A 60,948-nucleotide genomic window follows, 5' to 3' on the forward strand; every position below is an offset into this window, starting at 1 on the left:
TTTGAGACAAGCAAGTTGAATGAGTGTTTGGATTTTATCTCTTCCAAGCAGCTTCACCGTGGCAGTATATATTCTTATTTCTTTCACTTTCATTTTTCCATTGATGAACTTGGTGATGGCATCAGATTTGTGGCTTTTTAACCTGCATTAAATATTATATTAAGTTTAACTATTTTCTTCTGTATAGGAATTGATTCCCATCATTGGAATTCTGAGGCTCCTGCCAATGAAAATGCAGTTATCAAGGTAATTGCACTTATGACTTCTTCATTGCTGTTTTATTTTCTAATTTTGTAGAAGTTGGACCTATTTTACATTGTATGTCGTGTAAGATACTGTATTAAAGCTTTGTTTTCAAAAACATTGGTAATTGGAAAGTGATGCTAATTCTAAGCAACTTTTTCCTTATACTGATGGAACAATGCATGAGTACTCTTAAGCTGCTGCCTTTGCTTCTACTTAAGCAAGTATTTTATGAAATATTTTCTTGAGATTTCTTTCAAAACCATGAACTTTTAAGTCTTCTTCTCGAACAATAATTGTAAGGTGTTCTTTGTAGGCAGAAGAATTGTTTAACTAAGGTCTAAATTGTTAATACATTGATTGCTTCAAATTTATACTTTTATAAATGCGTGCTTCTCCTAACAAGTTTAGTTTGTGAGAAGGCCACAGGGGGTGGGGCATACAAGTTTGCGGACCTCTTTAAAGAAAGGCTTGGGGTCAGTATTGACAAAGAAGATGAAATGGATTGCCTTGTCGCAGGAGCAAATTTCTTACTTAAGGTCAAACCTTGATCATAGTTTCATTTTGACCTTTTTTCAACTATGACACAACATGCAAAAAATCCTTATATTTAAGATGAGAACGTAACAATAGTGTATTCTTGAGATGAAGTAGTGAGACAGACAATCTTATAAGCCAGTTGAAGTTTTCCATATATAAAATTCAAAAATGCATTTCAGTAAGTGAATTATTTTAAAACTAATCTTTGGAGTATATTTCTTAAATCTTTTACAAAATGTAAGCTTTCTCTAGTACTTTACTGAACATCAGTCAATGTAAATATGGTATTTGTTAACTGAGCAGGCTATTCGCCATGAAGCTTTCACCCACATGGAGGGTCACAAAGAGTTTGTGCAGATTGACCACAATGATCTGTTCCCTTATCTTCTTGTTAATATTGGATCTGGTGTTAGTATAATTAAGGTAATTTTTTTTTCCTTTCATATTTTGCCCTCGTTTTACTAATTGCTTGAGACATGGGCTCAACTAGAGTAAACAATTAACACTCCTGGTCTGGTGCAGGTTGATGGAGATGGCAAATTTCAGCGTGTTAGTGGAACAAATGTTGGAGGTGGTACTTATTGGGGATTAGGAAGGTTACTAACAAAGTGCAACAGGTTATATTAATCTCCTTTTGTCCTTTTTGTGTTATCCCAGCGTTCGATATCTCTCTATTTATAATTTTATCCAGACCTTACTCTTTAGTGACCCCGCTATTCAGTTTTGATGAACTGCTAGAATTGAGTCAAAGGGGAGACAATAGGACCATAGACATGCTTGTTGGGGACATCTATGGTGGCATGGATTACTCTAAGGTATATATTACTTATGATCTTTGCTTTTTAAAAGGCATGGACTACTCCAAGATGCATCAATTCTATCATTCATGGATAGCTTTGGTTCTTATTTTCTCCACTGTGGTTACCACCCTCTAATCTTAAACTATAACAGATTGGCCTCTCTGCATCAACCATAGCTTCTAGTTTTGGCAAGGCTATTTCTGACAAGAAGGAGCTTCAAGATTACAGACCTGAAGATATTTCCTTGTCTCTCTTGAGAATGATTTCCTACAATATTGGACAGGTTAATTCTAGAAAATATTATGTAAAGTAGAAGTACCTGATTTGAAATATATTGGTGTTATTTTCCTTTTTCAAAGGGATAGGTATAGTGACTAGGCTTAAAGTCTTGCTAGAATTGTCTTCAACGATTTTCCATGTTATGATAATAATTCCCATTTTCTTTATATTCTTGAGAAGGGTAAAGAATTATATTGTGAAGAACAAATCATTTACTTGTGAAAAATCTTGATACTCTCAGAACTAACTAAATTTATTTCTATATCATCTTGAAACTGACTTCTATTTGGAATTTTTCATTCAAGCTCTTACATAACCGATCTGATAATTAATATTGATATTCCTATGTGCTTCTGAATTGAGTAATTCTGCTGTATAGATATCTTATTTAAATGCACTTCGGTTTGGGCTTAAGCGAATCTTTTTTGGAGGATTTTTCATAAGGGGTCATGCGTATACCATGGATACAATCTCCTTTGCTGTTCATTTTTGGTAAGTGTAGAACTCTTTATTGTGCAAGCTTATCCTTCTCTGTTCCTGCTGATGAGTGCTACTGTGCTCTCGAGACAATATCAAACAGTTCATCTCTGTTCTAGGTCAAAAGGAGAGGCACAAGCTATGTTCTTGAGACATGAAGGATTTTTGGGAGCTGTAGGCGCATTTATGAGTTATCAGAAGCATGGCCTTGATGACTTGATGGTGCATCACTTAGTTGAGAGGTTCCCAATGGGAGCACCATACACTGGTGGAAAGATACATGGACCGCCACTTGGTGACTTGAATGAAAAGGCAAGTATAATTGAATTTTGTCTTACTAATATGAGACAATTCATGCTTTACTCAGTATCTGAAATACAAAGATTATATAGAACCTATTTCTTGTTATTAGAAAAAGCATCATTCCTTCTAGAGAATGAATTATGGATTATTTAGGCTGCATGAACTTTATCACAGTTTTCGCATACGTTCATTCTTTAGAAAGATAAAAACAAAAGGCTTAGATGCATATGCTTTACCCCAAATGGAACATGTTTTAGATGTAACAATTTGTTCATTGATTTTAGTTCCCTTTTACTTTCTTTTATTGTTGATAATTCTTCACTTTTTCTTTAGGTTTATATTTAATAATTTACAACAATAAATGACTATCTGTGCTTCTAGTTGCAGACAAATAATCTTGTATGGATAAAGAAACTAAAATGGAGTAACAGTAAAAAATAAGCTTGGAAGCTCTTTTCCTTTTTAATTTTTGTATTGAGCTTCACTTCTCCTACTAGGCGTAACTTGTAGTTTGTGTGTCAACTGCAGATTTCTTGGATGGAAAAGTTTGTGTTGAAGGGTACTGAGATTACAGCACCAGTACCGATGGCTCCACCTGGAACCACAGGACTGGGAGGATTTGAAGTTCCATCTTCTAGAGGTGCCACTCTGCGCTCTGATGCAAGTGCTTTAAACGTTGGTGTTCTCCATCTTGTACCCACTTTGGAGGTGTTTCCTTTATTAGCTGACCCAAAAATGTATGTAATTTAGTATATTTGTTTCTCACTATTTTCTTCTCTGATCCTTTTGTGTGTGTGTGTGTGTATTAGCATAAGTTAGCACTCACAGGTTTTGCATGTCTATCCAGCTGATAAAATAGTTAGCTAAGAGCACTAATTTACTTTCTGTTGTGAATATATGCACGAACACATACATTTATATATAAATGAGTCTTGGACCTTTTCTTAACCTTTCATAGGAATAATAATGTAATAAATGACCAGTTCAACTAAAAATATCTTAATGCTCATCATGAATGCAAGTTTCAAGTGAAATTGATATCTACATCATTGTGAGTTCCTATTTTACTGTATATGTTAACTTTTGAAATGTTTTACGTTGAAAAAAATAGCTATGCATTTTTAGTTAATTTGATATTTTACATGCACGATCTATATATAGAGAGAGAGAGCATGTAATCCAGCACTTGAATTGAAACAATAAAAATCATACAAAAAGATTTGGAAGGGTCATTTTGCCACTTTTTTGTTTACTAAGGTGTCATGCTATGATGCAGAAAATATCTGCTTTTATTGAATATTTGTTCTTAGTAGTTATTTATATATCCATCCATGCAATGTTCTAATCTCATATCTTGAATTACAACACACGAACAGGTACGAGCCCAATACCATTGATCTATCAGATCACAAAGAGCTAGAGTAAGTATGCTTTTCAAATATGCTACTTAATACTCATTATTCTGGACTTCGTAAGAGTGCCTTGCAAAATAGATCATAATAACTTTTATGATCCAAGATACTGATTCTGCAAACATGGATTCTTTATCTTATTTTTTATATACATGTTTCAGGTACTGGTTCACCGTGCTTTCAGAGCACTTGCCTGACCTTGTTGATAAGGTAAATAAATATACACACTATGAGGTATCTAGGATTCTCTCTAACATAAGAGAATTTTCCATTTGTATTCTAAGAAAGGAGTCATTTCAAGTAGAGTTCGGAAATCATATAAGCCTGAGGCTGTTGTTGTCCCCTTGAAGCATGGCTAGATACTATTCAAAGCATTGGGGGTACCTGAGCTTTAAAAATGCTTAAAATGAATTCTCCTTCTTTTTTTTTCTTTTTTTTTTTAAATTATCCATATTAAAATAGCATAAAATCCAACAAGAAAAGTATTTCTTAGTGATTAGTGTAAATAATTTGAAGTTGAAATTTTCCTATAACTGTTTTATAATGTGTAAACTTGTCAAATGTTTTAGGCTGTGGCAAGTGAAGGTGGAACTGATGATGCTAAAAGAAGAGGTGATGCTTTTGCTCGTGCTTTCTCCGCTCACTTGGCAAGGTGACTTTACTCTGTTGAAACATCGAAACATTTCTCTTTTTAGGCTTTTGTAGTTGGTAACTGGTAAATCCATATATAGATGGCAAATTATCATTATTGTCGCTGAGGTTCTTTTGTCTTTTATGTCTGTGAGGATTAGCATAGAGCAAGAGATGCTTGTGATACAGTTTATTGTTGTTTCAAGATTCTGTTGTACTTGAAATCATTGGAATAAATTTAACTTATAGTTTTAGATGATTATGCGCTTACTTCCTGAATAGGTTGATGGAGGAACCAGCTGCTTATGGGAAGTTAGGATTGGCCAATCTTTTGGAACTGAGAGAAGAGTGCCTGAGGGAGTTTCAGTTTCTTGATGCTTATAGAAGCATCAAACAGAGGTAACCTGCATTTCAACCAAGTTTATGCATACATATGTGCATATATATAATGTTGTTTCTTGGGACCCTGTTGAACCTTGTTTGTTCGTCGTTGTTTTTCCCAATCATGACAGGGAAAATGAGGCATCTCTTGCTGTTTTACCTGATCTACTACTGGAGCTTGACCATATGGATGAGGTATGATAATCTAGGGTAACCATATCTACCATCCAGTTCGGATCACATAATGCATACTACCAGTTTTCTTGCCCTGTCTTTGCCACTATTTTACTGATCTTTCAAAATTCTCATTTTGCAGGAAACAAGGTTGCTTACCTTAATTGAAGGTGTTCTAGCTGCAAACATATTCGACTGGGGATCCCGTGCTTGTGTTGATCTTTATCATAAAGGAACAATTATTGAAATTTATAGAATGAGTCGCAACAAAATGCAAAGACCATGGCGGGTAAGTGGAGAAAAAAAATCATTGCTTTTAAATTTCGATTGCAAGTTAAAGTACCATGGAGGCCCCTATATTAGGAGCCGGATGACGTTTTGCCCCCTCTACGAAAAAAATGAGCAAATCAGTCCCTTTATGTTAGATCAAAGAGCAAACTAGTCCTTCTGATAAAAGTTCCTTCCATCCATTTCTGCTATTAAAAATTGATCTTTGTACATAAGCATGAGATACACATGGCACACTACGTGTCACTACCTAATTATTTTATCAGCCATGCCAGTTTTTAACAGTACAAATTGATGAAATTTTTTACAAAAAGGATTAATTTATTATTTGATCTAACTTATAGGGACTAAAAATGCAATATGGCTTCTAGTACAGGAGCCTCTCTGGTACTTTTACCCTTGATTGCATTGGACTAGTCTTTATTGGATGTAAATCTCCATTCTGTACTACAGGTTGATGATTTTGACCTCTTTAAGGAACGAATGTTAGGATCTGAAGGGAAGAAACCTAGACCCCATAAGAGAGCTTTACTCTTTGTTGACAACTCGGGTGCTGACATTGTCCTTGGCATGCTTCCGCTAGCAAGAGAACTCCTTCGATGTGGAACAGAAGTAAGTTTGTCTGAAAGATGATGTTACTGCTTCACTGAGTGCTGTAACTTTGGAACTGAAATACCAAATTACAATTACATTGCATAATAACTTAAATGAGTTGTTTCTGCAGGTTGTTTTGGTTGCAAATTCTCTTCCTGCACTGAATGATGTAACTGCTATGGAGCTTCCTGATATTGTTGCTGAGGCTGCAAAGGTTTGCCTTTCTCTCCAGTTTCTCACAAATCTTCTTTATTTAATTCCGAAAATGGAGGTACTCGTTTCACAGGTAAATTTGTATTATAGATGAACTAGTGCATGACATGTATTTAACAGAGCAGAGATGGGGTTAACGAAAACAATCAATGCAACGGATACGTATAAATGGCATAATTTCTGGTTTTATTTGGGTTTTTATCGTACTTCATACCATCTTGCATTGAACACAATAACCTGATACTTTTAGTACACACACAGCATTGCGACATCCTCCGTCGAGCTGCTGAAGCAGGAGGCCTCCTAGTAGATGCAATGAATAACAACACATTAGATGGTTCCAGAGGAAATTCTTCTTCAGTTCCATTGATGGTAGTTGAGAATGGTTGTGGAAGCCCATGTATAGATTTAAGGCAAGTCAGCTCTGAGCTAGCCGCAGCAGCCAAACATGCTGACTTGGTACGTGTTTAATTCAGATAATACCTTTTCACCGCCTTGCCTTTTATTCGTTCTTCTGTTTTGAGAATTAGGAAATGGCTAAAGAAAATAAAGACGAAACCATGCACATTTCGCCATGCAGGTTATCTTAGAAGGGATGGGTAGAGCTCTTCACACCAATTTCAATGCTCGGTTTAAATGCGAAGCCCTCAAGGTATGTATGGATTTAAATAGATGACCTAACAGGTTTGCTTGACTCGAGATTTGAAGTCAAAATAATCCTTGTTTTGCAGCTTGCAATGGTGAAAAATCAGAGGTTGGCTGAAAAACTGATTAAAGGGAAGATATATGATTGTGTTTGCAGATATGAACCCGCCACTTGATCTTTCTCTAGTAACAACTTAAGAGATTTTGCAAGAAAATTTTTAAAAAAATATAAAAACTCCTGGAAAGGAAATGGAGCAATGAGAGTCCCATAGCATTGCCTATACCATTCAACTTTTAAGTTTATGATTTTGTTGCAGACAGTGTTCGGCAATTACCAGCAATTGTAATATAATCAGTAGAATACATGCCTGTAGATATCAATGTTATATACTTAAATTTTTGTGAATCTAAATTGGGTTGAATTTTTAAGATTGCTCGTATAAGGCCTGATGGTAATTGAGTAAGATTTTATTTGAAAAAATAAAAACATAAGCTGAAATTTTGATATATAGCATTTGTAAGGTCTTTATTTGATCACCAACTTGCATAACATTTTCTCGATAAACAATTAATTACAGAAAAAAATGATCATAAATCAGATTAATCCTTTTTCCCAATAATATCAAGTGTAATATATCATAACCTTTTTTTGTGCAACAGCTTACTTCAAAATCGTCCATTACTTGGTTTGCATGGTACACAGTTTTCCCAAATGTTTTATGCTCGCCCTAGTCTACAATGCAACAGCTCATCTTTTATTGATCCTTGAAAAATGAAGAAAGGCATGTCAAATTCCAAAAATAAATAAGCAACAACCAGGAAGCAATAATCTTGTTTTCTTTCTTCCCCCAAAACTTTTCATCCTAGAAACAAGTCCTGTAAAAGTGTTCTTCAACATTATCCTAATAAACAAAAAGAAGCAAAGCAGCTGAGCTCATTCCATGACAGCAACTCCTCCAGCTGCTTTTATCTTCTCCATTATATCATTTGCTTCGTCCTTCGTGATCCCTTGTTTGAGTATAACAGGTGCCTTCTCAACAAGTTCCTTAGCCTCTTTCAAACCCAAGTTAGTAAATGCCCTCACTTCCTTAATTACCTTGATTTTTGCAGCTGCATCGAACTTTTCCAACTTCACATCAAATGCTGTTTTCTCTTTCTTCTCCTCTGCTTTTGGAGCTCCAGCACCTGCTCCACCCTGTGCATCCAAGTCCATCCCTTCATCTGCAATGACTTGCATTTTTGGGTGTCTTAGCCTCTCGGTGAGAGTAGGACCGATTTGTCTGCGTTCTTCTGGTGGTAGGGCTGCAATTCGCTCTGCCAGTTCAACAACCTTATCAGACGGCGGAGGCCTTGGGCCATATGGATCATAAACTTGAGGGTATTTGAACCTTTTAGGCTTAGCATTGGGATCTCTAGGAACGAAATCATGCTGAAATGTCCGGACCTGCAAAGGCCCCATTATTTCACGAATGGAGGGGCGGGCACAAACTGCTTTCACAAGTCTGACCAACTTCATTGTTCTGCACCAGATAACACAATGACGTGTGGACAATATGGATAGAGAATTTATCTGCTTCAACTAAGTAAAGAAAAGGCGACTTCCGTTTTAAATACTTTCAATGCTACCTGTTAAGAGCTCACCTGCAGGGAAGCGAAAACTATTACTATTTTGCAGAGGAAAGACACTTCTCACAGCTAATAAAAAGGCAATTAATATCTGGCTATCAACACAAAAGATGTTGCCTGTCAAACCAAAAAACCGATTGTGAACATTCACAAGTTACTAAAATGCATTACATCATAACCATATTTATATATTTTGCACGGTTGTATTTACCTGATGCAATTATTGACTAATGGTCTGAAGTCTGAACACACAACACATTTAGCTTCAATAAGTCAACAATCAAGTTGAGCTCAATGGCAGGCAATCATGTGGTTTTCGGAGAACTAGACCCATACTTCTAATGACCAATGATCGAACCCTGATTATCTAAACTATCCAAAAGCAAGTTGAGATAGCAATCATTTAGCCTGTTCATGGTATACTCGACTCTTAATTCTAATGGATAAAGATCAAATCCACACAACCTCAAATATATAAAAACAAATTGAGCTAACAATCATGTTATCTGTCGGTAGATTGCTTGAATCATAGTTTAACAGCCAAGCATGAAACCCAAAAATCTCAAATATCAAAAACCAAGTCAAGCCAATGGTCATGTCGTCTGTTGGTAGATTGCTTAACTCATAGCTCTGATGGCCAAGGACCAAACCCTCACAATCTCAAATATCAAAACAAAGTTGAGCCAACAATCATGTAATTTGCTAGTAGAGTGTCATAGTTCTAATAGCCAAGGATCAAACTCTACAACTTCAAACATCAACAAACAAGTTGGTCTTCATACTCAAGCACAAGTATTCAAAGACTTGGCTATAGCAAGTCACAAGGCGTAATTGAGCTTGGGCTTAAACTCAAATCAAAACTCGTGAATTAAAATTCGTCTCAAGTTCGACGATGTTTTATGATTCTAGTTCCAGTTGAACTTGAAGATAAAAACCAACTATTTGAACTTGTGAACTTACTTTATCAGCCTAGCTTATCTAATAAAAAATAAGATCAACCACAAAACAAGAATTCAAACCCGATGTACTTGAGCTCTTGTTAACATACAAATATGTTTTTGACTTTTTCATATACCTCTAGCAGCAAGCTATTCAAATTCAAACGGATTAAGGTTTCAAATAGCAGTGGAATGTGGCAGTGTCGCAGCCGCCATTTCGCGGTGGCGGCAGCCAACAGTGCTAAAGACCTCAACAGCGGTATGAACAAATTTCACATCAATAGCAGTTAGTCAGCGGCCAAAAATAGCAGTGAACGGAAAATAGCGGCAAAGATGGCCCGCCATTTCCGCTAAACTGATACATTTAAAAAAAAAATCGATGAGACAGAGTAACAAGCAGTAGGATGAAAGAGAGAAATCAAATATAGCAACAGCAGAGGCAGAGAGCAGATAACTCAAAATCCAAACACTGAATCACTATTCAAGATAAGTTTTTTAGGGTTTCAAAAAACTACCTTATTTAATTTCCCGGTCTGTCGGAAACTTGAAGCCGAGAGAGGGCTTCGGTCAGGCGCCGGAGGAGGAGAGGAATTGAGCTGACTAGATCAAATAGGAGGGAGAGAAAGACGATGTCGGGGCAGACTGGTGGCGAGAGGATTGTTTGGCGGCGGGGATGTGTGAAGAGAGACGGGAGTGGGTCGGCCAATTTCTAAAGAATATACAGATAATTTTATTTGGATAAAGAAACATTTAGAAATTAGAAATTTTAATACAATATAAATTTACTAATATATATACTTTTAAATAACATTATACATTAAAAAATTGATTATTTTTTATTTTATATTTATATTATTTTTCTATTAAATTAAGTTTATGTGTAATTAAAATTATTATTTGTAATAAAATATCTACTTTAATTCATAACCCCTAAATCGGAGAGAAAATACGCATAAACACACTAAAACTTACATTATTCTAATTGCTGCTACAACGTCAACTATAGCATAGATAATAATGCATTCATTTAACCGATTAAATATTAGTAAAATTATCATAGAAGTTCTTGTATTAGAAGTTAAAATACATTTTATCTCTTCTATTTAAAAAATGGCAAGTTAATTTTTATATGTTAGATTAAAGAGTAAATTAACTCTTTTATTAAAATTTTTATACTTTTTTATTGTTAAAAATTAGTTAACCACACTAATTTTTAACAGAAATGATCAATTTAATTTTTAATTCAACCTATATAAGTTAATTTACTTATTTTTAAATAAAAAATTTAATATGAAATTTAATATAAAATTTATCCATACATTTGAATTATTAGAAAACAAACAAGAAAGATCAATACATAAACTTGAGTTTCGGCCTAATTTTTGTCAATTAAACCGGTGAGGTTGATTTTTGTTACACCATACCCATAAGCCTAATAGTAAAAGGGCCCAAATGGTTCAACAACATCGTTAAAAACATATGATGGAACAACTGTCAAGTCTAATCGTAAATAGATAAAAGGATTGAGCTGTTAAGAATAACTACACAGGACTAATGCAGTCTATCTAAGACTAAACAAATATCTTGCCATTTTTATGGATACATTCCATCCTCTCTTTCCCTAAATTGTTCTGGCGGTTCGATGCGCTTTAGCTGACATTGTCAGCTAAATCTACTCAAACTCAAACAAGACACTAACATTTTAAATCGAGTTAATTTGTGTTTGATCAATTTAAATTTGGGTGATTTCATATTTAAACAGTTTCTATTTTGAATATTTTAAAATGATATTATTTGAATTCATTAAGTCTTAAATTCATGCCATTTTAACTTAAATTATTTATTTGTATCATTTCAAATTTATTTATTTTAGATCTAAATTGATAAATTTTTACTAAATTTACATTAAAATTAAGAGCCCTATGCTTTATTATACATAAGCAATGAGCCAATCCTTTCAAAAGATGATTAGGCATGGTTGAATCCCATTCTTTCATTCTTGATCATCACACATAAAACAAAAAGAGGAAAAAAAAAACAATCTACAGATCTTCCTCGATATAACAACAAAATCCTAAAGCTAGCATTGAATGTCTTTAGTCTAAGACACCAATGACAAAAAAAAAAAACACTAAGTAGCCATTTAAGGAACTCAATAAAATTACTTTCTCATTCACAGCACATATTCTCCTTATGTTAAAACTTTATAAGTTTGAAAGGCCAGCCCACTAACCCCCCAACCCCCACCCCAAAAAAACAACAAATATTTAATAGAAATTAAATTAAAGACCTTTCTTTCTATCAAAGGCAATTTAAACGACGTGCCGATCCATCGAGCTGCCTTAGTAATTGGTTACAGAGATTGGTTTGAGATCACTAATGGATTTGTTGCGGAGGGTCCATAATATTCATTACACCAGGCCATGATCCCAAGCTATTCATGTATCCGTAACTGTCTTTCCCAGCATCAGGATAACCTTGGTCTTTCCATTCAAGAGACAAGAGCTTGTTGTTTGGTTTCACATCGATTGCATGTTGTTGGTCTTCATTTGTATCATAAGGTAGCATCATGAAACCACCCCCAGTGCCATCAATGGTCGACATTCCATATGGTGAGCAGAGACCATGGAGATTGGGTGCTAGCCCCATATCCCCAACTCCTTCAACCAGTCCCATTTCATTACCATTCCCCATAAAATCATAGTTCCTCGAGCTCCCAACTATGGCTTCCAGCTTACTCTCCATGAAATCAATCGGCATTGGGTTCCCAAGCAGAGAATTGTATTTATTACCGCCTATGAAGTTACCATCAGCAGCGTGATGAGTAGCAAGCATGTTATTAAGGTGCATTTCAGGGAATGATAGGTGAAGATGAGTAGGGTTGTGATGATGAGCATTAGACGATCCAACAACATTGTTGTTGGAATTGGATGATTCGGTATTTGGTTTTTTAGAAACAACTTTCTTGTTCTTCCTACATCCCCCACCAACAGGAATGTTCCTTAATGTCCCCCCTTTGGTCCAATACCTCCTACAAGTCTTACAAAAGTACCTTGGCTGAGACAAGCTGTAATTGTTGTAGTAACAAAACTTGGTGTGTGTGGACTCACACCTAGGACATTTGAGAGCTTGTTCATGTTGAGGTCTTAACCTCCTTTCAACCAAAGGCCTTGAACATGTCAGCATATCCCCTGATAATGACGATGAATCCATTTCAGACTCCTCGTGCATCGTCCCCTATAAACATTTAATAAGTTCAAAAACACTGTCAGAGAAATTCAAAAACGGTATAATCTAAGACATAATGTCAAACACTGTGCACATTCTTTTGTCTTCTTTTTTTTTTTCGTCAGATAATGCATTTATGACTAGATAGAAATATATATTTCTTTTATCCTTTTCACACATAATCCACCTAACTATATACATTCTTTGTTGCACCTTTATAACTATACATAATCAAGAACCTTATAACTAACATTGCTTCATAAACATGGATTGATGCTCATCAACATATGCATACCTGAAGCCAGTCAGATGAATCCATGCAAACACGCAATGAAGTAAGACCCATCAATTGTAAAACACTAACCCAACAACAGCACGAAACCAGATATAACAAAGGCACCAAAAGAGCTCTACTACAGAAAATGTAAGAGAGAGACAGAGAGTGAATGAAGGGAATGGTTTGTCAGGGAAAGGGGGAGGGAGGCTGTGAATATAAAGGAACAAAAAGGCACGAATACTGTATCCAGTACACTGTAGAGTATAGAGAAGAGTATTTTTTGTGTGTGTTGTATTCGTATATTAATTTTATCTTATAGATTTTGAACTAAGGGATGATGATGATGATGGGAGATTATAGGGTGAAGAAGATTGTTTATAAAATGGTAGTCGTCGGTGAGCTGAAACAAAATATTTGATGGACCCACGGTGCTGTCCAAATCGGAGGACATAGGGTCCACTGATCCTTGACTAATACTCAGGCAAACGAAGGGTTGTGATGTCACCAGGGTCGTCTTGTTGGGACAACCTGAGCCGTGTAAATACAGGGTTTAGAGTACGTCAGAAATATCGGCAGTGGGCGTCACACTAAGTTATGTCTTAATTTAGAACCCTTAAGAACCCAGGCTTTGTAGGAGAATAATATTAATATTAATTAATTTTTGATTAGTGGGTTTTTCAATAAAGGAGGGGGAAGGGCATACCGAAAGAGCACTCCACATGAGGGGCCCAATATGGAGTGGGCCCCTCCTTCACTCTCCTCCTACAAGCAAAGAATCAATTCTGCTGCTGCTCGTCCCCACCTTGTCACGTGCTTCCCCTCTAATGGCTTAAATTTATTATTTTATTACAATTTAGTCGCTAGTGGATTTTGCTATCCATCCATCTCCCTTGCTCCACTTCAGCCAATTACTACAATAATAACCCAAGGTTAGATTAATGTTTAGATATGTAGTTTGAATAAATGTTTAAAATACAATAAGCCTAATTTTTTTTTTGGGGGGGGGGGGTTGAGTGATCTCAAATGATTGCTTCAATTTTGGCAAATATAAATTGTATCATTTCAGTCACCAACCTCAGAAATAAGAGATGAAAGATAGACAGATATATAGAATGAATACTTTTCCCCATAAACTCAGCTGAAATGAAAATTCTACCAGGCAAGCTGGCAGGCAAAGCTACAACACTTGATTGCTAGCTACAAAATGAGTCATTAGATTCTTTGAGCATCCAGTATTTTTTATATCGTTTATGAAAATTATTTTTTCTTTTTAAATTTTGTAACTATCCCTTCCAGTTGAAATCCCATTTTTCTTCTTTAAAATGTAATACACTTGTTGATTTGGAGCATCTAACTAGCTTGAGGATCACACTCTCGGGCAGAACATGAGGGCCCAAAAGTACAAACTGTCAGGTGCATAAGTGCTCTCTATGCCCCACGTTCCGCCCCTAAACCTACACAGTTCCTTGAACTCAGTTCAGTAGAATTCATTATTAATTTCCCTTTAGCCTTCAAACCTTTTCCTCTTTTTTCTTGGTTCAGGAAAACAATGATCTCCCAATGATATATCCCAAGGGCGCAGTAACCAATCATTTGTTAACTCATTAACTAGCTAATTTCATGATGCTTGTGTTGAATTCTTAAAATTTTGGGTCAAATATGCTAAAATTAAGAAATCATTTGGCCACAATCCCATCTCGAATTTTTGTTCGAATATGTATTAAATATATAAATGTTGGAGGGAAGGAAATGATAGTGGACTTCCAGATTTTGTATGTCATAGGTCTGAGTTGTCTTAATTTGTTGCCTGATGGTGACCCAAAAAACAAAGTCTCGATCTCAATTGGTAGCTTTAAACATGGATGAAGACGTTGTAATTAGTTGCTTCTTTTGTAGGAAAAAAACATTTGGAATAAAGAGTAACTATGCATGTATGGGTCATTGTCTAATTTTTCCCGGTTTACCAAAACAAAACGATGGGAGGAATTTTACGAAAAAAAAAACAAGCATTTGTATCTATTTATTTATTTCATGTGAAATACAATAATTCAAAGTTGAATATGCATGCTTGCATATAGTGTAAAAACACGTACTTTTTTTTTCTTATGTTTTTCAGCCTTTAATCTTCAAACTAAAAGTTGAAAAAAAGCCATTTTGTTGCTTTGGTGTTTAAATCAAGAATATATATATGTATATATAATTTTTATAGCACATTTGTAACCAAAAAAAAAAGAGAGATTTTCATGTCATAAACTTTAAACTAAAATTAAGCATTTCAAGTTTTTATGTATATTGTCACATTTAATTCAATAATAACAAATCATACAATTAATGGGTTTTTATTGATGAATTGAAATTAACATACTTTTGGTTCAAAATGATTCCCGATTTTGATCAAAGTAAACTAAATGCCAAAAAGAGAAAGGTGAAAGAAATAAAAATGGAGTTTGAGCTTCAGCTTCAGCTTCACGGTACCGCCACACCACATCTTGAATCAGTTCTTGTTTTGCTTTTATTTTCTTTTTAAAGATCAGCCTAAAGTTGAGGAAAAAGCCATTAAAATTCACCCCTCGAGCTCTCATTTAATTTCAAAAAGTTCTCTTATTATTATTAATATTCTTTTTTTATCTGAAGGGCTTCTTTTCTTTATGCATCTCTCTCCTTTACCTTTTGGGAAAAAAACCACTTATTGAATAGTTATTAGATTATATATCCCAGTAAACAATATTATTACACGTACACCCTAACTATTACAAAAGACAACAACATTATCATCTTATATCTTTGTCCAGCATCAAAGTTGAACAGCCCCGCCCAAGAAAAAACAAAAATTGAGGGACTCAATTGATCGAACATTGTCCTTTGTCCAAAAGCATGCGTACGACATATACATATGGTGAAAAAAAAAGTGAAAAACCTTCAAATTTTAAATTGAAACCAAATGGTTTTTGAGCTTTGGGGGCCATATTATATATATGTACAAAATATATAGAAATGTAGAAGAAAGAATCAAGGAACTTTGATGTGGGGGGATGGGCAATGGCATGACATTCATGAGAGAATCTGGTGTGGTCCTCAGCATGAAGGTAATGATGAACGTAGTTGATTGTGGTCAAGTAGACCTCGTTAAGAGTGCAGTCAATCTGGGTTCAGTTAGGGCCTAGCTTAGGGTTATAGAGGGAAGGGACAATAAGAGTCTTATCATTGATCTTTTATGTATATGCTATATTTGAAACCCACATGGAAGGCAATGATGCAGTCGAGGTTCCTTTGATCAAGTGGGACGTGGGGCCCATCATTTCATGGGGGATGTAAGAAACAAAAATAAAAAAAGAAGGTTATGTCTGCAAATAGTTGCTTTTTTCATCAGGCAAATCCCAAATCACAGCTTGGAACAGTTGCAAAAGTTGGCGAGGGTTTTAGTGTGAAAACAACGTGGATAAAATAAAACAAAGAGCCCTATGAAAATGAACATAATCCTAGATTGTCTGATCCGATCGGATCCTATCTCATGCATATCCATCCAGTCTCCATTAAATGAATATATATTATATAATATCCATTCTTCATGCATGTGAAAGATTTCGAGTATAAAATATAACGTTAATGGACTAAATTAGTTGCTTACCACCACATATTTCCAACGTCCAAAGAATGTTCTAATGAGAATTTTGCTCAGCTAGTTTTTAAGTATTTAATTTCAAGATTTATTATGTGTATATCTTTAAGTTTCATCGTGAGATGTTGTTATGTATGAGTTTTAGTTCAATTAATTAATTTATAGTTTGAATTTTTGTAGGTTGTTTATGTTAAATGGTTTGATTCTATATTAATAGTTACTTGTAGATGTATTTGTACTTATATATTGGGTTAATTACACCAAACATCTCAAATCTATGACCCTCATTCTAAATTGGTCCTAAACTTTGAAACATTCTAATTGCATCCTAAACTAAAAATATTATTATATTAGTTAAGTTATTCCGTTACTAAAATCATTATTTTAACTATTCTATTGACTCATTTAAAGCTTTTACTTTTAAAAGTGATGCAACAACATCCTATCTATTCATTTTAAACTCAACTACATAAGATTTGGCATGTCATTTAACATTTTAGTAACTAAAGAACTTGATTGAACATCAATACTAATTTAGAATGAGAGTCATAGTTTAGAAATGTTTGGTGCAAGTAACTCCATATTGCGATTATTAGAGGTGAATTTAGGGAGTTGGCAAGGGCTTCGACCTCTCTAAATTTTGTAAATTTTATTTTAAGTCTCTCTGAGTTTTAAAAAATTTATTATGATATATAATTATTGTCTAAAAAGGACAAATCTGTGTCTCCCTCCAAAGTTTTTCAAAGTTTTTTTCTTTAATTTGAATTCTTTTATAGAATTTATAATTTTTTAAAGATAAATTTAGTAACATTTTTAATTTAATTTGATAAACTAATACAAAGTAGTATCTAAATATTAAATTAGTAAAAATAAAGTTTAATAATTACAATATTTAAATATTAATTAGGTAAAAATAAACTTAAATAATTATAATATCTAATACAAATTGAATGTTTAATCTAATTTACTTTTCCTAAATTTTAATGATGAAAATTACCTAAAATTTAAAAATATCTTGTTGAAAATAAATCCAATCCACACCATATATATTTTATATAAATATCTCATCCCTTAATCAACAATTCTGAAACATCCCCAACGATTATATTGTAATTGTAAAATTTAAAAATAGTAATAATAAAGGGGTAGGTTGAACGTAGAATTTTAATTAAATGAGGGAAATCTATAACGAGATGGATCTGTGTATATAATAATTTGTGAAATTTCATTGATTTCACAAGGTAACAATGTCGTACAAGTATATTATTAATATTTGTTTGGAAGTCATTGGCGGAGAAAGTCAAAGCATGAACATAATTTAAGCTAAAAAAAGCCAATAAATTTCAATATTAAATTGATAGCAAGTCACAAACTGTGGTCTAATGAGTTGGTGGGTGGATATAGTTTAAAGGCGCATGGCATGCGCGATAGATACGTACATACCCTCCAACGATGACTTCGGCGGCATGCACCCATTGTCTGTCTACGCCTTGCAATTTGTAATGAAAACGAATCTCCAGGGTCGGTGGACAGTATCTTTAATTACACGATTTTAATTATTTTTTTATTGCATACTACAATATATACTCCAAGGATAATACACTATTAGCCAAGTAAAAAAAAAAACTGTGCAAATTAATAAGTCTAAAATGATCTTATATAATTAATAAATTTATGTTTTAATCATTTAATTTTAAAATATTATAAATTAATTATTAAGTTATTTGAAATTTTTTATTTAAATCGTTAAACTATTTAAAAGATTTCTTTTAATTCATTGAGTTGTTGTTGTTGTTGTTGTTTTTTAAGAAAAAGTTTAGCTAGCGAGTTTCAAATAACGATTCAACGATTAATACGTTCGATCAATACTCGTCGATTGATAAGTTCCAAGTTGATACGATGGTTAGTATCAATGATTGAAGAAGAAAGCTATTTGAATTATGGTTCGTAGATTCGTGATGTTTAAAGCTGTTTCATGAAAAAAAATTGAATTGTAGAAGAAAAGAGGATAGATACTTTCAATTGATGTAAGCAGAGAATACCACACAACAATGATTTTAATAATTCAGTGGCTTAAATGAAAACTTTCGAATAATTTAATGATAATTTTGTAACTTTTGAAGTTGAGTGACCAAAATATAAACTTGTTAATAATTCAATGGTCTTAGATGTAGTTTGCCCTAAAAATTATATATATAATTTGACTTTTTGAATTTTTTTTATTTAATTAACTGTGAATAGAATCAGGGACGAAGCCAGGGGCTGGCATGGGCTCGGCCCCTAAAATGTAAATTTGTTCTTTTGGCCCTTAAAATTTTTTAAAAATTTTAAATTGGTAAAGGTAAAATTGTACTTTGCCCCCCTAAAATTAATAAAAAAATTAATTTAATCCTTTACAAATTATAAAGATATAAACTATAAAAAATTAAAATTTTATCTGACCCCCTAAAGATTTATTCTGGCTTCAGCCCTGAATAGAACAATTATCTTGTTTAGTGAGCAGATGTTGATGTTATCTTGGTAGAATATAAATCCTTTAGACCCCTTTGGTCCCCTCTTTGGTTCATTACTTTATTCGTAGCTAATTGTCATTCGGTAACATTTTCCCTACGTCTCCATTCTTTATCAATGTCACGTTTAATGTTTTTAGAAATAAAATTTTGAATCAATTTTTTAAATTTATTTAAAGTTTAAAAATAGATTAATAAAATATGTTTTTATTTTTTATTTTTGACTGATGATATATTAATTATCCATGTTTTTTTTGTCAGAATGGTTATTTATATGGACAACCGCATTAGACTTTTAAGCTGATATGTATTTCTTGTATATAATAAAAAGAAATTGCAATTTGAATATAGATTTGGAAAGGATGGTATGATGGTAATAATTTGAAAGATGGTATTTGGAAATGTTTTCTTTCTTTTTTTGAAAATTAAAAATATGTTTGGTAAATAAAATTTTATTTTTAATAATAAAAACATATTTATTACCTATTTTCTTATCAAAACATAAAAAGAAAATAAAAATTCCAACATTTATATCGATTAGAATCGTGAAATATGTTTAACATTTAAAATTTGTTAGAAAGATGAAGTGAAGAAAGTTGGAATGAAAGTGTAAGATTATGATGAGAATGCTAAAGGACGAGAAGAGAAGGAAAAAAAAGTGATGTTTTGGGGAAAAGAATGTAAGTTTTGGTTTATTTTAATTTTAATATGAAATAATTAAATAAAATATGTTTAATATTATTGAATTTAGCCGTGAAAGATATTTTAGCACTGTAAGAAATGATAATAAAAATGATAATTTAGTGATTAGTAAATTTTATGAAATTAAGGATTAAATTATAGAGGGTGAAAATTTATTTATTTATTTGTCATAAATTGATAAATGAATAGATGTAATATAGTAAAATTATTATAGAAATAACTAAACTGTAAATAGTATAAGATTTGATATGTGAAATAAACATTGTGATTAAAGGTTTAAATGAAGTGAATAGTGATATTGGCGTGTTTATAAAAGTAAATGCTGAATTTTCATTAATTTAGAAATTAAATTGTAAAATGCTCAAAAAAAAAGTATTAAGTGTGCTAAAATAGTGAAATAAATAATTAAGAAAAGTGCTATATGAAAGTGAATTAAAATCTAAAGTATTCATGTGAATTAATGTACAAAGAGAGGAAGTAGTGCATGTGGTTATAAAATTCCAAGTGAATAAGTAATGTGATTCAAATTGATATATGTGATATGTGAAGTATGTTTATATGAAAGTGAATGTGTGAAATGAAAATATTATGTATATGTTTATGTGATTTAAAATGAACAAATAAAGTATTAAGTAAGTAAATGACTTAGTGAACTCAGAGCACATATGATATGTGATAATGAAATGATTTTGGAGTTGAGAGAGGTTTGGGGTTCGGATGGGAAATGGGCTAGTGTTGTGAGGGTTTGGAGGGGATAAATGAGATACATAATGTGTTTAATGGAGTTTTGTTATCTGATTTTCGTTAAAGGCTACGAGTTTGTTTTAGCTTTAAGCTCTACAATGTATTAAAATTATTAAAACTCCTCTAAGACTCACTAAAGATTGCAAAAGTAATATGTGAAAGTAAATGTGTATGTATAATAATATGTGAAAATAAAGATAAAAGTGAACATGTGAATTAAGTTTTAAATACATATGAATCCGAAAGTTAATTAGTGGTAATATATGTTGAAATTAAGACAATAAGTTATGAAGTTAATTTAAATGATTTTATGTTTTGGAAAAAGAATTAAAAGTTTAAGTATATTAGTGAAAGAAATTACGTGAATAAATATTATTAAAAAATTATTAAATTTATATATATATGGTAAGATTGAACTCAGTTAACTAAACTATTCACGTAACTTAATGCATTTGTTTTAAACACGTAGGTGATAGATAAGTTTTGAAAAGAATTGAAGATTGCACTTTAGTTTGGACCACATCACTCCTCAAGCTTCAAGTTCAATCATTTTGGTATATATATATTTATTGGACTTTAGTTTTGTAACACCCCTAACCCGTATCCGCTGCCAGAACAGGGTTTCGGAGCATTACTACCATTTACAGATTACTAAAAAAAATTTAAATACTTACCGATTCAATGCATCATATAAATAAATATATTACCATTCAATCAACAGTTTGACACTTGTATAAGCATCAAACAGCAACATTGTTAGTATACTTGCACATATCTCATATAAATTCAACATTGATATATCTATTTTCTCGACATATCGCACTTGAGTTTAATAATAGTCTCAACTTACATAATTTCCTTATATCAACATATCAAAGATAATCATATATGTACATGTCATGAAACATATCATGCTCTTACCGTTTCTTCATAAGCATATATCATTCATTTCATTATATCAATATTTCATGCTCCATCATTTCCATATATTTTATGTATATTTATTCCGGTAATAGCTTATATCAAACTTAACATAAATTATATTCCATGTACTTATACTTATTTCGTTTATCTATCTTCATAATTATTTCATATAACCATTCGTCATCTGATACATATTACCTGAATATCAATTGTTCAACAGATGTTAAAACGTCTCCCACCCACGGTCTTATTTATCTTTGACATGATGCCATAGTGTCTTTCAACTATGGTCTTACTCATTTTCTGTCATGTTGCCATGGTATCTTTCAACCATGGTCTTGTTCATTTCAATCACGTTGCCATGGTATCTTTCAACCATGGTCTTACACATTTCATATCAGGTTGCCATGGTATTTTTCAACCATGGTCTTACACATTTCATATCATGCTGCCGTGGTTGAAAGTTGTCTTACACATTTCATATCAAGTTGCCATGGTATCTTTCAACCATGGTCTTACACATTTCATATCAGGCTGCCATGGTATCTTTCAACCATGGTCTTATACATTTCATATCAGAGAGCACACTCCCGCGAACCTCATCCTTACAGTGGGATTACCAGATATAAACTCATAGAGTATTGTCGGGATTACCAGTCCAGGCTAAATCCCCTGCAACGACAATTACTCTAATGAGCTTGGATCTGAATTACCAGTCCAGGCTAAATTCAGACCCTAATTCGGATTACCCGTCCGGGCTAAATCCATTTTACACGTATTCTTCGGGAGGGCTATATCAGAATAGGATCACCCGTCTGGGCTAGATCCTTTTTACTGTCAATTCCTTTTCAGAGATCCATCAAATTTTCCTTTATTCAACTAGGATTTATTTTCAATTTATATCGAGTATTATCAATATTTCATCAAATATCATGAATTGAACATTCAAATCATATTTTCATCACATAACCACATATTTTAAGTATTTAAAATACAATTCAAGTTACACAAACTTACCTCATTGCTTGTTTGTGTTTATAATTTCATTAATCCGATATATTTTCTTTTCCACGATCAAGTCTCATATTTGAGTCGTACGGATCTTTATAAATAAATTTGATCATCATTTTCATTCATTTCATCTTCTAATGCATTTAATTAATGCTCTAGGCAAAATTACCATTTTGCCCCTAAACTTTTAATTAATGACGATTTCGTCCTTAGGGTTAGGAAAATAAAATTCTTGCAATTTAATCCTTATTTCCAGCTATTATTCTCATATATATTGATAACAGTCCATGAATTCTATAAAATATCATAATTTTCCATAATTTCAACACTTTTCAATTTAATCCCTAAAACATGTTTTCCCCCCGATCTTGAACTAAATTAATAATTTCATTCAATTTTGTAATTTAAATAATAAAATAATCCATTTCATACAATTTGGTCATTTCTGAAATTTTTACAAAATTACCCATAAAGTTTTACTTTTATTCAATTTAGTCCCTAAGCCTAAAATATGCAAATTAGCCATGCTTAATGAATATTCATATATGTTTTCCTCCTCCTCCTCTCCATTCCACACCCTTGATGTATGTAGCACACTTGTAAGTAACATTATCTATAATCTTTATTATTTACTTTTATGAATATTCAAGCTGTCCATCTATGTCATAGTCACTAAATTATTTATATCTGGAGCTATAGGACTCCAAATTAAGATCCGATAATTTCCCCTGAAACTAGACTCATATATCTTCTTACCATAAAAATTTCAAAATTTTTGGTTTTGGTTTAGTTAATAAGTACAGTTTATTCTTTAAAGTTACCCCTATTCTGCTGTCTGACAGTTGTGACCCTTCTTCACTAAAAATTAAGTATCTCCTTGTACAAAATTCGAATGATGTTCATATTTGTTTCTATTGAAAATAAACTCATTCAGTATTCTAAAAATATAAATTTAAGCCCCTAATTATTTTTATCCAATTTTTTTTTATGATTTTACAAATTCAGAATAGGGGAACCCGAAATCATTCTGACCTTGTCTCACAAAATTCATCATATCTCATGATTTAGAATTCCATTGCTTACATAATTTCTTCTATAAGAAACTAGACTTAATAATCTTTAATTTCATATTTTATTCATCCTATAATTAGATTTCTACAATTTTTGATGATTTTTCAAAGTTAGACTACTGCTGCTGTCCAAAACTGTTTTAGTACAATATATTAATTACCATGTTATAACATCCTTATTTTCTTTTTCTACACCATTTCTCATCACATTCTCTTATTTTTTTCTTCACTAACATATCAAGAACATAGGACCTTATGTAAGAAAACTCTACTATAACATTATTTCCATGCTTTATCAATAATAACAAACTTAAAAACATATTGAAATCTTGATGTACTTACCTTTTCTTATTGACTTCAATCTTTAACTTGATTTTTCTCTCTCCTTCAGCTTCGATTTCTTGAATCCAACTTGATATTCTTGCTCCCCATCATCTCCTTGCTATCTTTCTCTCTTGATGGCTATGAAAATTCTTTCAATTTTTAGGTGAAAATAATGAATTTTTGGTGGAAGGACTAAATTGTAAAGAAAACAAACTTCTTTTCTTCTTCTTATCTTACGTTAGTTTGCATGGGAAAGGAACTGTGTTGATAATTCTTCATCTTTCCTTCATTTTATACTAAATAAATAATAATATAATAATAATAAACATCTCATAAAATAATATTTATCTAATTAATTAATTTAAAATATCATCAACATAATCATTATATTCTAGAATTCTCTCTCTTACTAATTGACCATTTTGTCCTTCATGATCTTTTAGAATTCCATCCTTGAGTCATCACTTAATTTGGTAAAATTACGATTTAGTCCCTCATAATTTTTTTACCTATTCAATTTGGTCCTAATTCATCATTTTTTCTTGGTTTCTAGATCATTCCACCTTTAAAATATTTTCACCATTAGTCCTTCAACTTTTTTATATTTACACTTCAACCCCTTAAATTTTGAGTATTTACTCTTGTGCAACAAGACTTTTCTCATCTTTGCAATTTAGTCCTTTCTTGAATTAATATATCATAATAAACTTCTCACTATTGACATCACTCAAAAATTCCCTTTTTGTCACTTTATTTCCTTATTTTACTATATCACGGATAATATTTTACTGTAAAAATTTTCGGGGTATTACAAGTTTGACATGTACTTAGGTTTATTAGTTAAAAAAAAGTGAATTATGCATGAATAATAATGTTTTGTACTATAAATTACTTTGATTATAATGAAATAAGAATATGTTTAAGTGGTGAGTTTAGTGTTTCAGTGTAGCAGCTCTTATTCGGGATTGAGTGAGGGGTGTTACAATTTGAATCAAGTATTACTAAGCTTGAATTAAGCTCGAGCTGCTTGAGCTCAGGTTGATAATTACCGAATTGAGTTTAAAATTTTTTCGAGTCGAACTCGAATAATTTACAAGTACCAGTATCACATTTACACCCCTAACTATAATGACCGAGCAATGATGTGCAGTTCTATATGCATTGTAGAGTTTTTTTAATAATATGTTTTTCTAAGCTTATTTATACATGCTTATTTAACCTTTAATTTACTATTTTTTTAGTATTATCACAAAAAAAATCAATTAACTATATAGTTGATTATTGGATAAATATCAAAATTATATATGAACTTTGATATAATGTATAATGTTATACATGAATTTTGGCTTTGTGTAATTTTATACATGGAATTTTAAATTGATTAAATTTTTATAAATTACTAACAATATTATCGAATTAACACCATTTTACATTGATTAAATTTTAATAGCATTAATAATATTTATTAATAAGAAAAAAATTTAACAATACAAATCATAATGATGAAGAAAAATAGATATATAGAATGATAATTAGTTAAGGATAAATATTAAATCTATACATCAATTTTAGTTAAGTGTATAATTTAATTCATATGTATAATTATATCAAATCAAAATTGTAATAAGACCAAAATTAATAGATAATTTTAATATTTATATGTAATTAATAACTAATTATGAATTATGCACATGAAAGTTGGCTTATAGGTATAATTAATAATTACAACAAATAAAAATTTATGTATGAAATTACAAATTAAATTAAAATTGAGTGGTAAATTTGATATTTATCTCTATTATAATATAATCAAATGGAAAGAATGGTATGGTCACTGACTCAGATCATAGCATAAGGTAAGTGAGAGTGAGAGCATCCAAAATCATTTCAACGGAGAAGAAACAATGAGACCAAACATACTCTTATTTGGAGATTCAATTACGCAAGAATCTTTCAGATCAGGCTGCTGGGGTGCTTCTCTCGCTGATGCCTACTCTCGCAAGGTTCTTTTTTCATATTTTTCTTCAAGTATCACCCCTTCTCCTCCTTTTACTCTTCTCCTCTCTATATGTTCTGATTTGCAGGCTGATGTTGTACTTCGTGGCTATGGCGGATACAATACCAGATGGGCTTTATTTTTGTTGCATCATCTCTTCCCTCTTGAAAAGCTCTTCTTCACTTTTTCTGTGAATTTGCAAATGGCGTTGTTGATCTATTAAACTTTAGAATTTTAGATTGTGCTTTTGAACTTTGTTTGATCTCTATAGTAAATGAGAAAATTTTACTGCTAGGCTATAGTTTTAGGTCATTATGTTTATAGATCGAAGACAGATTAGACGGTATGCTCAGCTCAATGCTGTGTATTTAGGGATCAAACGGTTCAGTTTGTAACATATTCCCTGTAGTCTCCCACTTCAGAAGAATGTTTCTACTGTATTGTTGTGGTTGGCTGATCTCGTTTTGCTTCAGTGTTCGAGATACAATCATTTCGTTAATGATAGTTATTCAACATTTGAATATCTTCTTTTGCTTGTTTTGTTTTATCCTGGGAAACTCTACTGTTATATTTTGTTTCTCGTGGCCTTCCCTCATCGTTTTTACACAGGATATTATATGCTGATCCTAGATATATCTTTCTTGTCTCAGGGCTTAACTAAACCTCCAGTTGCTACCACGATTTTCTTTGGGGCTAATGATGCAGCTCTCGCAGGGGGAACCAGTGAAAGGCAGCATGTCCCTGTCGAAGAGTACAAGGAGAACCTTAGAAAAATCGTACGCCATTTGAAGGTTAATTTTTCCATTTCTTCACTATACTTTTTAAGCAACCAGCTTAGCAGGGCAGTCCACTATAGTCGTGTATTTCTTATAGCTTCAATTATTGCACAGGTTTTAGTACCGGACATCCCGAATCTAGGATCCATTCTGCATTATTTTAACAAACATTTTTTCCATTCTGAGAATAAAACAGAAAATAAAGGAAGCGGCTAGTTAATCTGCATGGATAGTGATGATCTATAGCAATGTTGTTAAGGCATGAGCCTAGGCACTGCACTTTAGTGCCAAAACACAAAAGCTGCTTAGACCTTTTTGGGTGAGGCACATTGATTAGGTGCATGGCTATTGCAGCCAAGCGTCTCCCTGTTTGGGTTGGGCTTGGCCAACTTTTACCAATCTTGAACATGTAAAAAGCTTTATTGGAGTTCCAAAGTTATATTTAAACTTGGTTAGTTTAATTTAACTGAGCTTTCAAACGCAGCTCAAGCTGCTAACAAGTTTGTAGAAAACCACAACAAAAATGGCATTGAGCTCACAAATGGTAAAGCTGTAGTCAATGAAATCACAAGTGGTAGAGCCACAGTGAGCAGACAAGATTTAGGCTCACTTTTTGTGAATCCAGCATGTAGGTTCCTGTTCCTGGGTATTTTCATCATCTTCGTACTTCTGATGGGAAAAGGTATTGGAATCTACCTCCTTTTCTTGTGTATGTACTTTTCACTTTATCATCATTGTCTCTCCACAGGAATGCTCTCCCACCATGCTTATCGTGCTTATAACTCCACCACCTATAGATGAAGAAGGGCGCATGGAATACGCACGGTACAGGACATTATTTTCCTTCACACATCTTTACACATAACTATAGGACTTTACCATCTTTTTTAATCTTTTTTGAGATTATGAAGGATCCTTTATGCATCTTTACACATTAACTGCAATGCTGTTATCATCCCTTCTTTTTTCTTTTACTTTGGTTGTCATGAACCTTATCTTGCATGTACTATTATTTGTCTTGTACTAGATTCTTGAACACTGCTTTTAACTTTCAAAGCTGTACGTCTGAAAATGAAACGTTGGGTATCCTTTGCCGTTGACAATCCAGTCATACCACATCTACCAAAATGCTTTTTTTTGCTTACCCAAGTCTCATTACATTACCGTTATGACATTGGCAGTATCACTGGCAACATAAAACTTAATTACATCACCATCGTTAAACAGGCAAGCATGTTAACTTCACTGATAACACTTGCATCAATTTTCTGCCATTTCCTCGAATAGGTGCTACCAAAAGTTTACAGCTTTGCAAAATCTTTGAAAGAGGAAAACGAGAATGTAGAACCCAAATAATGTTACATCCCTTCAGTTTTAAACATTCATGTGCCCTGAATATTCAGGAAGACAGACAAAACTGTGATAAGGACTTCTGTTATGATTATGAAACTGTTACTCCTAATTCTTAGTTCATCATAGCTCAGAAATAATTTTTAATTTGGTTTGACAGAGAAACTTATGGTGAGAAAGCAATGATATTGCCAGAACGAACAAATGAAACTACAGGAGTATATGCAAAGGGGTGCGTTGAACTAGCCAGAGAACTGGGTGTCCGATCCATCAATCTTTGGTCCAAGATGCAGGAAACAGATGGTTGGCAGAAAAAATATCTAAGGTTTGTGCCATTCTAATCTCCTACATTTTAGAATCTTGCTACTACCCCATATCTAAAAATACGATCCTTAGTGAAAGAACTGCATACACAAATAATGGTTCACTAAATCTAATTAGTTTCTTTTTGAGTTTCAACTTGACAAAACTGAATAAACTGTTGGGCTATGAAGCACACCAAACCCTCGAGAAAAATGTTGCCTGTTACGTTAACCATGAAACAAATGCATTTTGATATGTATTTCAGAGATGGGTTGCATTTGACAGCAGAAGGCAATGCAGTAGTGTTCGAGGAAGTTGTGAAGGTTTTCAAGGAAGCATGGCTTGACGCCTCCGAAATGCCGTATGATTTTCCTCACCACTCTGAAATTGACGGGAAGAACCCAGAGAAGGCTTTTCAGCAGAAATGCTTGTAGTTTCCTTCACTTTGTATGCTTCATTTATTAAAACCACATTATTCTAAGGGTTTTACATGTGTTCATGAAAAATAATTACAAATGTTACATTATTTTTGAAATCCAAGTCTTCAATATTTGTATTATGACTTGAAAACCAGTTGTTAGAATGTTAGTGCCTTCAAAGCTAACACATCTAAGCTTTTGTCTTTCCTTTCTGTCATATGGTATTTAAACTTGTTCTTAGTTAATAGGAATGACAATAATGTAAATTAAAGCAGGTAATGTAAGAGTTTAAGACGAATGGGATGCGTTAGTATTCAGTCCGAGTCTATGTCTGACCGTCATCAAGTATTTAATACAGCTATTAATTTGCATCTATTTTTTGTAATGAGAATTAACAATATGGCCTTAATTGCGTTTTTGGATGTTTTCAACTCCTAAATTAAATTCTAGTTCATTGTCTTTTGCTATACCTTGTCCAACAAAAAAAGTTTCACCTTTTACAAGCTTTCTACATGTTTTTGAGAAATTATTACAACATGCAAGGTTGTTTAAGAAATGAAAAGTGAAATTTGTAAATATATTTCTTTATTTCCACCTTCTTTCATCAGTTGGCAAATAGGATCCAAACTGGGGATTGTTCATCTACAAGTGTCTAGAGCAAATTTACCACCAAGATATGGGAACCATCTTTACTGCAAAGAAAGAAAATGTAAAAAGGTTACAAAAGAATATATTAAAAGGTCATTAATTGTTTTAGTATTAATTCAAGTCTCCCAACACTTTGCGTTACTGTTTACCTGATTTTTCCCTTTCGATGTGGTCTTTTTTGTAATAAAATTTTCATATTAGGGGCCAAAGGATATGAACCAGCCAGCCAATCAGCAACTGCCATTTACCCAATTGGAGCATATAGGGTTATAGTAAACCAAGGGCACTGTAATATACTGTGAAAGCAAATGTTGACCGTGGGATTAAGCCTTAACCAACGGCCAAGATCAAAGAACACAGTTAATGCCCTCCCTTATTTCTCACCTTATTAAGGAACTCAAAGCTGACAAGACATGGCCAAAAGGTACTTTACTTTGGTCCTGGTTTCGATTGCATCATCAATGGAGTTTGATCCAAAGCTTAGAGAAAACATGTCCCCTCAACACCAGCATCATCCTATGATGTTGTCTGAAAACAACATACTAAAACCACTCCAAACCACCACTCCATTATCATCATCATCATCAAAGGGTTATTATTTACAGGACTTCCACCACCTTGATGATGATGATGATGATCAGATCCAAGTCAATGTATCATCGTCGTCTTGGAACCCTGTTTTCGGTGTCAATGCTGCTTGTTATGATCCTTTCGATGCCTTCCCTTACGGTTGTTCCACCAACCGTGTTGATTTTTACGAGTGTAAGCCTTTTGCAGCAGATCATAACACTGGTAATTTAAGACATGGACATGTTATGGACAAGTTCCAGAGTAGCGTGGGGTTGTTGAACCTTAGGAACACAATATCTAATGATGTTATTATGATGGGGTCGGATGTTGGTTACCTGCCCTCCTTTGAATTTCCAAACCTTGGGGATGAAGTGTCGTGTGTGACTGCTGAAAATGGTTATAGGGTATTGGTTGATTCAACCAGTTCTAGAATTAGGACAAACTGGAAAGGTCGTAAGAAGACAAATGGAGTGAAGGGACAATGGACAATGGAAGAAGACAGGTAATAAATGGGACATTTAATTAATATGTATTAGAATTGAATTGCTTTTTAATGTATGTTTTATTGGTATTGTTCTGCAAACAGGATGTTGATTCAGTTAGTAGAACAATATGGAGTGAGAAAATGGTCTCATATTGCACAAATGTTGCCTGGAAGAATAGGGAAGCAATGCAGAGAGAGATGGCACAACCATTTAAGGCCTGACATCAAGGTTCATTCACACCACTTTCTTATATTTCTTATTATTATACATGCATATATGTATGTGAGATGAGATTGTTAATTGCAGAAGGACACATGGAGTGAAGAGGAAGACAAGGTCCTAATACAGGCACACATAGAGATAGGAAACAAATGGGCAGAAATTGCAAAGAGGTTACCAGGAAGAACAGAAAACTCCATCAAAAACCACTGGAATGCAACCAAAAGAAGGCAATTTTCAAAGAGAAAATGTCGGTCCAAGTACCCAAGGGGCTCCATCTTGCAAGAATACATCAAAAGCTTGAACTTAGATTCCACCGCCGCCGCCGCCGCGAGATCACATGAAAAAGCTTCAGATGGTGCCGCTGTAAAGGCGGCGGATAATAAAAGTTCAAGCATTAAGCAGCCTCAAGGTTTAGAAATCGGCCCTAGCACTGATCGTTTAGTGCCAGAATATGAATATGATGAGGTTCATGAATTTTCATTCGATGAGAAACTGCTTCAAGAGAGCTGCAGCATTGAGTTGCTGCTTGATCAAATACCCAGTACTGCTGCCACGGCTGATGAAAAAAGCTTTCAAATGGAAGATATGGGAGCAGTCAAGAACGAGATGGATTTGGTGGAGATGATCTCTGCTCACCCTAATATCTAATTACGCCTCTAAAAAACTTGGAATTATTCAAAGTGGAGGGTTTTGATTATGTTTTTTGGTTATATACGGCTTACTTAGAGATGTGAAGATACGTGGTATCGTGAAGAAATATATGCCATGCAAATTTTCAGAAAAATAGATTAAATAATAATTAATTATATATAGTAATTATCTATGAATAAAGGGACTTCTTTTTAAATTTGTTGGAAATGTTGTATGAGTGTAACAATGTAGATTGCATGCTCACCACCGTTGGAATATGCTTATGGAAGCATAAAAATTTTGGCTTTCAAAGAGTTTTTTAAATTTCTTACTATCAACTTTTAATGCAAGAAATAAAGTGCGGTTCAATAAATGTTAATTAACTTTATTCTTCTCTGAAGGATTTGTCGATTTAATGGCAAGATTATTGTAAATATTATTTAAGTGGTAGGGTGCATGAGTCATTGAGTCATCTTGTTATAATATATTTGTTTTTATATTATCCTTAAAAAAAATCCGAGGTGTAGAAATAATCAAAGTTAAGATTTATCATTTATGTCTCTTGAAGAACCGGAATTGGAGCATTGTTGCTGCAGGCGTTGGTCTTGTCGTTCAGTGGCAGCCGCCAGAGGAGGGTTGGCTTAAAATTAATACTGATGGGCGTGTGGTGGTAGCTGTCAACGTTCTTCGGTTGGAGGTGTGTGCCGGGGTCCTACTGGGGACTGGTTTTTTGGTTTTGCAATGACTATAGGGGCATCCTCGGTTTTTCGGACGGAGGCGAGGGCTTTATATGAAGGTTTCTGACTCGCTTGGGAGTGCGGCTATCGTCATGTCGAGCTGGAGAGCGATAACGGGAGTCCATTACTGCTGATTGTGCTGCGGATAGTAACCTTACGGAGTTGCGGCTTGTATCTCAACTCCTCCGTCGGTTAGGTTGCAGGCGTTTTGTTCAGCCGCCTAGTTCGATCTTGAATATTCTTGACCAGGATCTTTCTGGTTTATTTTCTGGTGCATGTTAGTTTTTATGCAACTAGTTGTCTACCCCGCAAAAAATTACGAATATGCAAAAACACATATTATAGGGGTAATGGACGACGACGTTGGGGCTGTTGATGGAATTTTGCCATCAAATATTATAACATCTCAAATTACAAATCAACATGTTATATTTTAAAATTTATATTATAAACTGAATATTGTTGCATTTGAATTAGTAAGTAATAAATTCATTTTTTTTTCAATATTATCATGCATCACCATATAATTTATAATTTCATATCATAAATACTTTGAATATATATACGGTCAATAAGCATATAGCATATTACAGATGGCTATAGTAGGTGGCAATTACTTTCGAGTGGAGAAGTATGATCACATTTTAGAAAGTTGCATGATTTTGAATATTTAATTAAAAGTTAAGTAAATAAATAATTGCATACAACTACAACAAAACATTCAAAAAAATAATTTAAAGCATACAAATTACAATATTTATATTTATATTCATATACTCTTTTTTAGATATTACAAATGTGTCTTTAAATTCTTACCATTCGATAATTTGTTAATAAAATGTGAATTAATTAAATAATCCATTAATCTTATTTAATTTCAAATTTTAATAAATTAAATATACTTTTAATATGAACCAGCTTATGTAAATGATAATGACGCTTTACTTCAAAATCAATTGACAATCTGAAATTATTTTTTTTTTAAAAAGAGAAGATATAAAATTATCCAAAGATGAAAATGGAATAAAATGGAGAAATAATACCCAAGATTAAGTTCTCTGCCTAAAATCAGTGGCGTAAAACATATGTAATAACTGGAATTTATCAGAAAAGCAAACAAATTAGGCTGCCTTTGCCTTTGGCTTAATGCTCTTCACCCTAGAATACAGGAAAACTCCAGCGAGAGCAATTCCAGTGCCTGCCAAAAATCATCACCAACAATAAGATCAATAAAATAAAACGCAACAATTTTAGATAGCAGATTATTAGAAAGCAAATTTACCAAGAGAATTGATCAGTGAGACAGGTGTCTTGAAGAAAATAACAGAGCTGACAATAACCACCACCCGCTTTACACAGTTGCCCACTGAATGAGTAACAGGGGACACCCTTTGCAGTATCATATATGAAACCTGCTCATTTCGTAGTTTTGGATCAATCTCTTTTAAGCCAAAGATTCAATATGATCAAACAGAAATTAAATTCCAAAAATCGAATCAGATAGATCAACAGAGTTCAATGCTATGCAAAAAGTTTATCACAGTTGGGCATAAAATTTCAAATGTGTATTGGACAGTGAAACTTTGTTAGAATTTTCAATAAAAATACCCTTTGTGTAATTCATTCTCAACACTTGCATCACCATGTGTGAGTTTGTGCATCGATTCTTAAGGAAGACGAGAAAAACCATTAATGGCAAAAATTCTCACCTGCTGATAGGCATGGAAGGAAAGAGCAGCAAGAAGAGATCTTACAACAACTTCTTTGACATTCAAACCCTATTAGACAAGATAGAATTGTTAGCCCATTGCAAGGAAATTAAGACAATGCAGCTATCAAAATTACTCACAGCTGATTGCATGTAGGCAGGGGTAAACTTTATGCCTTCCACAAAGATAGCCACAGGAGCTAGCAAGATAAAGGACATAATTGTTATTATTGAGAAGAGGGTAATGTTGTCTAGCGACTCCTGTCACATGATAATTGCTTGTTATGCGCTGATGTGAAAGTCAACTCTAAAATTAGATTATCAATGCAGAAAGACCACTTCGTAGTTAATCAACAAAGGAGACAGAATGTCCGCTCCAATAAATTTTAGCACCAAAGTGATCAAGAAAATAGAGGTCAAAAAGTAATATTACCTCTTTCTTAACCATGAGTTTTTTGCTAAGAACATTACGGGACTGGTTGGCCAAATTGGAAGCCATTGCACTCCAAAATCCAGGCCTTTAATGTAACAAAGAAAGGGTTATATTACAATGATACAAAGTAGCCAATTCAAGTACTTTCAAGATATCTGTAACAAAATCAGAAATGGATTGCAAGTGAAAGAAAACCTTCTGCAATTAAATAGAGATAGTACATGCTAGCATGCACAATTCTTACCAATTGAAAGATGCCTCAGTAACAGATGCAAGTACAACTCCTCCAACAATTGGTAGAAGTGAACCAACTACCCAAACAGTTGGCAGCTGTAAAAGCGAAATTTAACACCCGAATAAAGGCAACTCAAAAAGGAAATTATAGATAAACTATAATTATGAAAATGTGAATGATAAAAAATAACTAAACAAGAAAAGAAAATCACCTCTCCTAAAAACATTGCAGAAAGCACAACTGAGAAGAATGGCTCCATAGCTTTAATGGTGTGAGTGAACGAAACAGCCACTTTTCCTAGACTCATATTCGTAAAGAGGTTGCCCAAGATATGCACCAAAGCAAGAGGCACAATTGCTACTAGCTGTGAATAAACAAATCAAAAAGTAGTATCAATCCACAAAAGGAACCAACAATTCCAAAAGAATCATTATTTGCACCAATTTTTTTTTCTTAATACCTGTTCACCACTAACTTTCGGCCTCTTATACAAGTTAAACGTCCACATTAGGGAAACAATTATCGTCCCAACTGCAAACTGAACTGCACTGATAGTTACAGGGTAATGGAAGACCTTAAGAACCTGTCAACAAAGAAACAGAATTCAATAACAGTTCATTTCTCTTAAATTATAATCTAAGATTCAATCGCACCGTAATTCTTTAAAAAGGAACAAAAAACTAGCATGCAACACTAATTTCTAACATTATTAAGATAAATTAAAATCATATATTTTCCTCCAAAACAATTTAAACTATTTAATTCGTTAATTCTTCAAGATATTATTTGCTCTTTGCATCCGATTACACTTTTTCTTCTTATTGGTTTTGAACGCAAGATCCACACCGAAAACGAATCATTTTGATGTATTTCGCATGAACCGTTAAGTTTTAGTTCAATTTACTTTTCCGGTAAAAAACTAGTTTACACTTCAATTTCCTTTAAAGCTTTATTTAAAAACAAATAAAGTCACTGAAATATTGTCACGTTAGCTGATTTCGAAACGAATTCTACTAAAACAACAAAGAAAAGTAAAATAAGATGGTAAATCTTAAGATCATATGAAAAACAAAAATGAAAAGAAGGAAATGAAACCTGTTTGTTGTAGATATTGAAGTAGATATTGAAGAGGTACCACAAACCAAACAACAAACCAAGCTCCGATATCTTGACCAGGCTTCCTGACTTCTCGCCTTCACCTGCACTCTCCGCCGCCTTGGCTCTAACTTCAAAGCGATCCGGTTTTGAATCGGAAGGAACTAAGTTCCAGGCCCTAAGCGGCAAGGACGAGGAGGAAGAGAGCCGCCACGATCTATTAGGCAAAGAAACGGAATGTTCATGCCGTTCAGGAGCGGCAAAAGAAGATGAAACGCGAATAGGTTGGAATCCAGCGCGGGAACAGAATTTTCGCGGCTTCAGAGATGGAATCGAACAGGGAGAAGACAAAGAATACGCTGCGCTTTGCATTGTTTATTTGATTTGACGAAAGATCTGAATCGGAGACTTACAGAAGCAAAAAAAAAAAAAAAGGAGAGATAGAAAGGATCTAGAAAGGAAATGAGAAAGTGCTTTGAAGAATCCGCCGAGAAAAATAAAAAGAGGGAGTGTGTGGAGTAGGTGGGAACAGTGGGTGCTACTGCTATAGGAGAGTTCCCTCAGCCCTCGCAAACGCAGTCTTTCCTATTTATTACTAACTGGATTTTTTTTAATCAAATTACTAATTAGTATTTTTTATATATAAAAAGGGGATAAATTTAATTTTCACCCTTCAACTTGACAATATTTTGGTTTCTAGACTTGAAAAATATAAAAATTTGATGATATGATACTTTAAAATTGTATCACAACATAATTTGAAATTTTATATAAATTTTTAGATGATAATATGATAAAATGTTAGAAGGTCGTCATATTAAGTGTTTTAATAACTAGATTGATGATTGAACAGGTTAGACCACCTATTCCCAATTTAACTAGTTCATTCAATTCGACCACTAGACCAACGATAATTAAAATTTTATAAAATCTAAAATAATTTTTTTTAAAATAGACAATATTATTGAACAAGATCGACTAGTTAAATTGACTATTTTTGTCTCAAATTTCAAATTTTATCAATTTCAAGCAGTTTCTTAATCAATTATTCGGCACACTATATTGATCAGTTCTTGCTCTATCTAATCTACTCTTGTTCCAATAACACTAGTCATATCATTAAATATTGACAGAATCAAAGTTCAAGTAGGTGTGAGGGTTTGACTGAATCAAGTAAAAAAAATTCAATTTAGTTAAGTTAAAGAGTCTTATTTTATTATCCTAACTTAATTTAATTTTTTTCCAATAGACAGGTGAAATTGTTCAAATCAAATTAAGAAAAAAATTAAACATGTCAAAATAAGATATAAGATACTTTTTAATATGATAAACTTGAATTGTAATGTACATGTTTATGTCCTTAAATTTATTATTTTGTTTTTTTAAATTTTTAAATATTTTTTTAGAATTTTTAAGTTTTTTAAAATATATATAATGTTTAAAAATATGAATTTTATATTTTTTTATAAATATTTTGAATTTTTGAAAATTATTTCAAATTTTTAAAAATCATGTTGAATTTTTTTTTTTTGAAAGAGACTAATTTGCTCATTTTGGAAATTGGCAAGGACCAAAGGGACATTTACACTAATATGTTATTTGATTTATTCGAATCGTAAAGTTCAACTCAAAAATTGAATAACTTGATTTGATTCACTTGAAATTCAAAAAAATAAAATTTTCGAATCGAATTTAATTTTACTCACTTCTAAATTAACTAAAATAAATCTAGTATCACATCCAAAGACTAAATAAAAAATAAATAAAAAAATACAGCTACCAAAGTGGACTTTAAGTAACAAGTTAGAAATTATATTATCCTTTATATAAAAAATCATCATATAAGGAAAAATACAAAAGCTAATGGATTTCGAGTGTCAATGTTTTAATGTATGGCTAAAATTTTGTTACTTTTTTGTTCCATTTGCTATAGGAAATAAGGGCGGAAGATAGTTATTTTATTAAAAGTAATAGGAAGGTTTTACAAAAGATAATAAAAGTAAAAGGAAGGTTTTACAAAGGAGAGAGTGTTTACAAAGAGAGAATACTGAAAATAAAAGAAAATATTTCTAAGCTATTTTTCAATGCCTTGTTTAGGCTTCTTACATTGCTATTTATTGTAGAATTTCAAAGCTCTATTTAATTTTTCTTCAATCCCGAACAGTATTTCTGATAATGATGAATTTATTGTTATTTTCACGTATATTGTCAGTTGTCTCATCATATCTTTATCCGTACATGGATGCATTGATTTTCATTTTACTGCCAATCTTGAAAATCTTCTTGAAAGTCTTCTTGAGTCTCCACGTGGTTATTATTTTGTTTTTATCCTTCTTGGATATTGTCAAGGTTCCACATTTCTATTTCGTCCAAGTGTAGAGATTCTGGTGATAGTCTTGGTGAATTCCAAGTCTCCCAGGTGTGTAATAGCCCGATTTTAGGCTTAGTCGGAACAGTGGTTTCGGGACCACAAATCCGACGAAAAAAAAATGTAATGGCTTGAATTTTCAGAGGTGTCGGAACGGTGATTCGAGATCACTAAATTCGACAAATGGGTAGAAAATATTATTAATTTAGTAAGTATAAGTTAAATATGAAGTTAGGAAAATTTTTGAAATAGTGAATAGTGCACTAGAAATAAATATTAAAATAATTAGAATCGAAATGAGGTATCAAGACCTCGGGGATTTTAAACTGAGCCATAAATATTTTTATAAATATTCATGGAGTGTTAAAAAGTTAGTATTAAAGTTTCGTTAAGAAATTTTAAAGTTCCGATAATTAATTGAACAAAAAGGACTAAATTGTAACAAATGCAAAATTTTGGGAAATGATTAAATAGCTTAAATGATAAAAGGAAGAGGGCTTTAAAGGCAAATAGACCCAAGGTTTATTTGGGCTGGACGGCAGAGGCATGAAATCAGCAAGAAAGTAAGGAGAATTAAGGGCAAAATTGGAAAATTGCAAAATTTGCTTAATAAAGTTAGGACCCAAGTGGAATTATCTAGATTTCTCTTCATTTTTCTGAATTCTCATCAGCTAAAACACCATGGAAGGGCTTCTTCAAGCTGGTTCTTCATATTTTTATTACAAGTAAGTTCAATTCTTGACTATTTCTTGAAATTTTTGTATTTTTATGACTTTTACAACTAGGCCCACTTGTTAAATCCATTAGTTTTTGATTTTATGAAAGAAGTTGAAAGTTGATATGAATATGTGCTGGAAGTATATGATGATTTAGCATGAAATTAGAGCTTTAAATTGTTCATATGCTGATTTTATTGAAAGAATTGAATAGAAAGTGAATGTTTGGGACCTAATAGTAAAAGAGTTTGAAGATAGAGTTATATGTGGAAATTCTGAATTTCAATAGTTGTGTAACAACTTATAATGTCTAGTAAAGTACTAATTGAGAAAATTAGATTAATTGAGGGGTTAATTGAGAAAGGACCGAATTGTATAAACTGTGAAATTTGGGGCAAAATGGAAATCAACATTTTGCACTAAAGCAGTTTTGGACAGCAGCAGTATTGTAACTTTGAAAAATCACCAAAAATTGTAGAGATTGAATTAGAGGATGAATAAAATATGAAACTAAAGCTTATTGAGTCTAGTTTCTTATAAAAGAAATGATGTGAGCAATGGAATTGTAAATCATGAGATATAATAGATTTTGTGAGATAAGGTCAGAATGAATTCGGGTTCCCCTGTTCTGACTTTGGAAAATCATTAAAAATTGTACAAAAATGATTATGAGTTATAGTTTATGTGGTTAGAATCCTTAATGAGTCTATTTTTAGAAGAAACAAGCTAAAACATCATCCGAATTCTGTACAATGAGATAATTAATTTTTAGTGAAGAGTGGTCGGAACTGTCAGACAGCGAAACAGGGGAAACTTTAAAGAATAAACTGTACTATTTGGCTGAACCAAAAATTATGAAAATTTTATGGTATGAAGATATGTGAGTCTAGTTTCAGGGAAAATTAACGGATCTTAATTTGGAGCTCTGTAGCTCCGGATAAAAATAATTTAGTGACTCTGACTCGGATAAACAGCTTTGAATATACATGTTAGTGAATATTGAAATTATGGTTAATGTTGTTTAAGTGTGTTATACACATTAAGGATGTGGAATGGAGAGGAGGAGGAGGAAAATTGGGAAATATATGAATGATTCGTGTATAAATGGTCATATGTTTGATTATAACTCATAAACGATGAAATATGAATGATGCTTATTTTTGTGCATTATTGGTCATGGTTTAAGCTCATGTGTGAAAATAAAGTTTCATAGTATGTGTGTATGGTATATTCAGTATATGATTTGGCATGAAATAATACCATGAATGGTTTATGAATTAACACATGTTGGTAAGCCTGATATATGAATAAATGATCAAATTGAGCGGAACGTCGGATTTGAGTACTTCTGATCAAGTGACAAAGTGATAAGTGGTAGCTTTAGCTACACTTATCTGATCAAGTGACAAGTGAAAAGTGATAAGTGATAGCTTCGGCTATACTTATCTGATCAAGAGACAAAGTGATAAGTGATAGCTTTAGCTACACTTATCTGATCAAGAGACAAAGTGATAAGTGGCTACACTTATCTGATCAAGAAACAAAGTGATAGGTGGCTACACTTATCTGATCAGGGACAAGTGATAAGTGATCATACGTAAGACCATAGTTATACTATGGCAAAGTGAAAGTGAAGTACTCAATTTTCCGTGACCGTTCCCTAATTTGATTAAGGATGGTAAGTGACAAATGGGCCCAAAAGAATTAAAGTAAATGGATAAGTGGTAGTGTATTTATATCAGGACGATGTTGTTATTCAAACTAAAGTGATATTTTCATTGCTAAATTTAGAATTTCATAAATGTGTTATTGAATGGTATAATCAATAAACATTGAGTTAAATAGTAAATACGTATTAGTTTTGAATTTGATGTCATTGAATTGCACGTGAATTAAATGGAAATTGCTAGTGATATGATTTAAATTATGAGCATGAGAAATTGCGAATTGAATGAAATGGAAATGAAGCATTAAATTGCATGAGTATGTATCGGGTCTCGCAGGCCCTAATTATTATGATTATAATATTTTGAGGATATATTGTGAAAAGTTATAGAAACATGTTAATTATTTTGAAAGTTTTAATTTTGATGAAATTTTATAACTCGGTTAAATACGTTTACAAGTGTATGTGTTTTGGTAATGCCTCGTACCCTATTCCGGTGTTGGATACGGGTAAGGGGTGTTAATTCTTGATTTCCCCGATTATTTCTGAAGGAAAATCGTCTATTTCCATATCTGCTATTTTCTTTTTCCATCAGTGGATAATTTGTATGTTTGTTGATGAAGTACATGTTGAGCTGTTGACATTAAATCAATTCCGGCTTGGATTTGAAAGTATTTTGGATTATTGTAATCAAGTGTTTTTTATCTTCTTTGACTGCTGATAAATAAGGACTGTCAATCATTCTTTGAATAATCCAAATTTGATATAGTTGATAAAATCGCTCTTTTTCAGCAATGCCAATAAGACTACTTATTTGAATATAAAAATAGTAATAAAAATCATCTCGATGTACCAAAAGTGATAATATAGCTTTTATAATAGCAGAAAAATTTTTTAATAAGTGAAAAGAAAAGTTTTATACTACAATTTCTCTAACAAAACCCCATTCAATACTGTTTATATCAAATGGTTAATGATCTAGTCTGAATTTTATAGTAGGAATTTATTCTCCTATTTCATTTGGAAAAACATATGTTTGTAAAAAGTATTCGAAAAAGACTTTTTTAAATTGAGCTTGCTGGTTGCAGATAGTTCTATTGATTTTTTAAAAAATTTATACTGGTAATATTTTCTTAACTTTATTATATAAACATATTCTAAACATTCTATTCATAATAGGACTATTTGTTCCTTTATGAATAAAATATTGGAATATTTCAATAAGATTATTTATCTCATTGATATTTATATACTCTATTTCAAGTTCTTCCCAATCTCTGTATAAAATAGCTTTTAATAATAAATCATGTTTTTCGTTTTCTTTAGTTGTTTTTTCAATTAAAAATTGCGAAAACTTTGTAAGAGCTCGTCTAAAGTTTGCTCTTTGTTCTAAAATATGGGTTTTCCATACTTCATTGATGAATTTATAAATTTCACTTGGTAATTCTGGATTATAAAAATCTTTTATTTCTGGAATTTGTTGTTGTTTCAACAAATTTTCTGCTCCTTTTATTACTTTAGAATAACTAGTTTGAAATGCTAAATTCGGATCCCGAGACCAAGGAGATTGACTTATTGTTCTTGGATGGTATTGGCTTACCATTCTTGATGCATATGATGAAGGAGATCCAGTTGGTTGTCTTACCATTGGATAAGGAACATAATATCCATGATTAGGATAGTATGATGTTAATATAGGAGTAAATCCTTGATTAGGATTTATTTGCTTTCATTTGTTGGGTTTTTTATGGACTGTAGTCCATTCCCGGACTTGTTCTAGAGGTTTTTTACCTCTATTCCTAAGGCCTGCTAAGATAATCAGCAATAATGTTATCAGTGCCTTTTACATATAAAACTTCAAAATTAAAACTACATAATTCATTGTACCATCTAATTCTTCTAGGTACATTTTCTAAACTATTATTAGTAAGAAATTGTTTAACTGCCTGATTATCAGTTTTGATAATAAAATTTTCAGATACTAGATGTATAAGAAAGGTTTTTATTGCTTTTTTAATAGCTAATAATTCTTTTTCATATATAGCATAATTAACTTCATTTGGTTTAAATTTTCCGGAACTATATCCACATATTAGTTCTTAATTTTTTGCTATTTTATCCTTTAAAATAAATCCCCAATAATTTTGTGATGCATCTGTTTCTAAAATTAATCTATCACCTTGTTTTGGTAAATAAACTTTTGGGGTATAATTTATTTATGATTTTACATTCTTAATAATTTCCGAGTCTCTTTTAGACCAGCTAAAAGTTTTATCATTTTTTAATTTTTCATATAAGTCACCTATTTTTTAAGATAAGTTAGGAAAGAAGTTTCTTCCATAATTAACTATTTCTAAAAATTGTTGAAGTTATTTTTGATATTCTTCAGAAAATTCTTTTATTTTTACTATAATATGATCTTGTAGTTTAAGACCATCAGCAGATAAATTTAATCCTAAAAACTCTATTTTTGTTTTTTCTAATTCTATTTTCTTAGGACTCAAAATGATTCTATGTTTTATGAATTATTGAGAGATAATATTTAAATGTTTTCTATTTTTTTCCAGAGTTTCTGAAAATATTAAAATATCATGTATATAAACTACACAAAATTTTTTATATTTATTAAATATAGAATCCATCTATCTTTGGAAGATTTGAGGTGCATTATATAACCCAAATAGCATTACTCTCCATTGATAATGACCATTCGGTGCACTAAAGGCTGTTAGTGGTTTAGATTCATCAGTTAGCATTATTTGTCAAAATCTTGATTTACAATCAAATTTACTAAAATATTTTGCTTGTTTAGCTTGATTAATCAAAACATCTTTTATTGGTATAAAGTGTCCATCAAAAATAGTATTTTGGTTTAGTCTTTTATAGTTAATTATCATCCTAGCTTTTTCCCTTTTTATTTCTGCATGGTTTCTTACCATAAATGTTGGACTTGAGTGTGAACTATTAGTTTTTTCTATTAATCCTTTTTTTCAATAATTCCTTGATTTGTATATCAAATTCATCCATATCTTGTTTAGTATAGATCATGGGTTTAATTCTAATAATTTTATTAGGATTTTTTAATTTTATTTCATAATATCTTGGACTATTTTCTCATAATTTTAATGGTTCTTCACTAAAATTATTTTCTAGATTTAGTAAAGTTAAAAAATGAAAATATAGAATTTTGTAGAAATCAATACTTTCATAAATTACCACCACCATAGGACGAAATATGTATAAAGAAATATGTGTCCTATTTAGATAAACATAGTCAAGAAGTAGGCATAGCAAAAGAAAATATAGATTCTATGGGAAATAGAATTAATTTTGCAAAAGAAAGAATAACTTTATATTGTTTACAGGCTAAAGTTGCTAAACAAGTAAAAAATAAATTAAGTTATAGTCACTGTACAAAAATTATAGAAAATGAATGGGAATTTGGATGTAAAACAATACGTCCTAATATTTTCTAAGAAATAATATTTTAAAATAGATAATATCCATTTATTATAATAAAACTATTATTATTATTTTCTATTTGTTAAAAATAAAACTATTATTATTAATATATAACCTCTATATATTATAATAAATTATATAATAAAATCAATAATATAGAAGAATTGATATTATAATATCCATTGTAAGTTCTTATCTTTAATTTACAATCCAATTAATTCTGTGATTATTTATCTAAAAACCCATATATCTGTTATTTTATCTTACTTTTGCCTGTTAAAGTCTTTATAATAGACATCAGGCTTTTGAATGTTAAGACATAATAATATAACAGACGGTTTTAGGTACCAAAGATAAATAACATAGAAGAAACAGATTGTTTATATAAAGATAAAATTTGCAATTATATTATGCATATAGATTCTAAACAAGAAAATAATCGTTCGGCCCTTAGTAAAGGATTTAATAGTTTAATAGATATAATCTCTATATATTATAATAAATTATATAATAAAGTCAATAATATAGAAGAAAAGGTAATTTATGAAACTATTAAAACATATATCTATTAAATATTAATATATTTAATAATATATTTAATATTATTATCAAATAATTAAAATAAAATGTTTTCTATGTTTTAAGTATTATATAATAATCGTTATTTATTAATAATAATAACCGAAATGGATTTTAGTATTTTAGTGTTTCCTAATTATAGTTCCACTTTCTCTATTCATTATTTATTAAAATTATTTTTCCGACATTTCAATTTATCTTTATGATAAAAATCAATTTTTAAAAAATTATAAATATAGATTTTTTAAAATTTAAAGAAAATTTTGCAAATATATATTTACGAAACGTAAGACAAATATATTTATTTATGAGTGAAATTTAGTATTAACAATCATATGATTTTGTTGGTATTTGTAAGTATAGCATTGTACTTTATAATTTCAAGAAGACCAATCTCTTGGAGGTACCGTTGGATTCGCTTAGGGACTATCTTACCTACGTCCTTTTGTTCATAAATTAAAGACCCACTTACTTGGTTTTTAGGTAAATATCTCCGGCTGGAGAGGTCATCTTGGACTACAAAAATATTCCCTTCCCAAAAAGTTTGAGGCCGTATGTTGTCGAGCATGCTTGTTGTCATTTTATCTTAATAATTAGAATAAAGTAATATAGATCACTATTTAAATATGAGTTTAAATTATATTTTATTTTTTATTTAAAAAATAAGTAAATTTATCTTTATATGTTAAATTAAAAATAAATTGATATTTTTTGTTAATTTTTATTTATTTCTATTGTTAAAAAATTTTTGTGGCTGATAAAATAATCAAATAATTAAACTAATATAACATTATACCTCATTCTGATGTATAATGTCAATTTTTAAATGTAGAAATAGATGATTTTTTATTAAAATAATAAATTTATTCTTTAATTTAACATATAATAGCTAATTTATCTTTCCAATAATAAAAGAAGTAAAATGTAATCGAATTCTCACTATAAAATCCTCTATGCTATTTTAGCTTCATAATTATCATGTGTAATTTTTCACTAAATTTATTTTGAGTTTAAGTTTATTATATATGGATATCATTTGAATATAATTCGAATTTCAATCTAATTGTGTTTTGTATTGTTTTTTATTATTATAAATATTTTTATATATGATTTGTAATTGTATCTACAATTATATTTTTAAAAATTATTATTTCTCCTAATTAAACTTGATGTAGGATTAATTAAACATCCATTTACTCATTAAAATAATAAAAATATATTTTAAAAGACATAATAACTTTTTTACCTTTCAAAATTTAAAAAAAAATTATTTTAGCCTCTATTTAATTTTTCAATATTTTTAGTCTTTAAATTTGCGCTTTTTGTCAATTTCAAAGTGAATGAGAAAATCAACATTTTTTAATTTTGCTAATGTTGTATACACATGGATTGTCACGTGAATAACATGTCAGTATTTAATTAATTTCTAAATTTAAAAATAAACAAATATATAAATTGTTTTTAAAATTTTAAAAAATTAACTAAATGCTTGTGTGTCATCAACGTGAAAATTCATGTCTTTCATGTCAGCAAAGTTAACAAAAGTTAACTTTTTTTATCTATTTTAGGTTGATTTAACAAAAATATAAATTTAAGGTTTTAAAGAGATAAAAAAAATTAAATAGAAAACTAAAATGATATTTTTATAAAATTAGAAGGCTAAAAAGTCATTATACCAAAAAGCACACACTTGTTACAGATTAGATAGTATACAACTTAAATGTACTTAAATTTGTTTATCGTTTTTAATCTTTTTAAATAACCAGTCATATTCTTTTCAACATTTCACACTATTGCTACAATAAAATAGTGTCGATTCTGGTTTATATGAATTAAATATATGAGAAGGATATATTAACACAAATATGAAATTTTAATCATTTTACATTCTTTCATGATTTTTTTCATAATTAATAATTCAATCATTAATATAACTATATTTGATGTGTATGTAAATTTTCAAAATATTTTGAAGAAATAAATATTTGTAATTTTAAAATATATATTTAAAATACTTGTTTTGATTTTATTATATAGACAGTAGGTACAAAGTCCGCACAAATATATTGTTATAATTATTATTTGATAATTTAAGATATATTAAAAAACATTTTATTTTGAAGAAAGAGATCAACAAAATAATTTCAGCAACAACCTTAAAGGGTTGGATGCAAAAGGGTAGGTGTTCTCCCTCTATATATCCATATATACATAAGTTACGCTCAAAGTATTATAGAAACATTTGAATTAGAAGTTAAATTACATTTTGTTTATTTATTCAAAAAATAGATAATTTAGTCTTTACTTTCTATACATTAGATCAAAAAAAAATTGATCGATATACATCATGGATAATATTTGATTATTCAGTCAACTATACCAATCTTTAACAGTATGAATGAGTAAAAATTTTAACACAAAAAATTAATTTACTCTTTAATCTAACATATAAAGATTAATTTTTTCATTTATGAATAAATGAAGCAAAATATAATTTAATTCCTAATACAACAATTCTCGTAATAATTTTACCATAAAGGTAGGTAGTGGAAAAAAAATGAAATGATAATAATCATATAAACTGAAAAGACCAAAATAAAAAGGAGTGGGTAAAACGAGAAGGTAGGGTTGAGTTTTGACACATTAAGACTTTGTTTAGGTAGGTAGAAATAGGAGGAAATAAAATGGACCTCGAGAGTTTGTCCATAACTTAAGGAAATAGGATCTAAGATCTTTGCTTAGATTACAAAATAATACTTTAGATTTCTTTACCTAATTTGGAGAAACGTATATTTATTTTTTATCATGCAAGACAATTTTAGCTTTGTGATATATTTCATTATTTTAACCTGTTTGTTTATATATTTTAGTGTTTTGATTATTTTATTTGTGACTCATACAATATGTTATTAGATCACATTTATTGATATATTTTCACACAAAAATGATTCGTAAAAAAAATTAATACATTTTTCGATAATCCTTAATAGCAAGCCATTCGACCTACCAACGATAGGTAGTCACCCACCCATTCTATTCATCTCTCCTCTTATTTCCTTTCTCTATTCCTTTTTCCCCTTTATTTTCTCCACTCCGTTCTAGTCCCCTATGGTTGGTTGGTCGGATGATTGATTGTGCCCCTCGTAGCGATCACTCTCTTCCTTTTTCCCTTCTTCTTCGGCCTTTTTTTTCATCTCCTTCTTTTGTTCTTTTTCTTTTTCCTTTTCATCTCTCTCTTTGTCACCGAGGATTACATAGTTACTCGATGATCACGACACTTTTGCCACTCACTTCTCCTTTGTTTGATCTAGTAATTTTTTAAGTTAAAGGAGTTTTTTTTTCTTCAAAATAATGATCCCCTTCAAGTCGATGGTGGCTTAGGTTTTCTCGAGTCTATGGTAACTTATTTTCTTAAGCTCAATTAAATCAAGTTTGCAATGAATCATTTTTGCATCTTTTATTTGATTTCACAGGTTTCACTAAAAAAGGAGATGGTCATTGTTGATGATTGACCTGTGTAAACGAAGTAATAGAAAAGGTAGAGAAGATCGAACACGTTTTTACTTTGAAAACTCATCAAAAAAGGATAAAAACTACGGGCAAATGAGGCTTCAACTTTTCATTGAATGAGTTAACAAATGGGAGTATAATATGGAGAAAATAAATCTAAATGTACTAAACATAGAGTATCCAATACCTCGAATACAAATCCTTAACTCTCATAGAGTAAACTCAAAAATAAAACCCTAATTCTTATAAAATTATTTCAAAAGGGGTACAAAATTCTCGCTACAGGGGTATAAAATTCTCTCAATAGTTACCACGAAAACTCTCACAAAAACTCATCTGCGACTACATCTTGTTGTTTCCAAAAGAAAAACCTTGTAGTACTACATCTTAAATTGCCTCTTAATTGGCCTCTCAAAAAAGGATACAAGACTCATTTAAATAGGCTAAGATTAGAGGTTTAGTCATACTAAAATATTATTAGAGTAATAAGAGTTTAATTACGAAAAGATAAGAGAGTTTAATTAGAAGAAAAAACCCGATTTATATGGGGAACATGTCATCACGTTGCAACGTCCCTATTCATGTCATCACAATGTCCAAAAATTTCTCGACGTAACATCATCATTTGTTCAACAAAAAAATATGAGGCACACCACACAATCATTATATTCAAATCCAACATACCAGCTCGTGGAAAGTCCGGTGGCTGACACCCAATGATACGGCTTGTGCCTGTGACATTCGTTTTTCTTTCTAACATTTCATTTGTAATGATGGGCTCAAGTTAGGCTTATTTTCTTCGTATGGTTTGATTTTCAATCAGACTTTCTGACCCTTTTGTGCTCCTTTCCATCTATTCTGAGAATTTTACATATTAATGACTTTTATTTTCGAAAAAATAATATTTTTTGTTCAAAACTGATAGACTAAATAATATGTCAGAGCAACCATAACTAAAATGGAACTAATACAAAATACTATAAAATGAAACTAATACAAAATACTATCGACTTTATAATTAGTAACTCATATATTTATATAAATAAATTAATGTTGAAAGGCTGATTGGGTGTTATTGGTTAGTTTGTAATTCTAACTAAAAATCGTTACTTAGTTAAGTAGTTAGAGACTAAAGTGTTGATGTATAAAATAAGTTGAGGGTGTAACTTAAGGATTTATCCTTTTATCTCTTAATAAGAAGTTTTCTTCAGATGGTTTACATTTCCCCTTTTCCTCTGCCCTAACTATTGACGGAACTTCACTGCTCTATTTCTCTGTGTTCATCGCCGTTGTACTAATATTCGACGACGGTTGATGATGATTTTCAGCAATTAATAAATGTAATTATTTTTTTTTATATTTATCATTATTTTAAATATATTTTATTTATATAAATAAAAGATAAATTTTAACTTTTTTAAATAACATAAAATAAAAAATACAAATGTATGTAAAAGAATAATTGAACTTAAGACTCAAATACAAAACTACTAACATTTAATCACTTGTCCTAATGAGCTAATATGTAAAAAGAAGATGTGTTTTGAAGAAGACATTTTCCAACATGAAGCGTATTCTGTTTCTCTTTCTAAAATTAGCTTATTTTCTGAAAAAACGATTTACGCAAATTTAAATTTGACATTTTTCTCTAATTTTTCCATGTTTAGGAGTTAACTTTTGTTTTGCCTATTTTATTAAAAAAAGGGACACATTAGTCTTTGTAAATTAGATATAAAATTAACTAGTTTTTTTTATTAAAAAAATTCATCAATTTTTTTTGTTAAAAACTTGCACTGCTAACAAAATAGTCAAACAATTACATAAGGTATGTTACACGTATCTCATTGATGTACAAGACCAATTTTCAGTAATAAAAATGTATAACTTTTATAAAAAAAACTAATATACTTATTGATATAATTTATAATAATTAAAAAAAAAACAGTGGGCGTTAAAGCTTAACCACAAACTCAAACCGTACCTCCAATGCTGTCCTCCCGGTAGATAAATGTTCTAAGAATAGATAAACCAATAATTCTATATTTAGATAATACATTCACAGATACGATACATGACGTGCAACATTCTCTTCCATAGGATATTTGAAAAGTGTCTAAATTGAAAATTGTGGCGTCTCCTACTCTTTAACTACTGGCGCCGTTGTGGTGTGTGGCTCTAATCAAATATAATTGAGGCCATATCCAACCGTATGTAATTTTCCTAAATCCTCGGAATATTCTTGCTTTTTGAAACATAAGTGCTAGAAAATTTTGATTTCAAATTTTAAAAAGCAAAAATGCATTCGCTCAGCCTTAAAGTTTTTACTGATTTGAATTCCGCGGGGACGAGGAGGAGCTGTTTTCCGGCTCAGGTGGGTCATGGATTGGTGGTTGATCAAAGGAGAAGGGTTGGATCGGGTTGTTGGGATCGCGGCGGCGGTGCTGCTGGTCGGAAGTGTTGGGTAGTGAGTTGTGCGGTGGATGGCGGGAACGGTGGTGGAGGTGAGAGGCCGAGTTTGGACCCGAATCCGACTCAGAATCAGAGTTCTTTTTTATCTCGGAGCCAAACTTATGCGATGCTGAAACAGCAAATGGAGGTTGCTGCTAAATCTGAGGTCAGTTCTCTTTGTTCTTTTTTCTTTTTGTTTAAATTATAAAATTGAGGTATGAGATATTTGTTTGGGATTTTAGGATTACAAAGAAGCAGCTAGAATACGTGATTCTTTGAAAATATTCGAGGAAGAGGAACCTGTTTTGAGATTTAGGAGGTTGATCAAAGAGGCTGTTGCTGATGAAAGATTTGAGGTATTTTCCCCCAACATTCTTAATCTTAATGCCTTCTCTTAGTTTGAACACAGATAATATCATAGCTCTTAGTTTGAAATTCAGCATGAATACAACGAAATTTTGCTGAAGATATTGGAATTAACTGCTGCTTGCTGAACTATACCTGTTTCATGGCATGCTCATACGAAACTGGATATAAATGACTTTAAATTCATTCAGGACATAAGCTCTTTCGAGATTCATTTCTACTCTAGTTACCTATACTTTTAAACGTAATCCAACCCTCCCCCTCCCCCCAAAAAAAAAAAAATCCGTGTTCATTTCTAGCGTTAAGCAGTTAGAGATTATTTACGGATAACGATCTTATATAGTTCATGTTTATGATAAACCTCTTTGACTCTGATGCCTTGCCTGCGATTCTTCAGGATGCTGCTAGATATCGTGATGAGTTGAAGGAAATTGCACCTCACTCTCTCCTGAAATGTTCAAGTGATGCAACAACCTTGGTATGAAATTAGTCTAATTACCCGCCGCTGCTGTTGTTGGTTTCTAGAAGGATGTTACTATGACTTTAAATTTTTTTTCTACTCCCTAGAGGACTAAAATGGATTAGTTGATAAGTTGGGTTGTTTTTGAGCTCTATTTGCTGGATTTGACCTCCTTTGACTTTGTTTCTAAGATTTAGTTTGGTGTTAGTTTGTTGATTACCATTTTATTTTTGGGTGGGAGAAACAACAAGTGTTTGGATGAAAAAGCAAACATATGTCTGAGGATTTAGAAATAAATGTTTAGGGTGTGTTTTGATAGTAATTGCAAGAAAGGTTCATTATTAGGGTAATAATTACAATGCCTTGTAGTATTCTAATTTCATATATGTGTTTGGATGAAAAAGCAAACATATGTCTGAGGATTTAGAAATAAATGTTTAGGGTGTGTTTAGATAGTAATTGCAAGAAAGGTTAATTATTAGGGTAATAATTACAATGTAATTACAAGGTATTCTAATTTCATATATGTGTTTGCCTTACATAAAATAATTACATCTTAAAAAAAATAGATAGTCATCATGGTTAATTATTAACGTAATTCTCTCAATTCTTGACTCCTTATAAGAATTGGAGAGTGTAATTAAAATTTTCCAATCCGATTATAAGTAATTATGATGATTTTCTGAACATACCACATATATGTAATTATAAATAATTACACTCAAAGTCTATTATTAGGCGGTTTTTTAAACACACCCTTAAATTTTCATAAATAACAAAAATAAACTTTGCATCCCTTTCATTTCATGTGAATCTATTTACTTTTTAGGCTTTTCTTTTTCATTTTTGATCTAGTGTGCTTTTTTATTTATTTATAACATAATTGAGAAAGTAAAAGATAAGCAGTACATGCAACAAAATGACAGATGAATGAATCCTTGACTAAATTAGCAATATTTTTGAATTGTGAGATGTCTTTATTGAAGGTGTGATCGGATGCTGAAGTGGACAATTGCCCCAACTTGATAATGTATCTTAGGATTGTCAAATTCCAACTTCTTTTGAGTAACTTGAGGTTGTTTTTTCTTTTCTATTACAAGGGGGACTACAACCTCAAGATAGGGGAAAATATAGTAGGTGCTGCGATTTGAATCCTGGACCTAGTGGATACAAGTACAGCTTCTTAAGGGTGATTGCATGCTAAAGCCTGGTTCCGACTTAAGATTACTTTTGATAACCAATGTTCATTGTTATGTTCTAAAATTATACTCTAGCTATAAGGGTGAATTTGGCGATTATTGTTGTCAAGAATCTAGATTTTTAAGTGAGATACTCTTCCTGTTTTGTTCCTTTTTCTCAAAAAAGAAAGAAATTTCTCTGACCAAACTTGAAGTACTGTTTGTGGTCCTAATTCCTTCCCAAACAATTGGAGTATGGCCTGTAAGGTTTTTCGCACTTAAGGCATTTTGCTTAGCGGTATCTATTTCCATTCCTTTATTGGAAATTTTAATATGTTAATCTGCATCTATTAAGACAGCCGACAAAAGAAAATTGCTTATTTAAAGATGAAATAGAAGGAAAAAAACTGCCAATCTGATACAGATAAATGGATATTTCAGGGAATCAGAGTTCAAGTTAGGAGTGTGTATATAGAGGGGCGTAGCCTGCCTTCAAGAGGCCAGTACTTTTTCGCATACAGAATAAGAATAACCAATAACTCAGATCGTCCAGTCCAGCTTCTCAGAAGGCACTGGATTATTACAGATGGCAATGGGAAAACTGAAAATGTTTGGTGAGTTAATAAACTATCTTCGTTGCTATCTTTTATGTCTCATTTTTAATATAGTTTAATTTCAGTCTTCTCCTTCCTTTGTTTGACAAGAATCGGATGGAACTTGGAAGTTATTTTATTCCTTAGTATTCATAAAATCTTAACTTGTAGCATTCTTTTACCGCAGGGGAATTGGAGTTATAGGCGAACAGCCAGTTATTCTTCCCAGAACAGGCTTCGAATACTCGTCCGCTTGCCCATTAAGCACTCCCAGCGGCAGAATGGTATGAGAGGCCTGCTCCTTATTTGCTTTCTTTCTCACTGGAAAAGATGCTTAATTTGGCTCTTACCTTTACAGGAGCACTAATCTTGATGTTTAATCATTACTTAATTCCAAGGTTTCAATCTGAAACGATATAATCCTATTTAGTTTAGTTTGCAATGAGTTGATAGTCTGGGTAGAAAATAGTTGTGATAGACAGATAGACTGATAAACTGTGCAAAGCATATCTTGGAATTTATTCATCATTTCCTATTGGTTGTGATTTGTACTTCAATTTTTTGAGCTGTACATAGATATTCTAACATAGCTGTAATGATAATCTTTCTTTGGCAATGGCCAACTGGTATGAGTCAGATTACCTGACCCTAATCTAGATTTTTGGTATTTTCTCCCCTTCACTGAGGGTGTGGAAGCTTAAATTCTGATGCAAATTACTAAGGGTCCATGTCCCGGCCCCTTGTATGCAATGCATGTCATTGTGAGCAAAGTTTGTGTTCATTTATATCACTTTTGATACCCTTCAGTATCATGAAGTGACTCCAACTTTTTGGCCTACTTGGACTATAGTGCAAGAAGTTCTTATTTCCTCGGGTTCATTTCCATGCAGGAAGGAGACTTCGAGATGAAACACATCGACAGAGTAGGCTCACCAAGTTTCAACGTAGCAATTGCCCCATTTTCACTCTCCACGCTAGGGGATGATGCCGATACCTTCTGAAATCCAACACCACATTGTTACTTGAGAAGCAGAGTAACCATACCAGGTTATTTTCCAATTTAAGTTTCACTCTGTAAAGTAAATCCTTTTTGTGATAATGTGTATATATTCTTATGTAATGTAAGAGACTATATAGGTTAATAGTATAGTGTCATTTGGATTCTTGGAGAAATATAATAAACCAATGAAATGTATCTAAGCAAACCCTATAAATGTCACCTAAGTAATTATTCATCATTCATGCTTTTGTATTGAAACTTGTTAGATATCCATCAACAACATGTATGTCACCTAAGTTAATACTAACCCGTCAGCAGCAAAGGTGTGATGTTTAGAATAGAAATGTGGAGGGTCGGTCCATTAATTCCGCAGCAAAAAAGGGGGTGTTAGGTAGATAATTGGGTTGAAAACAGCGTTGTTGTGACCGGTGAGAGTGACCTTTCATGCTATTCTTCTTTGTTGGAGGTGAGTAAATTCTAAACTCAAATGCTTCATTATCATCCCATTTTTGTTATTTAAACGTGTTATGTCTTCATGTTCTTTAGCTTGGCTTCTAAATCAATCCACGACCATTTCGACTGTACATTTTTTTATTAGGTTTATATTTGTTGGAATATTATGGAGTAGAGTAAGCGTGCAGATATTGATAAACTAAAGTGGTAATCATCAAATTATTAAATTATTAAAAATTGTCTTAGGAATTTTTTGTTCTTTTGTATGTTTTAAGGGTAAACTAAAGTGGTAATCATCAAATCATTAAAAATTGTCTTTTGTGAGATTATTCAATTTTCTTTTTTACTCACCCGCCTTTATTTAAAATACTAATAGGAAGATAACTTGGTAGATTTTAAAATTGGCATAATAATAATTTTAAATCCTGATATTAATATATTATATTAATTTAGCTTTGATTTCAAAAAAACTTACACTTCACTTTTACATATTGTGTATTTTGATGTCTTTTTTTGCAGTTTTATTTTTATTTGTAATATTGAGTGTTGACTTTAAAAGAATGAGAGAAGATGAAAATTATTATTTTAGATTTTCAGAGTGTTTTCAGTTTTGGTATATATTCAATCAAATTTAATTGATAGATTTATTTTTTTAATTTTTTAGGTGAAAGGGTCTCGTATCATTGTTTAGTTATTTTATTAATTACATTAATTTTTAATAGTAAAAATAGATTAAATTTTTAATAAAAAAGGATTAACTTACTTTTTTAATATAATATACAAAGATTAATTTATTTATTTTTTAAATAGGATAGGTAAAATATAATGTAAGGGTTTTTATGTTATTTTTAGTGATTTTTTTTGTTTTTAAATTTAGGTATGAAATGTTAGATGAAAATGAAGAAATGAAACAAGAATCCGCAAATTTAGATAAGTTAAAATGGCAAGTAATTGGTTTGTGCCTTTTGTAATGCTTGGATAGCACGTTTAACACTTTACAAGTCCGTTAAAGCAACGAGTAGCAGTCACCCTTACACCTTTTTCTTTGGGGTTTTCACATCAAATCCCTATCCGATCCAATTATCAAAGTTCACCCCTTCTGTTTCCCTTTATTTGTTTCATTCCCCATATACCAATTTAATAACTGCTTGCATTTCTTTTATTTATTCATTGTTGCCCAAAAAGATGAGAAATTCTGTCTCTTACTTTTTGTCCCTTTTCTTTTCTTTTCTTTATTTTCTATGATGAATTTGTAAATTCATTTCATTAAAATATTTTGGTCACTTAATTATGAAAAGTTATAAAATGATTGTTCGATTATTCTATGATTTTTTTTCGTTCGTCATTAAATGGCTAACGAAAAGATGACATAGTAACTTTTAAATTGGCATAATAGCAACCTTAACCCTCAATATTTATATATTATGTCAATTTAATATTGATTCTAAAAATTTAACCTCAATATTTACTAGTTATATAATTTAGTTTTTTTTTGTAATTTTGTTTTTCTTTGTAACCTTTTCAACTTAAAAAAATAAAAAAAATTATCAGTTACATTTGGTCGAAAATATACCAAAAATGAAAATGTTAAAAAATTTAAGATAATAATTTTCATATTTTTTTCTTTTAAAATTAATACTCAATGTCACAATAAAAAGTAAAACTATAAAAAAGACCAAATTACATAATATATGTAAATATTGAGGGTTAAAGTTGCTATTATATTAAATTTAAAAGTTATTTATCTTTCTGGTAGAGATTTAAAGAGTGGTGATCAAGAAAGAAAAATTAGATAGTTGAGTAACTATTTTATAATATTTTATAGTTGGATAACAAAAAAAGAATTTATTAATAGTTAAGTGTTTACCCGTATAAGGTATCCAATAATTTTTTTATTAGTTTGTGATTCTAACATTTGGTATATATAAATTAAATTTGAAATCGAGATAAGCTCCAACAATTTTTTTTTTTGTATGTATAAGATTGGAATCGAAAATTTTAGTTAAAGGGATACAAAAGTGGTTACTATTTAATGCCATAAGTATTGGTCGTAACATATATTTATTATATTTTCAATTTTCATAAAATGCATAAATTTCTATATCTATGCAAGATTTGGCAAAAGAAATAAAATAGTATATGTAAAATGAAAGAGGATTGTGGAGTGGGACCCATCCAGTTGCTCCAATCTTACGTTTTCAGAATACAACCAATGCATGGATGAAAAGTGTTTACAACCGACATAGCTGTGAATTATCCCCCAAAGGGGATATGTGATTGTAGGGGAAACAAATAGGAGACCCCACTCTAGTCAACTGCTTCTTAACTATCATGCATTTCTCATTGCCAAATGATTCTCACTTGAATATTTACATTTTCTCTTTTTTTTTTAATTAGAAAAAGACTCTAATAATAATAATAATGTAATTAATGTGAATAAATACTTTAATCATCAAGTTAATCACGAGTTTAATATTTATATTTTTAAATTATCTACGCTTATAATAGATATTTAAGCATATTTAAATATACTAATAATATTCAACAATTTATTCTTTTTACAATCTTCTAGTAACTTGATAATTTTAAAGCTAAAAACCATGTATTGAATTAAAGAAATTATTTGTGATTATGAATTATAATTGTTTGAAAGAAATGAAATGTAAATTAAATTATTGGTAGGAGTGTTAATTGGCATGATTTAAGCAAATAAAATCAACGGCTAATATATAGTCAAAAGAAAGGTTCATGACAAGTTATGGTAGCTCGCATCACCGTACAATTCCCCCATTGGAGCAGCTTTGGCTTTATTCCTTTTAAACAATATTGAGTTGATAAATCAGAACACAGCATCTTTCACAAAGGCATCAAAAACAGATTTCCAACACAAAATCCAAATATAATAGTGATAGTTCCTCCCCTTCCCATCTCCCTGTCTTTTAATTTTCTTAAAAAAAAAATCAAAGAATATTACTAAAAAGACTACACCAAAATATTGTAAATCCAACAATATAATATAAAAAAGCTTGCATGTCTGAGAACATATAATATTTGCATGGAAATTTGGGATATAAGGAGTTTATTTCCCAATAATTTATTTTGTTGGGTTATAAATTATTTAAGATGAAGAAAAGAGAAGCTTGCCCTCAAAGCACAGCACCCTTTATTTCTCCTTTCCCTCAAATTTAAATTTCTTCTTTCTCGTTAAGCAAGCAAGCAAAGCATCTCTTCTTACAAAACCCTTCCACATTTACTTGCTTTCCCTTGTAAGTATCAACTTTTCCTTTGCTTACACTGTATAGCTTCTGCTTTAACATTCATCAATTCTATATTGTAATATATTTCTCTGCAAAAACATTTTCTAAAGTTTGGAATCTCTGTCCAAAAGGCTCATGCATTAGTTAATGAGGTCAAATTCAAACTTCGGTAATGTTTTTTTTTCTTTTTTTTTTTCATTTGGTCTTCTTCTTCTCTCTGCTGGTTTTTGATGTTCATAAAGACTTGTTTTTTTGTGGCTTTTCATGTGATTTCAGCTATTTTGTTTAATTTATGTTAAAGATTATTCTTTTATCATAAAAGGTTTTATGTTTTTTTCTTCACTGAAATTTATTTCAATGTTATAAAGCTGTTTGTTAATTTGTTTCATTGGAGCTTTTTATTTGTTTCATGCATTCAATTCAGGTTTCTTTTACTAATTCCTTAATGAAATAAAACTATTTTTTCTCTTTTTTCCCCTTCACAATATTTTCATGACTTATTTTTAGCTTCTTTTAAAAAAAAATTTCCATTTTTTTTCTTCTTCCTGTTCATCTTCTTTCTCTGGTTTTTTCCCCATAAAAACAATTTGGATACAACAACCCATCTTTCAAATTCATTAGAATAAACAGACAAGTATTTATTTAGTACAAAACAAAGAAAAAAACAGACAAGTAAATTAGTTGGCTTTACCATGAGTTCATTAATATCAGCAGGAGATTCTTGGCAACCAGCAATGACAGGCAATACAACTATTTCAAGCTATTGGTTCAATTGGAGGGTGTTGGTTTGTGCGATATGGGTTTTAGTTACTGCATTTTTTTCCTTTGTTTTGATATGGAAATATGAAGGTTTCCACAAATCAAATGAAATTGGTGATGAAACTCAACAAGACAGAGCTGGATTTCTTGATGAGGATGAGACATGGAGACCATGTTTAAAAGGGATTCACCCTGCTTGGTTGTTGGCTTTTAGACTTGTTGCTTTCTTTGTGCTTTTTATACTGCTAATTGTCACTGCTTTTGTTGATGGAGGCAGCATTTTCTACTATTATACTCAGTAAGTTCTCCTTTTTCCTTGGACTAAACACAACCAAATTTGATGTATGATTAAGTAACCTTCAATTGGTCTACACTTTGTTACAATGAGATATAAGAAGATTCCCTTGGTGGTAAGGCGCCCACAAACTCCATGAACCCTTTTGGGCTCTTGTCAGAGTAGGGAGATAAAACCCGGGGCTAAAACCAAGCATACTCCCCGAGAACAATACCTCCGTTGAGACTGACCCAGAGAGCAACCTCCCCTCAACAAACATGAATGTCTTTTGATTATATGTCATTGAGGATCTAAATCACATGATTTATCCAAAAATCAGCCTCATTATACCAAGGTCAACTTGTTTCTGAATCATTTTGGTGTTTTCCTTGTTCTTTGCAGGTGGACATTCACATTGATCACCTTTTATTTTGGGGTATGTTTGTTTTTTTTTTTTTATCTCTTCTACAAGTGTATAATCCTGTTTCTTTGTACATAAACAAAGTGTTTCATTTGTAGCTTGGATCACTGCTCTCCATACGTGGATGTTACCAATACCACAAAAGTGTTAGTGGTGACAGGGTCGATAACGTAGAGCTAGATGCAGAGCAAGGTAACCATGCTGCTGTTGCAACAGCAAGTGGAGAAACCTCTAGCAATATTGCAGAAAAAAACATTAACCCTGAACATCCCCAAGTACGTTTTGTTCGCCGACGAGCAGATACTTGGGGTTATGTCTTTCAAATGATTTTCCAGGTAACGTAAAGACGGTAGCTTTTATCTCTGTCCAATAAGTGAAGTTGTTTTTTTACATAATAGTTGTTTTGTTGTGAAGCAGATGAACGCAGGTGCTGTTTTGTTGACAGATTGTGTTTTTTGGTTCATAATCGTCCCATTTCTTGCCATTAAAGATTACAATCTCAGTGTTGTAAGTAATCAACAATTCTGTCATATATAAATAAGCAAAAAGGCATATTTTTATTTCTTGTTTTGGTGGCAGCTGGCTATTAATATGCATACTATCAATGCTGTTTTCTTGCTTGGTGATACTGCTTTAAACTGCTTGGTAAGCTTCCACTAATCACATTCAAATTATGGTTCCTCCAGATCTTTCAACTAATTTCTGCTTTTCTTTGTTTCAACTCAGCACTTCCCTTGTTTTCGGATTGCATACTTCTTCCTGTGGACGGTGACGTATGTTATATTCCAATGGCTCCTTCATGCATGTGTGAATATTTGGTAAAATCCGTTGAGCCCCTCATCTTTGTCTAGTGGGATATAATGTTGGGTAAAAGTACCATGGAAGCCAAGAGTTGGATTGCATTTTTTGTTCCCTTTACTCAAAAAATGAGAAATGAATCCCTGTATGTTAGATCGTGCATAAACTTATTTATTTCCTTACTTTTTGAGTAGAGGTACAGGCACCTCCATGGTATTTTTACTGTTGATTTGTGATTTTTTGATCAATGTTACTTTCAATTGCTTGAAACAGGTGGCCATACCCATTCCTTGATTTGTCATCTCCATATGCTCCCTTATGGTACGTGTTCTAAAACAAACCATATTTGATATATTTCTAAAAATGTCATCTAGTAGTCTGATACATATCCCTCTGAAATTGGGACTTGAAGGTACTTCTCGGTAGCATTGATGCATTTCCCATGCTATGGTGCCTTTGCTTTGGTGATAAAGCTGAAACACCATGTATTTACAAGATGGTTCCCTGAATCTTATCAATGTGGGAGGTAACTTTGGCAATTTGATTGAGAAAAAAGGTTTTGAAGAGAAATGTAAATTTTCCCCACAGAAGCAATAGGGAGTCTGAAATATACTGGATTCTTGTGTAAAAAAAACACGCACACACAAAAAAAGGAGTTGATGCATAAATAGATGGGAGTTTTGAACGATTACAGAATTGCTTATATAGCAAAGAAAGCAGGAAAATCTTTGTTTTATTCAAGGAGTAGCATTAAATTGTAACTATTATTGACATAAATATATTCGAAGGAAATCTTTTATTTCTCTCATCATTTGACCTAAAGTATTTATATTTGATATCAATATAAGAAAGTTGAACATGGAGTCACCAAAGCTAGATAACATAACAAATGTGTACTTTACAATTTTAATAAAGGGTTTGTTGACAGGTTTTTAATAAAGGCGTGGACAACTTTTCCAAGTCATCATGTCAAAACACCGAGAAAAATAAAAATAGAAATTTTTTTATGGCATCAACAACTTTAATTTGTAAAGGTTATTGGTCTAACATTATTATATTGATCTAATAACTTGTGTCATTA

General features: G+C 31.5%; 7 protein-coding genes and 1 pseudogene across 19 annotated transcripts in view; 5 read left to right on the forward strand and 3 right to left on the reverse strand.

The window, feature by feature from the left end:
* LOC107939287 (pantothenate kinase 2) overlaps positions 1–7,408 on the forward strand; it is a 9,179-nt gene extending 1,771 nt beyond the window's left edge. Inside the window, exons 3-23 of the mRNA XM_016872594.2 lie at positions 1–64; positions 188–246; positions 666–782; positions 1,087–1,206; positions 1,306–1,400; positions 1,505–1,598; positions 1,735–1,866; positions 2,242–2,354; positions 2,459–2,651; positions 3,171–3,379; positions 4,019–4,063; positions 4,216–4,264; positions 4,624–4,706; positions 4,967–5,083; positions 5,197–5,260; positions 5,382–5,528; positions 5,981–6,139; positions 6,252–6,335; positions 6,596–6,793; positions 6,915–6,986; positions 7,066–7,408. The exon at positions 1–64 is cut by the window's left edge and continues 149 nt beyond it. Of these exons, the coding sequence (XP_016728083.1) occupies positions 1–64; positions 188–246; positions 666–782; positions 1,087–1,206; positions 1,306–1,400; positions 1,505–1,598; positions 1,735–1,866; positions 2,242–2,354; positions 2,459–2,651; positions 3,171–3,379; positions 4,019–4,063; positions 4,216–4,264; positions 4,624–4,706; positions 4,967–5,083; positions 5,197–5,260; positions 5,382–5,528; positions 5,981–6,139; positions 6,252–6,335; positions 6,596–6,793; positions 6,915–6,986; positions 7,066–7,155 (2,304 nt within the window). The 3' untranslated portion in view covers positions 7,156–7,408. The remainder of the gene's footprint in view (positions 65–187; positions 247–665; positions 783–1,086; positions 1,207–1,305; positions 1,401–1,504; positions 1,599–1,734; positions 1,867–2,241; positions 2,355–2,458; positions 2,652–3,170; positions 3,380–4,018; positions 4,064–4,215; positions 4,265–4,623; positions 4,707–4,966; positions 5,084–5,196; positions 5,261–5,381; positions 5,529–5,980; positions 6,140–6,251; positions 6,336–6,595; positions 6,794–6,914; positions 6,987–7,065) is intronic.
* Positions 7,409–7,713: 305 nt separating this feature from the next.
* Positions 7,714–10,523, reverse strand: LOC107939288 (50S ribosomal protein L7/L12). Of its 9 annotated transcripts, none has more exons than XM_016872598.2 (4): positions 10,059–10,304; positions 8,817–8,972; positions 8,621–8,722; positions 7,714–8,499 (listed from the first exon to the last, which is right to left on the reverse strand). In XM_016872598.2, exon 4 carries the CDS (start codon positions 8,493–8,495, stop codon positions 7,914–7,916), a length of 582 nt encoding a protein of 193 aa, XP_016728087.1. In that variant the 5' UTR covers positions 8,496–8,499; positions 8,621–8,722; positions 8,817–8,972; positions 10,059–10,304; the 3' UTR covers positions 7,714–7,913. The 9 variants fall into 9 exon arrangements, with proteins under 9 accessions (XP_016728087.1, XP_040939808.1, XP_016728085.1 ...); XM_041083874.1 differs by having other exon boundaries at positions 8,817–9,898; XM_016872596.2 differs by lacking the exon at positions 8,817–8,972.
* Positions 10,524–11,518: 995 nt separating this feature from the next.
* On the reverse strand, positions 11,519–13,343 carry LOC121211270 (dof zinc finger protein DOF5.6-like; annotated as a pseudogene).
* Positions 13,344–25,743: 12,400 nt separating this feature from the next.
* Positions 25,744–28,981, forward strand: LOC107939312 (GDSL esterase/lipase At5g62930). 2 transcript variants are annotated; one of them, XM_016872634.2, is made up of 6 exons: positions 25,774–25,955; positions 26,037–26,114; positions 26,599–26,739; positions 27,473–27,549; positions 28,235–28,399; positions 28,643–28,981. In XM_016872634.2, exons 1-6 carry the CDS (start codon positions 25,857–25,859, stop codon positions 28,809–28,811), a joined length of 729 nt encoding a protein of 242 aa, XP_016728123.1. In that variant the 5' UTR covers positions 25,774–25,856; the 3' UTR covers positions 28,812–28,981. The 2 variants fall into 2 exon arrangements, with proteins under 2 accessions (XP_016728124.1, XP_016728123.1); XM_016872635.2 differs by lacking the exon at positions 26,037–26,114 and having other exon boundaries at positions 25,744–25,955.
* A 737-nt stretch (positions 28,982–29,718) lies between these two features.
* LOC107939292 (transcription factor MYB98) lies at positions 29,719–31,564 on the forward strand. The gene is made up of 3 exons (XM_016872602.2): positions 29,719–30,516; positions 30,601–30,727; positions 30,806–31,564. The coding sequence occupies exons 1-3, from the start codon at positions 29,858–29,860 to the stop codon at positions 31,367–31,369; spliced, it is 1,350 nt and encodes a 449-aa protein (XP_016728091.2). The 5' UTR covers positions 29,719–29,857; the 3' UTR covers positions 31,370–31,564.
* Positions 31,565–33,044: 1,480 nt separating this feature from the next.
* On the reverse strand, positions 33,045–36,175 carry LOC107939311 (triose phosphate/phosphate translocator, non-green plastid, chloroplastic). Of its 2 annotated transcripts, none has more exons than XM_016872632.2 (9): positions 35,560–36,175; positions 34,925–35,047; positions 34,676–34,828; positions 34,474–34,559; positions 34,230–34,314; positions 33,938–34,057; positions 33,798–33,866; positions 33,371–33,500; positions 33,045–33,286 (listed from the first exon to the last, which is right to left on the reverse strand). In XM_016872632.2, exons 1-9 carry the CDS (start codon positions 35,929–35,931, stop codon positions 33,210–33,212), a joined length of 1,215 nt encoding a protein of 404 aa, XP_016728121.1. In that variant the 5' UTR covers positions 35,932–36,175; the 3' UTR covers positions 33,045–33,209. The 2 variants fall into 2 exon arrangements, with proteins under 2 accessions (XP_016728121.1, XP_016728122.1); XM_016872633.2 differs by having other exon boundaries at positions 33,938–34,085; positions 35,560–36,135.
* Positions 36,176–49,285: 13,110 nt separating this feature from the next.
* LOC107939308 (uncharacterized) lies at positions 49,286–54,143 on the forward strand. The gene is made up of 6 exons (XM_016872628.2): positions 49,286–50,474; positions 50,551–50,664; positions 51,072–51,152; positions 52,754–52,926; positions 53,093–53,189; positions 53,796–54,143. The coding sequence occupies exons 1-6, from the start codon at positions 50,157–50,159 to the stop codon at positions 53,904–53,906; spliced, it is 894 nt and encodes a 297-aa protein (XP_016728117.1). The 5' UTR covers positions 49,286–50,156; the 3' UTR covers positions 53,907–54,143.
* Positions 54,144–57,206: 3,063 nt separating this feature from the next.
* LOC107939306 (uncharacterized) lies at positions 57,207–60,675 on the forward strand. Of its 3 annotated transcripts, none has more exons than XM_016872627.2 (9): positions 57,207–57,624; positions 58,330–58,672; positions 59,051–59,084; positions 59,168–59,404; positions 59,487–59,576; positions 59,649–59,714; positions 59,796–59,887; positions 60,141–60,188; positions 60,280–60,675. In XM_016872627.2, the coding sequence occupies exons 2-9, from the start codon at positions 58,350–58,352 to the stop codon at positions 60,395–60,397; spliced, it is 1,008 nt and encodes a 335-aa protein (XP_016728116.1). In that variant the 5' UTR covers positions 57,207–57,624; positions 58,330–58,349; the 3' UTR covers positions 60,398–60,675. The 3 variants fall into 3 exon arrangements, with proteins under 3 accessions (XP_016728116.1, XP_016728115.1, XP_016728114.1); XM_016872626.2 differs by having other exon boundaries at positions 57,208–57,624; positions 58,327–58,672; XM_016872625.2 differs by lacking the exon at positions 57,207–57,624 and adding an exon at positions 57,625–57,784.
* Positions 60,676–60,948: the final 273 nt, after the last annotated feature.

The sequence above is a fragment of the Gossypium hirsutum genome, chromosome A12 (assembly GCF_007990345.1).
Source record: "Gossypium hirsutum isolate 1008001.06 chromosome A12, Gossypium_hirsutum_v2.1, whole genome shotgun sequence".
In the NCBI taxonomy this organism is placed as follows: Eukaryota; Viridiplantae; Streptophyta; class Magnoliopsida; order Malvales; family Malvaceae; genus Gossypium; species Gossypium hirsutum.

What these genes read in the sequence shown, in the direction of transcription:
- LOC107939288 (XM_016872595.2), bottom strand. Translation starts at nt 8,495, where the DNA reads ATGAAGTTGGTCAGACTTGTGAAAGCAGTTTGTGCCCGCCCCTCCATT.
- LOC107939312 (XM_016872634.2), top strand. Translation starts at nt 25,857, where the DNA reads ATGAGACCAAACATACTCTTATTTGGAGATTCAATTACGCAAGAATCT. An exon ending in TGCATCATCTCTTCCCTCTT is followed by an intron (nt 26,115 to 26,598) that starts GAAAAGCTCTTC and finishes TTCTTGTCTCAG; the next exon opens with GGCTTAACTAAACCTCCAGT. An exon ending in AAATCGTACGCCATTTGAAG is followed by an intron (nt 26,740 to 27,472) that starts GTTAATTTTTCC and finishes GTCTCTCCACAG; the next exon opens with GAATGCTCTCCCACCATGCT.
- LOC107939292 (XM_016872602.2), top strand. Translation starts at nt 29,858, where the DNA reads ATGGCCAAAAGGTACTTTACTTTGGTCCTGGTTTCGATTGCATCATCA. An exon ending in TGGACAATGGAAGAAGACAG is followed by an intron (nt 30,517 to 30,600) that starts GTAATAAATGGG and finishes TTCTGCAAACAG; the next exon opens with GATGTTGATTCAGTTAGTAG. An exon ending in ATTTAAGGCCTGACATCAAG is followed by an intron (nt 30,728 to 30,805) that starts GTTCATTCACAC and finishes TGTTAATTGCAG; the next exon opens with AAGGACACATGGAGTGAAGA.
- LOC107939311 (XM_016872632.2), bottom strand. Translation starts at nt 35,931, where the DNA reads ATGCAAAGCGCAGCGTATTCTTTGTCTTCTCCCTGTTCGATTCCATCT. An exon ending in ACTGAGGCATCTTTCAATTG is followed by an intron (nt 34,315 to 34,473) that starts GTAAGAATTGTG and finishes GTTACATTAAAG; the next exon opens with GCCTGGATTTTGGAGTGCAA. An exon ending in CCTTCCATGCCTATCAGCAG is followed by an intron (nt 33,501 to 33,797) that starts GTGAGAATTTTT and finishes CGAAATGAGCAG; the next exon opens with GTTTCATATATGATACTGCA.
- LOC107939308 (XM_016872628.2), top strand. Translation starts at nt 50,157, where the DNA reads ATGCATTCGCTCAGCCTTAAAGTTTTTACTGATTTGAATTCCGCGGGG. An exon ending in TTGCTGATGAAAGATTTGAG is followed by an intron (nt 50,665 to 51,071) that starts GTATTTTCCCCC and finishes GCGATTCTTCAG; the next exon opens with GATGCTGCTAGATATCGTGA. An exon ending in GCACTCCCAGCGGCAGAATG is followed by an intron (nt 53,190 to 53,795) that starts GTATGAGAGGCC and finishes ATTTCCATGCAG; the next exon opens with GAAGGAGACTTCGAGATGAA.
- LOC107939306 (XM_016872625.2), top strand. Translation starts at nt 57,763, where the DNA reads ATGAGGTCAAATTCAAACTTCG. An exon ending in GAGGTCAAATTCAAACTTCG is followed by an intron (nt 57,785 to 58,329) that starts GTAATGTTTTTT and finishes TAATATCAGCAG; the next exon opens with GAGATTCTTGGCAACCAGCA. An exon ending in TCTCCATATGCTCCCTTATG is followed by an intron (nt 60,189 to 60,279) that starts GTACGTGTTCTA and finishes TGGGACTTGAAG; the next exon opens with GTACTTCTCGGTAGCATTGA.